Source organism: Aegilops tauschii, chromosome 3, assembly GCF_002575655.3.
Source record: "Aegilops tauschii subsp. strangulata cultivar AL8/78 chromosome 3, Aet v6.0, whole genome shotgun sequence".
Lineage (NCBI taxonomy): Eukaryota > Viridiplantae > Streptophyta > Magnoliopsida > Poales > Poaceae > Aegilops > Aegilops tauschii.
Genome location: NC_053037.3, coordinates 479,384,595 through 479,456,683, shown reverse-complemented (window position 1 = coordinate 479,456,683; position 72,089 = coordinate 479,384,595).

The following is a 72,089-nucleotide window of genomic DNA, read 5'->3' as shown; positions in this document are numbered from 1 at the left end:
AAAGAATATGGGCTCCAAAAAAAACCTTAAGAATTAGCAAATGGGTTGTAAATTATTAGAAATAATGGCAGATGGGATGTATGCTGTTTTCCACAGATTTGGGGCTTTCCTAAAAAAAGGGTTGACGCACAAGCAGTGACTGTTGAATTTCCATCCAACGGCCGTCGTGCTTCTTCAATCTCTGCTCTTCCTGCTCCAGCCGCTCAAACAAGCGTCGGCGGGACTGTCTGCTCCCTCCTCCCCGCGGCCGGCTGTGCTGCCGCGCAGGCCTCACTGCCCCATCGTACTCCCATCACTTGCCTAGCCATCCCTCTACTCACCCACACCTGCTGTTATTCTCCGGCGATGGCAGACGAACCAGTAAACCTTCGTACAGTCGTACTCCCCTCCGCGTGGGAAGCAACTGCCGAGTCTTCCCTGGCTCCGTGTTGTTCCCTTCCTAGGCCTCGCCGTCGTCCACCGCCCTGCTGCTCTCGGCGCGGCCTGGTCAACATGGTCAACGACCGACATGCATCTGAAGTGGACTGTACGCGGAGAGGCTGACAGCTGGGTCCACGGCCGCACGCAAGGAAATGCCTCCTTATTACGTGCAAAATAATGATTCCTCCACCTGACATCTGAGACCCACCGGAAGGGCCTCTGTATTTCACGAAAAAATGTTACCACGGGTGACAGCTCGGACCCACCAGCTATATCTTCGCACGCAAGGAAGTGCCTCCTTATTACGCACAAAAAAATAAATACTCCCCCTGCTAGGTGGGACCCAGTATAGTGGCAGGCTGACTTGTGGGCCTAATAAGTTGACGGGACGGAGGGCTTTGTCAACTTAGTCAATATGCGCGATTCTAGCTCCAGTGACCGTACGATGTCCATCCAACGGCCGTAGTGCTTCTTCAACCTCTGGTCTTCTTGCTGCAGCCACCCAAACCAGCGCCGGTCGTGCCTCGTGCTCCTGCCTCCCGTGGCCGGCTGCGATGCGGCGGAGGCCTCACCGCCCCCTACTACTCCCACCGCTGGCCAGGCCATCCCTCTACTCACACACACCCCCTGTTATTTTGTGGCGACGGCAGCCTCACACCGCAGTGAACCAGTGAACCCTCATACTCCTCTACGCGTGGGCATCCACTGCCACGTCTTCCCTAGCTCTGCGTCGTCCCCTTCCTAGGCCTCGCCGTCATCCACCGCCTTGGTGCTCTCGGCATGGGGTGGTCAATGTGGTCAACGACCGACTTTCATCGGAAGAGTACTGTACGTGGAGAGGCTGACAGCTGGGTCCATGGCAGCCGCAAGGAAGTGCCTCCTTATTACATGAAAAATAATTATTCCTGCACCTGACAGTGAGGACCCACTGGATGGGCCACCGTATTTCATGAAAAAAATGTTTCCCCCCTGACTGCTGGGACCCACCAGCTACATCTTCGCACGCAAGGAAGTGCGTCCAGGCAAAAAAAAGATTCGCCCCCTTGACTGCTGGGACCCACCAGCTATATCTTCACACGCAAGGAAGTGCCTGACAGTCGGGACCCACCTGGTCGAAGCGTACTAGCGTTGTCATTCTTGTCGCGAACGTGTAGGTACATACTGGTCGATGTAGAGCGCGCACGTGTCGTAGTAGAGGCGCGCATGTAGCATGTACATGTACGTACAGCGGCCAGTGTGCAAGAAAGAAAATACGGCCACGTACGTACATACGAGCGGGGTCTCGAACGCCTACTCGCGCATACGTACGGCCAGGGCTCGTGTACATGGCTGGGTCGGAACGGAAAACTGCGTCGTCGTCGTGTTCATGGGGAGGCAACGGAATGCGTCATGTTCATCGGGAGGCAACGGAACGCATGGGAGCCAACCGGCTTGGACGGAATAGCCGATGGAAACGAGGCCTAGCATACCGCAGAACGAAGGAAATGGCCTTGTGTTCGACCGGCCACGGTCGAAACGGGATCCTGTTCATCAGGAGGGGTCTGGCGTACCGCAAGACGGAGGAAACGGACCTCCTACGGTCGAAACGGGGGTCCTGTTGATCGGGAGGGGTGTGGCGTACCGCAAAACAGTGGAAACGGACTTGTGTTGGAGCGCTAGGTCGAAACAGGGGTCCTGTTCATCGGGAGGGGTGTGGCGTACTGCAAAACGGGACTCCACGGGATACTGTTCATCTCCACCGTCGACCCCCTCCAGCCTCCACGGGCTACTGTTCATCCACCGTCGACCTCCTCCAGCCTCCACCTGCGACTATTCATCCACGGGCTCCTGTTCATCCAGCCTCCACCGCGCGCTACTCCATCGGCTACTGTTCAACCAGCCCTCTCCACGGGCTACTGTTCAACCACCCCTCCACGGGCTACTGTTCATCCAGCCCTCCACCGTCTACTGTTCATCCAGCCCTCCACGGGGTGGTCCTATTCATCCAGCCCTCCACGGGGTCCTGTTCATCCAGCCCCAACCGGCTCGATCGATCGGGGTCATGTTCATCCAGAGGCAACCCCACGGGGTCCTGTTCATCCACCCCCACCGGGAACTGTTCATCCAAACCCCCCAGCAACGCTCATTGTTCATCCAGAGGCAACACCACGGGGTCCCGTTCATCCGCCCCCACCGGGAACTGTTCATCCAAACCCCCCCCCCCAGCAAAGCTCACTGTTCATCCAGAGGCAGCATCAATCAGCATCAGTTAGCAGCAGTAGCGAAGGAATCGCTCGATCAGGTTCAGTTAACAGCCATCGATCGATCGCTCGGTTCAGTAACGCGTAGCATGCGGTGCAATCGCTCGGGTTCAGTTAGAGCCCAACGCCTCGCTCGGGTTCAGTTAGAGCCCAACGCCTCGCACCCACGCACGTGCATGTACGAGAGAAATGCGCAGCGTTCGGCCCCGACCACCCACCGTAACCGGGAACACCCCGATATTTTCCTCACCCTTGCTTCTACCACAGTTTTTTCCGTCATGGACGACCCAAAGAATGTCATGCAGCTACGTCTCTGGCCCGCCCAGGACGAAAAGCCCATTTTCGGTCATGATTTTTTGTCATAGAAGTAGGAGCCCACCACATCTGTGATGATACCGGGTTTTGTCACAATTATCGTCATAGAAGTGTCATAAGTATGACAGGAAAAAAATTCGTTCGGCCCAAAATGTCATGGATGTTTCTTTTTTTGTAGTGTATGTTGTCTTTCCTCTAGTGGTCTTATGTGAACGTCGACTACATGACACTTCACCATTGTTTGGGCCTAGAGGAAGGCATTGGGAAGTAATAAGTAGATGATGGGTTGCTAGAGTGACAAAAGCTTACACTACTAGGGAAAACCCTAGTAGTAGCGCTTGCAATATGCATAGCAGTAGCGCTGGGTCCAGCACTACTGCTTGCGCGCTACAACTAAGTTGTAGCAGTAGCGCTGGTATAGGCAGCGCTACTACTAAGTATTATTAGCAATAGCGCTTCCTGGACCAGCGCTACTGATAACTATCTGTAGCGCTTGTTCATATGAAGCGCTACTGCTAGGTGCTCGCCAGCGCTACTGCTAATGTTCCTGCTTTCGCCGACCCTCACCCTCTACGTATTTGTGGTGTATTTATAGAGGCTCTATACAATAGTTTCATCAGATCATACTAAACATACACTATTCTCATCATATCATAGACATACAGTAGTCTCATCATACCATCATCATCATCATCATTCAACACAAATATCATCACATCTCGAAAATAGTGATACAAAAGTGCGATAATGTCATGTCTCGAATAAGTGCAACTGCATCGTCATGGCACACACACACACACGTTTCATCATCTCTATATAAACTATGATGTAGAAGAGAAGAGCGATCAGCATGAGCAAGAGCGTGACTATGTAGTGCCGGCGGTCCCGCCCCTGCTCATGCTGGAGTGTCCACCTCAAGTAACTACTTTCCGCTTCGGCTCTACTGTCGAACCCACTATGGCTAGCACCCGGGTATCTGTGCACCTGGGCCTGAGCGGGTGCCCAGTGGTCGTAGACTCCTAGAACCCTCCAACGTACACGGCGTAGTAGCCCTTTGCCATCTCTGATCTATGTACCTGCATCATGAGTTGATGAATTGAACGATAATATGCAACATAATGTACTTAAGAAAACAAAGAGGTAACCGGGAGCAAAATATAAGCAACCAATAGTAAACATAAATGACAAAGTTCCTCATACCCAAACTAATTAACTAGAGTGATCTATGCTAGTTCAGCACCACGGTTTAGTTACATCACATAGTTTCGCCGTGCATAAATTCAAAGTTTTGCCATAGAAAGACAGTAGTGACACATTGTCATCAACAATCAGTCCTCCATGTCGGCGGTCCAATCTTCATTGTCGGGGAGGAAGCACCCGAGCTTCTTGAAAGGCTTCAGGTCCAGACACCGAGCGAGTGGCAGTGCCCGGACATCTTCCCGCGTGATTGGCCCATGGTACAACATCCCTGTTGGTTCGAGGACATGCTTTAGGATCACTTGGGCAAGTTCACACTGTACGTGATAAAACTCAGCCCTGATTCGATGATCCGGTGTCCTTCCTATGCTTGTGGCCCAGCTGACAATCTCTGCATCATTGGTAGTAGGTGACATGCGAAGGCGTTGATTATCCCTTCTGTACTCGAGCAGGTGACGCATGAGGTAGAATCCATCATCCATACTGGTGTGCGGTTGCTGGATTGTAACACCCCGCATGTAACTTGCCATATTTGTAACTCCGACTCTTTCCATTTTCGGCTATGTGCTATGATATTCCCTCCGTGGTCGGGTTTTGTCTTTCGTTTTGCATTTTGTTCATGTCATGCATTTTCATATCATGTCATCATATGCATTGCATTTGCATACGTGTTCGTCTCATGCATCCGAGCATTTTTCCCGTTGTCCGTTTTGCAATCCGGCGCTCCTATCTCCTCTGGTGCACCCCTCTTGTTTTCTTTCGTGAGCGGGTGTCAAACTTTCTCGGAATGGACCGAGGCGTGTCAAGTGGCCTTAATATACCACCCGGAGACCACCGGTCAAGTTTCGTTCCATTTGGAGGTCGTTTGGTACTCCAACGGTTAACCGGGCATCCGCAAAATCCATTTGTGTGTCCAGCAAAACCCCCCCTAAAAACCAGCCCAAAACCCACCAAACTCTCTTCCATGCTCTAGGTCGTTCGATCACGATCGTGTGGGCGAAAACCGCACCTCATTTGGAGCCTCCTAGCTCCCTCTACCTATAAATATGTGAGACCTCCCGTATACGAAACGCAGACGAACCCTAGCTACTTCCCTCGCGCCGCGCCGGACGTGTCCGTACGCCGGCCGGACAAAGCCGCCGCCGCCTCCCGCCACTCGCGCGCCGCCACGTCACCACGTACCCGCGCGCCACCGAAGCCCGCGAGGGCCCAGCGCCGGCCCTCCCGGCCCGCGCCGTCGCCTCCCGGCCCCGAGCGCCCCGTCGCCTCCTTCCTCCGCGTGACCCGCCGGCGTCCCGCCGCCGCGCTGGCGACCGCTCTCCGGCGAGCTCGCCACTGCCGCCGCCGTGCCTCTCGGGGGCCCCGCCACCCGTCGCCGCGCCGCCCGGCGCCTCCGCCTCCACCGCCCCTCGCCGGCGCCGGCCTCTCCCTTCTCTCTTCGGCGAAGGCCGCCCGCGTCGCCGGCGAGCTCCACTGCCCCGAGCCCGAGCTCTCTTCCCGATCCAGATCTCGAGCAGTTACTGTAGCGGTTGACTTTCTCGATCCCATTTTTTTCCAAGTCCTGCAAATTTACAGCATTTGCTCATGTTCGATAGCGCATAACTCCTTGCATGTAGCTCCGTTTCGCGCGTGTAATATGTCAAATTGTTCATATCGTGATGCTATTTATTTTGTTCAATTGCACCATGTTCATTAGAGGTCATCTTGATGCCCAAATCTCTGTTGCAAGAGGGCTAGTTGCTGTTATCTGCTGGTTCTTATCAGAACTTGGAGATTTGTCATTTTTGTATCTTTAAATCTGTGCATCTTATGGGGATGAGCTCTACATGTGTTTTGTTGTATGCCATGCCATCTTTCTATGGGTGTATGCCATGTACGTTTGTGATCTCTGTGGTGACTAGCACAAGCATGCAAAGTAGGCTCCGTAATATTTCTGATTTCAGGGACTTGGTGTTTTCTCTAAGTCCTTGTCTGCTGTTATTTTGTTGCCATGTAAACTTGATGCTACGGAGAGATCCATGCATATTTTGGAGATGTTCGGTAAGGATGTTTTGTAGCTATAGTTGTAATTGATCCATTCCTGCCTTGTTTGAAATTATGGAGGGCCATAACATGACTCAATCTGGCTCTACATTTGCTATAAAATATTTCTGACAGATTCTTAACATGATATTCATTTTTGCCAAGCTTGTTATAGTTGATCCATACATGCTATGCTCTTGTTCTTGCCATGGATAACTTCATAAACATGCCATCTTGCTGTAGGTATGCTTGTTTTGTCATGAATTGCTCTCTAGTGAGTGCATCAATCTCACCAACAGGTCTTCATATTATTATTCCTGTCATGCTCTGTTTTCTGCAGTCTAAAACCTGATAACGAAACTTGCTATGTTTACATGCTTGCCATCATATCTTCTGATCCTTTTTGGCTTATGGCCAGTAAGGTACTTTTGTCATATGCATTTAGTAGAACACTGCCATGCCTTGTTTTGCTATGTTAAGCTCCTGTAGCATGTTGATTTCGTGCTCTAAACTTTGCTACCTGATGCTGTTTTCTGCCATGTCCAGTTTTTCACCAAGTCTGTGATCATGTTATCTTTTGCACTTTTGCCATGCTTGTTTGAGCTTTATATGTTGTGATCTAGCCGTAGCTCAGTGTTCATCTTTTGTCAAGCATCTCCTGTAGATTACTGTCATATGCTTTGTTGCTATGTTGGAGTGCTGTAGCATTGTTGCTTGTTTCATTTTAAGTGCTATCATGCTATTAATCGCAGATTCGTGTCATTCTTGTTTTGCTTGCCATTTGCAAACCGTGCATCCGTTTCCGGTGATCTTTATATCGATTTCGACCGAAATCATCTCATCTTTCCAGTGGCATGCTTGGTTTGCCAAGTTATTGCCTTGTTCATCATTTTCCTTCCGGAGCACGCATATGCATCGCATATCATATCTTGCATATCATAGATGTTTTGCATCATGTTGCTTGTGCATTTCTCGTGGTTGATTGTGGTTCCGTTTGTTTGTGTTCTTGTCTTGGGTAGAGCCGGGAGACGAGTTCGTGAACGAGGAACCTGTCGAGTACGCTTACGAGGATCAAGCTTTCGACAACTCTGAGAACCTTGCAGGCAAGATGACCACCCCTCGAAATCACTTCTATCTTTGCTTTGCTAGTTGTTCGCTCTATTGCCATGCTCGCTACCTATCACTTGCTATATCATGTCTCCCATTTTGCCATGTCAGCCCCTAACCATCCTTTCCTAGCAAACCGTTGTTTGGCTAAGTTACCGCTTTTGCTCAGCCCTTCTTATAGCGTTGCTAGTTGCAGGTGAAGTTGAAGTTTGTTCCATGTTGGAACCTGGATATGTTGGGATATCACAGTATCTCTTATTTAATCAATGCATCTATATATATTTGGTAAAGGGTGGAAGGCTCGGCCTTATGCCTGGTGTTTTGTTCCACTCTTGCCGCCCTAGTTACTGTCATACCGGTATTATGTTCCTTGAGTTTGCGTTCCTTACGCGGTCGGGTGATTTATGGGACCCCCTTGACAGTTCGCCTTGAATAAAACTCCTCCAGCAAGGCCCAACCTTGGTTTTACCATTTGCCACCTAAGCCTTTTTCCCCCGGGTTTTCTAGAGCCCGAGGGTCATCGTTATTTTAAACCCCCGGGCCAGTGTTCCTGTGAGTGCTGGTCCAAACTAGAGCCCTTTGCAGCGCCACCTTGGGGAAACTCGAGGATTGGTTTTAGTTGTACGGACTGCTCATCCGGTGTGCCCTGAGAACGAGATATGTGCAGCTCCTATCAGGATTTGTCGGCTCATTCGGGCGGCTTTGCTGGTCTTGTTTTACCATTGTCGAAATGTCTTGTAAACCGGGATTCCGAGACTGATTGGGTCTTTTCGGGAGAAGGTTTATCCTTCGTTGACCGTGAGAGCTTATGATGGGCTAAGTTGGGACACCCCTGCAGGGTATTATCTTTCGAAAGCCGTGCCCGCGGTTATGAGGCAGATGGGAATTTGTTAATGTCCGGTTGTAGAGAACTTGTCACTTGACTCAATTAAAATACATCAACTGTGTGTGTAGCCGTGATGGTCTCTTCTCGGCGGAGTCCGGGAAGTGAACACGGTCTGAGTTATGTTTGACGTAAGTAGGAGTTCAGGACCACTTCTTGGTCATTGCTAGATGACGACCGTTCCGTTGCTTCTCTTCTCACTCTCTTTTGCGTATGTTAGCCACCATATATGCTTATTGCCGCTGCAGCTCCACCTCATAACACCATCCTTTCCTATAAGCTTAAATAGTCTTGATCTCACGGGTGTGAGATTGCTGAGTCCCCGTGACTCACAGATTCTACCAAAACAGTTGCAGGTGCCGACGATGCCAGTGCAGATGATGGGGTCGATCTCAAGTGGGAGTTCGACGAGGAACGTGGTCGTTACTATGTGTCTTTTCCTGATGATCAGTAGTGGAGCCCAGTTGGGACGATCGGGGATCTAGCATTTGGGGTTGTCTTAATTTCATCTGGATCTTGACCGTAGTCGGTCTATATGTTTGTATTTTGGATGATGTATGAATTATATTTATGTTTTGTGTGAAGTGGCGATTGTAAGCCAACTCTTTATCCCATTCTTGTTCATTACATGGGATTGTGTGAAGATGACCCTTCTTGCGACAAAACCACTATGCGGTTATGCCTCTAAGTCGTGCCTCGACACGTGGGAGATATAGCCGCATCGTGGGCGTTACATGGATGCAGCACAAGTTGGTCTTATGACCGAAAGCCAGCCCGCGATTCCTATACTTTTTCACCTTGATATATCCACCAGACAGGCTGAAGGTTAACAGGGCACTATCGAGAACACTCTTTATGTGCTTGTAATCCTTTTTCCTGAGGTTCTTCGATGAGTCCAAGTACATTGCATGGGAGTATTCCGGTTCCGGGGACAAAACGATGAGGACGGCGCCCCCTCCCCCCCCCCCCCCCGCTGCGCAAATTAAGTACACCTCAAAATAGCCTCCATGCTTGCAAAGGAATGATTAACACTTACGAAAGGATATGTGCGGATGACTTACGTGGGATGATAAGGCAAGAGAATCACTTCCTTGTCCTTATTAGCGATCATGAATTCGTTTAGGTACTTGCTCGCATAGTCACGGTGCTCTTTGCAAACAGCCAAGAAGCTCTGGTGCATATAGAACGGGTCCGCGACGCAGATATATTTGATGTTCTCGACCCTGATGAAGTAGTTTAGATACAGCGCATACATGTGGATGAACTGGAAATCTAGCTTGGTCATGTGGAACATGTCGTAGATGTAGTCAAATCGCAGGATGAACTTATTCGCGGGCCATTTCTCGATGTACAAATTCCCACCCGACACCTGAGCCGCGTAAAGCGGGTATCCTGGTTTTTCCACGACCAGAAGGATTTTCTCTCTGGCCAGCACATCTCCATGGAGTCTCCTTGGATCATTGTTCATTATGTGCTCTAGCGCTTTCACAGGTAGGATTGGCTGGCCGGCGACATGGAAGCGCTGTGCACCTTCGGCAGGTATTGTGTCTACTACCCGGGGCTCCAGAGGCGGCTGGCTGCTTGAAGAAGCTCTGGCTCCTTTAGGGCCTTTCTTGCCCGGTCTCCTCCTTTGCTTCTTGGCGCGTGGCGGTAGTGAGCCCACCATACCTTCCCTAAGCACCACCCCCAATGTCGTCGGGCTAATCAGTGGACGGGCCTCGGGGGGTTGCTGGGTACAGGCGGCATCTAGAGGCGTCTCCTGCGAGGATCGCTTGAAGAGAGACTTTTTGCATTGCGCCTTAGGACGTTCCAGCTCCGGCAAATCAGGCAGCATCAAGTCATCATCTCCACGCTCATAGCCTGAGTCTTCGCCGTCCTGAGCCATCAATCCTCCATCATCATAGGCTGTATGGAAATACTTGTCTGGGTCATCATCATCATCATCCATGTCATCATCAACATTTGCTTGTTTAACAGCGGGGGCTACATCATCTGGCACTAATGGAGACTCTCCCTCGCGTCGTCCACTATCACTCGCCACGACAGGTGCAGGTAATGTGGTAGGTGGAGTGGTGTTCATACCTTCTTGAGAAGGTGGTGTTGGCATGATACTGGGCGCTTCGAGACGAAGAAGAGACTTCGGCCATGGCAAGAACCAGCCCTTGCATGCGCCAATCATCTTGGGGGTCTCGTTGTCATCGACTGGTACCGGAGGAGGCAAATCCTCGAAGCCCGCAAAGACACTGGCTACGTTAACCTTGAAGGCGCCATCGGGCATCTCTCGGCTGTGGAACATGCGGTCCTTTGGCTTCACGATCGTTGCCTTTCCCACGACCACCTTCTGGCCCTTGATGTCGTAGAGTACGGTGCACGGGGTGCTGTCGGCCTACAAAGGAGACATGTCTGCGACGTCAAACATCTGAAAGGCAACTGAAACAGAAGACTATAGACATGCTGGTGAAAAGGGTATGACGCGTAATTACCGTGAGGGCGTCGAGCTCAGCCAGCGATGAAGGCCCACCGAGCATGCAAGAGACGGAGGTCGGGCTGCTATGAACAGGAGCGGGACCTTTTGCGGTTGCTTGAGCAGGTGCTGGTGCTCTGGTGTTCACCGAATTGCTCCCGACAAAGCTGGGAATGGGAAAGTCCTCCGGCCATGCATTTGGATTGTTCTTCATGAAATCGAAAAGTGCCGGAATCAAGATGACTACCGCATCAGTGACCGCTGCATTGACGGCCCCGAGCAACTCTTCTTCGGTCTCAGCTTTGGTCTTATCGACCGCAATCTTGACCTTCTCGTCGATGCTCTGCTGAGTGACGACCGAGCGTCTCTTCTTTCTTTCCTCTGGCTCCTCGTGGTAGCACGTCTTCCACGAGGCGCCATCTTCGACGCCGTGCACACGTCCATAGGACGGCGGCTTGTCCACCGGGACCTTCTTCAGTATGTTCAAGGCCCGGTTGAATGGGGTGTCCCACTTGGGCCTCGCCGACGACTGTGACGACTTGTCGCTTTCGGCTGCCTACTGGTGCTGCTCTTTCTGCAAGAGGAATGTGCATGGTTTACTAATGTGACAAAAATTGCAGTCGAATTGATTGGAAGCTATAATATGATAATGTGGTAATATAACAATTACCAGAAGTCTCATGAACTCCCTTGTGTTCAGATCCGTGTAAAAGAGCTTTTTGTCTTTGGCCCACTTCTACCGGGCCCTGATCCAGTCATGCTCCAATGGGTCGGTGAACTCCGCCAAGGGGTCTGGGATTCCGTGACTTTCACGTTCGTTGTCCTCCTTGGCCCATACGTGCTGCATCCCCTCGTAACCACGGCTTCCGAGGCGGTGTGGAGGTGTGTTCCTGGCATGGAACGCCTTCATTTTCTCCGACCTTGCCTTGACACTTTCTTTACCGCAATTCTCCTTGAATTTTGCAAAGTCCTTTTTCGTTATTGACGGATTATCAGCATGAATCTTGGACCACGGTTCATTCTTCGCAATCGCTTTTTTCACCCAAACATTCCAGGCGGACAAGTCATTGGTGAACGTCACCATCGCTTTGTCGTTTATCTTTGTCATGGTGATGTCTTCCCATGGATCATTATATTTTTCTTCATTCCGGCCGGGGAACAAGAACCTATTGTGCAACTTCTTTAGGAGCATGTTCTCCATATGTGGTATCTGCCTCAACCTCTCGTCGTTGATGTTGCCGGTTTCCCTGAGGATGCATCCAAGTTGATTGCCCTAGAACGAGCGCGCTTCCTCCGGCTCCGTTGGCTCTAACTTCTTGAGGTGCATCTCCATGACCACAATTTGTCCGATGCCAAGCTTGTTTCCTCTTCGTGTCCTCTTCTTCTTCGGTGCTTTACCGGCTATGACAACATTGTTGCCGGTCACGGGGGTGTTGTCGGTGCCGGTGCCAGCGTCGGTGTCGGGGTTGGTGCCACAGCCGCCACCATGCAACCCCATCTGGTGTTCGTCCAGGTAATCGAAATAGTGATTTGTTGCCTCGATGGGGTCTTCGAGGCGAGCAGAACCACCCACGACTTTGGCGTCGGTAGACATGTTTCCTATTCAACAATTGTAAATAAAAGATATAATGAAGAGAAAAAAGGGCCTATATTTGGTCAGAATGTTGATTCATTCCCCTTCCGGGAAATCCCGGGTACTCCATATGTCCTAAATTCTAGCACAAGTCATGCAGAAAATAACGGAAATTTTTGGCATGACCTTTTCTAAAAAGTGGACATATGGAGCGCCTGAAATTTGCCGGAACAGAAATGAATCAACATTCCAGCAACACATAGGCCACTCGGATATTCTTCGACATTCAACCAACATTGGAAAACCAACATATAACATCAATGACATATATCATTTGCAAAATATATCATTCAAGCAAAAGCATGCTTGTACTTAAATACACAAAAATGACAAAGTGGCATATGCTATACACAAAAATTTGCTCTCTCTCTCTCTCTGCTAAAAATTTGTCGTCTTGCTAAAAAAACAAAAAATGCTCTCGCTCTCTCTGCTAAAAATTTGCTAACTTGCTACTGCCCTGATTAGCTACTGCCCTAATTTGCTAACAAAAATTGCTAACTTTGCTAAATTTGCCCTAAAATTTGCTAAATTTGCCCTAAAATTTCCTAAGATTGCCCTAAAATTTGCTAAATTTCCCCTAAAATTTGCTACTAGTTAGCTACTGTATTTGCTAAATTTGCCCTACCTAATTGAACCCTAAATTGAAAACCTATTTTCATTTCTAAAAAAAGAAAACCTAAGAGCCAGAGACAAGGGGAGGTGGGGGAAGGGGGTCGGCGGTACCTGAGGAGGAGGAGGAGGTCGGAGCGGCGGCAGCGCGGACGAGGAGGAGGTCGGAGCGGCATGGACGAGGAGGAGGAGGAGGACGGCGTCCAGGCCGAGGGCGGGTAGGGGATCAGGCCGGCGTCGAGGTCCAGGTCGAGGGGCGACGGCCGGCGGGCCAGGGCGACGACGGCAGCGAGGGCGGTTGTCGGAGTAAATGGCCACGGGTAGCCTAACCGACTACCCCTGGCTCTTTAGAAAATTTATCAGGCCTTTGGGCCTTCAAGCACTCCAAGCATTTGGGCCGCCTTCCCCGGCCGGCTACCACTAAAAGCCGACTCCCGGAAGGCGACCCAGCCTCACCGACTCCTCCCCAGGACGACTACGGGGTGGCCGACTCCAAGAAGCCGACCAGGAAGGACGCCGACTCCTAGGGGCCGGCCAAGATCACAACCACCCCTCCATAACGGCGACGTGACCGGGTGTGGCCACAGTGCGGCCCATGACCCCCGAAGCCCGAGGCGGGCATGGCTACAGGAGGCCGTACGGGAGGGGCGTCTCCCATGCGGCTCCGCACTGTAGCCACGCTAGCCTCGACGTCGTCCACGACCCACTCCTGTACGGCCCAAGGACTGCGGGCCCCTTCAGCCAGAGAGAGGCGTGAAGGCGGCCCGGCTTTTCCTAGTCGGCCAAGAGTATAGCCGGCCTCCAGAAGCTGGCTACTCCCTTCCTCGAAGCAGGAGCCCCATTAAGGATACAAGACGAGGTGAGGCTACAGTGATAGCCCCCGAGGCGGCCCACTGTAGCGACGCTCACCTCGACAAAGCCCTCATCATCAGAGGCGCGGCTACAGTAAGCAGCCGCCGACAAAACCCTAGGCGGTGGGACCGGCCTGTCGACCAAGTAGCCGGCAGCCGGCGGGACCCACCAGCCGGCGGGACCCAGCAGCCGGCGGAGAAGCCGGCGAGCGTAGACACTGACGGCTGGGACCAGATCCCAGTCGGATTACCATTGTACCCCCGGGGGGTAGGCCTATATAAACCCCCCGGAGCACCCATGCAAAGGGTTGTCCACTGAGCATAGTTGGCTTCTAGGTTAACACCCACGCATAGCACACACACCATAGATAGAGAGAAGCAAGAGCTAGCCTTGTTCTTCTTCTCCCTTGATCTCAACAGCTCTAGGAGCGATTGTAGCTACCCCTTATCGATCTAGTGATCATGCGGAGACCCCGCAGAGCAGGACTAGGGGTGTTATCTCCTCGGAGAGCCCCGAACCTGGGTAAGATTCGCCGGCGTGCATGTCTTCGCCTCATCCCGTTTCCGGGCACCGGCGACGTTTTATTGGCTCCCACAATGATAAGCCATCCCTTGGCATATGTCGCACCAACCACCCGACATTTGGCGCCCACCGTGGGGCCAGGTGCACCGTCGTCCGGAGACCTGTTCTGGACGGGAACCCTCTTCCTTCCCCGCGAGCGCAGCCAGCCTGCTGCGCCCGATGGCGCTTGCCTCGACGCGCTGCAAGGCGTCGACGACGCCTGCGCAGCGAGCCGCCTCGCCGATCTGCTCGGCGAAACTCGCATCTCCGACGAGCCTGCGTCCGACGCAGGCACCGACTACCCCGAGAGCCACCTCGTCAGTCTCCTCGACCAACTTCACGTCTCCAGCGAGCCTGCTGCGGACATGGAGTCGGTCGGCTCCACCGACCCGATGCTCATCGACTCCGACACCGCGTCGCTCGACGCCTACCTCTCCGACGTGGTGGTCTTTGACGACCCCCTCCCTCGAGCTGACAGCGGCAGCAGCGCTGTCACCGAAGTGCTGGTCATCAGCCACGCCTCCAACTCAGGCGAGAATGCCCACGACGCTCAGCAAGCGGCGATGCACGACCTCTCCGTCCCCATCCCGGCCGACGCCGACGCCGAGACCCTGGAGGCACGCCGCCTTGCCCTCATCGCGGAGGGCAAGAAGATAGCCTCGATGAGACGCCTCACCGAGGCCCACCAGCGCGAAGTCGACCGCGCTGCCTTCGGCACGCCGCCGCCTAGCAGCCCGAGCCGAGCCGGCTTCGTCCAGAAGCGCGGCGCGGCCGTTGCCAGCATGCTGGGCGCAGATCGCCCCGTCTACGCCACCCCGCTCGAGAATCTGCGAGCCGCTCAGGCGGCTGCAGAGGAGCTCAATGGGCTGAGAGCCGACGAGCTCCCCTACATGACAAGATGGATCCAGCAGCTGATCGACGCGGCTGCAGAACGGCACGAAGCCGGTGCCCGAGCTGATAGCCATCCGCCACGCCGGGAGCACGCCGCGACGTCCCGCTCACCGACTGCGAGCGGCGCGCGCCAGAAGAAAGACAAGGAGCCGGCTGCCAGCCGCAGCCGGACTCGCATTACCATCGAGCACGACGCGGATGGCCGCCCTCGAGCAGTAGAGCACCAAGGAAACCTGCCTCCTCCTCCGCCTCGAAGAGAAAGAAGCCTCACTCCACCGCTTGTCACGCATCCGACTCTTGGCGACCGACATGGCCGCCGAGAAGGAGTCGGCGAGAACGACGCCCGCCACAGGATCGACCGCCTGGCTCGATCCTTGGCGTTAGAAGAAGAAGACGATGTCGGGACGCCATGCTTTGGCCCCCGCATCCGCGACGAGCCCTTCCCCAAAGGGTTCTCGCTCCCCAGAGACACACCCAAGTACAACGGCTCAGTGAAGCCGGAAGATTGGCTCATCGACTACTCCACAGCCGTCAGCATCGCCAACGGCAATCGGTGCGTCGCCGTGAAGTACGTCCCTTTGATGCTGCAAGGCACGGCGCACACATGGCTCAACAGCCTCAAGCCCTATAGCATCAACAGTGGGCTGGACTTCACCGAAGTTTTCGTCCGCAACTTCACCAGTACCTACAAGCGGCCTCCCAAGCCTCGCCAGCTCTCCCTCTGCGTCCAGGGGCCCAACGAGTCGACCCGCGACTACCTCACGCGATGGGCCGAGCTCCGCAACTCCTGCGAGGGAGTGCATGAGGTCCAGGCCATCGAGTATTTCACTGCCGGGTGCCGAGAGGGCACCCTCCTCAAGCACCGACTCCTCTGCGACGAGCCGGCTACCCTCGACGAACTACTGGTCATCGCCGACAAGTATGCCACTGCCGACTCCTCCATGAAGACCGAGCTCCGAGTGAACGCCTCGGGGAAAGTAGTTGCTCCGGCTCCCAAGACGCCGGCTGGCGCCCCTAACCGGCGCCCCTACCAGAACGACCACAAGCGCAAGGGCCCCATGCCAACTTCCTCCAGTCGGCAGGTGGCCACCATTGAAGACGAGCAGCCCGAAGAGCGGCCCGCTCCCAAGAAGAAGGGTGGCCGGCCGCCTTGGCAGCCGTCTTTCTCCTACGAACAAGCACTCGATGCTCCCTGCAAGTTCCACAGCGGCGCGAAGCCGTCCAACCATACGACACGGAAATGCCACTGGCTCACCCGCATCACCAAGGGCGAAGGGATGGTGCCGCCTCCGCCTCCCGGCCCGCCGCCTCCAGCTCCCCAGCAGCCGGCGGCCCGGCCGGCAGTCGGCGCCATCCAAGACGAGTTCCCCGAAGCGCACGACGCCTACGTCGTCTTCACAAGTCAAGTCGACGACAAGCGCAGCCGACGCCGGCAGCACCAAGAAGTAAACGCAGTCGCCTCTAGCACCGCCGTGTTCATGCACTGGTCGGAAAAGCCCATCAGCTGGAGCCAGGCCGACCACCCAGAGCTGATGCCTTCTCCTGGCTCCTATGCTATGGTCTTGGACGTCACCCTTGCGACGGAGAGGCGAGCTGCCAGATTTTCCCGCGTCCTGATAGACGGCGGAAGCAGTATCAACATACTGTACCGCGATACCATGGACAAGCTGAACATCAAAGCAAAGTAGCTCATGCCGAGCCGCACCGTCTTCCATGGTATCGTACCCGGCCTATCTTGCTCTCCAATCGGCAAGATCAAAATGGATGTTCTCTTCGGAGACAAAGATCACTTTCGCCGGGAAGCAATATGGTTCGAGGTGGTGGATTTGGAGAGCCCCTATCATGCACTACTTGGCCGACCTGCTTTGGCCAAGTTCATGGCTGTGCCCCACTATGCCTACCTGAAGATGAAGATGCCTACCTCGAAGGGGATCATCACGGTAGCCGGCGACTACAAGAAGTCCATCGAGTGTGCCATGGCCAGCAGCCGGCTGGCCGAGTCCCTCGTGGTGGCAGAAGAGAGGAAGATGTTGGAACGGGTTGTGGCCATGGCCGGCAAGCAGCCGGCCTTGTCCCCCAACCCCAAGGACTGTGATGCGTAGGGCTCCTTCCAGCCTGCCAAAGAGACGGAGAAGATACCTCTAGACCCGGAGCACCCGGAGAGGTTCGCCGTGATTGGGGCGAACTTGGACAGTAAATAGGAAGGCGAGCTCGTCGACTTCCTCCTTGAGAATCGAGACATCTTTGCATGGTCCCCAAAGGACATGCCGGGTGTCCGAAGGATTTCGCCGAGCACAAATTACATGTCCGAGCTGATGCGAAGCCGGTCAAGCAACCCCTCCGCCGACTATCAGAAGAGAAGCGAACAATCGTTGGAGAAGAGATAGCCCGGCTCCTTGCAGCCGGCTTCATCATGGAAGTATTCTTTCCAGAATGGCTTGCCAACCCAGTTCTAGTTTTGAAGAAGAATAACAAGTGGCGCATGTGTATAGACTACACAAGTTTGAACAAGGCCTGCCCAAAGGATCCATTTGCTTTGCCACGGATTGACCAAGTGATAGACTCCACAGCCGGATGCGAGCTGTTAAGTTTTTTGGATGCATACTCAGGGTATCATCAGATCAAGTTGGACCCGGCTGACCGCCTGAAGACTACCTTCATCACACCCTTTGGAGCTTTCTGCTACCTGACGATGACATTCGGCTTGAGAAATGCCGGTGCCACTTTTCAGCGTTGCATGCAGAAATGTCTCTTGAAACAACTCGGCAGAAATGACCACGTCTACGTAGACGACATTGTGGTGAAGACAGAGAAGCGCGGTACCTTGCTGGAAGACCTGAAGGAAACATTTGCCAACTTGCGCCGATTCCAGATCAAGCTCAACCCCGAGAAGTGCGTGTTCGGAGTGCCAGCCGGCCAGCTGCTAGGCTTCCTGGTCTCCGAACGCGGCATTGAGTGCAACCCTATCAAGATCAAAGCCATCGAGAGGATGGAGATTCCCACCAAGCTGCGAGATGTGCAGAAGTTCACTGGCTGCTTAGCCTCCCTGAACCGTTTTATCAGCCGACTAGGAGAGAAGGCTCTCCCCCTGTACCGACTCATGAAGAAGTCCACTCACTTTGAGTGGAATGATCAAGCCGACCAAGCCTTCCATGAGTTGAAGAAAATGTTGACCACTCCGCCTGTCCTGGCTGCGCCGACTGAGAAGGAGCCCATGCTCCTCTACATCGCCGCGACAAGCCGAGTCGTCAGCACTGTTGTTGTGGTCCAGCGCCCGGAGGAAGGCCGAGCCCAGCTGGTCCAGAGGCCGGTCTACTATCTCAGCGAAGTACTGTCCAGCTCAAAGCAAAACTACCCGCACTACCAGAAGATGTGCTATGGGGTGTACTTCGCTGCCAAGAAATTGAAGCCCTACTTTCAAGAGCACCCCATCACGGTCGTGTGCACTGCCCCGCTCGCCGAGATCATAGGCAGCAGGGATGCATCCAGCCGGGTGGCTAAATGGGCCATCGCCTTGGCGCCCTACACGATTTTCTATCAACCCCGCACCGCCATCAAGTCGCAAGCGTTGGCCGACTTCCTCGTCGACTAGGCCGAGACCCAGTACTTACCGTCGGCCCCCGACTCTACCCATTGGCGGATGCACTTTGACGGGTCCAAGATGCGCACCGGCTTGGGAGCCGGCATAGTCCTCACCTCTCCCAAAGGCGACAAGCTCAAGTACCCGCTGCAGATCCACTTCGCCGCCTCCAACAACGTGGCCGATTACGAGGCGCTCGTACATGGGCTCCGGCTAGCCAAAGAACTCGGCATACGCCGGATCCTGTGCTACGGCGACTCAGACCTGGTGGTCCAGCAATCATCCGGCGACTGGGACGCCAAGGACGCCAACATGGGGAGCTACCGTTTCCTCGTCGAGCAGATAAGCGGATACTTCGAAGGGTGCGAGTTCCTTCACATGCCAAGGGCCGACAACGACCAAGCAGATGCCCTAGCACGGATCGGCTCCACCCGACAAGCCATACCGACTGGCGTCTCCCTCCAACGCCTCCTCAAGCCGTCCATCAAGCTGTCTCCAGAGTCGGATTCCATCTTCGTACCGCCTGTGCTAGAAACAGCCGGATCCGGCTCAAGAAATCCCGCAGGCGGCACGGGGACTTTGATGACTGCCCCGGGGACTGACGTAGTCGCACCCGGCCCAGGGACTTCAGAACCCGGCCCGGGGACTGCAGCAGTCGGCCCGGGGACTGCAACGACACAAGAAGCGGTGGTCGACTCCAATGCAACACCCAACCCACCCACCCGAGTCATGGTGGCCACATTAACAGCAGAAGAAGTCACAGCTCCCTCATGGGCCCAGCCCATCCTCAAGTTCCTAGTCAGCAGAGAGCTGCCGGCTGATGAGATCGCAGCAAGACTAGTGCAACGACGAGCCGCAGCATAAAGAATAATCAACAGGGAGCTTGTGAAGCGCAGCGTCACTGGAGTCTTCCAGCGTTGCGTCGAGCCAGAAAAAGGAGTGGCAATCCTCAAAGACATCCACCAAGGCGAATGCGGCCATCACGCCGCCTCAAGATCCCTCATGGCCAAGGCTTTCCGCCATGGGTTCTTCTGGCCGACTGCCTTGGAGGATGCTAAAGAAATAGTCAAGAGCTGCAGAGGATGTCAAGTCTTCAGTTCCAAACAACACCTGCCGGCTTCTGCCCTCAAGACCATTCCCCTCACCTGGCCTTTTGCCGTCTGGGGACTGGACATGGTGGGCCCTTTCAAGACAGCCCGCGGTGGCTTGACACATCTACTCGTTGATGTGGACAAGTTCACAAAGTGGATTGAAGCCAAGCCAATTAAGAAGCTGAACGGGCCGACTGTCGTGACATTCATCACCGACATCACTACTCGGTACGGCGTGCCGCACAGCATCATCACCGACAACGGCACGAACTACGCCAAAGGCGCACTGGCACGTTTCTGCGCGACACAGGGCATCCGACTGGACTTAGCGTCCGTTGCCCACCCGCAGTCAAACGGCCAGGTCGAGCGAGCAAATGGACTTATCCTCTCCGGCATCAAGCCCCGACTGGTTGTACCACTGGAGCGATCGGCCGGCTGCTGGCTCGAAGAGCTGCCGGCTGTCCTCTGGAGTCTGCGCACTACACCCAACAAGTCAACCGGCTTCACTCCATTCTTCCTTGTGTACGGTGCCGAGGCTGTCATCCCAACAGACATCGAGTTCGACTTGCCTCGGATCACCATGTACACGGAGGAGGAAGCCAAAGAAGCAAGAGAAGACGGCGTCGACCTACTGGAAGAAGGCCGGCTGTTAGCCCTCAGCCGGTCCGCCATCTACCAGCAAGGCCTGCGCCGCTACTACAACCGCAAGGTCAAGCCAAGATCCTTCCAAGAGGGCGACCTTCTGCTCCGGCTGATCCAGCGAACTACCGGCCAGCACAAGCTCTCGGCCCCTTGGGAAGGCCCCTTTGTCGTCAGCAAGGCACTCGGCAACGACTCCTACTACTTGATCGACGCGCAAAAGCCAAGAGCACGCAAGAGAGAAGACTCCGGCAAGGAGTCAAAGCGACCGTGGAACGCAAACCTCCTAAGACGATTTTACAGCTGAAAAGCAGTATGTATCACGCTACCCCTTTTGTATTAAGTTACAAACCAACAGGCCCCCCGAACAGTACTCGGGGACTGCCTTTTATTTATCTATGAATGACGAGTGTCATATCCATGAATGTATTATTACATTTTGAATTCTTGTCCGGCACCGGGTCCGACTAGTCGGCCCAGGGACTGGCCGCCTTGAGCTATATTCTAAGTTCTTCCCGAAGTCAGCAAAGTAGTGCGCCGGCTCCCAAGTCCTCTCTTTTTGAAAGTCGCAGCTCAAAGAACTGACTGTCCGACTAGCAAGAGAGAAGACAGAAAGGACGCCCACACGAAAAACGGCTAAGGAACAACTAACCTATATAGCAAAAAGACGGCCTCCATATATGCCTGCCGGCTGTCACAGCAGCCGGCTGGCCAGCTTCCTAAAAAACTTAGCTTAAGTCCGGCAGAGCTAAAAGTACTTCCCCCTCCCCAATCGGCCAGGCACTCCCCGGCTACTGATTGCAGAGCAACTGTTTGACTAGGGAGGCGGCAACCAAGGGAGGGCGGCAAAGGAAAAAAGCAGAAGGACAAAAAGCGAAAGTACAAGGAAAGACCGATTGCATAACTTATATACATAAAGCCGCCCACAGGCCGGCAACCGACTTAAGTTTGAATACACCCAGTGGGTGGAATTGTGCAGACTTAACCAAACATTGTTCAAAAGTAACAAGACAGGAAAACAAAAGAAAGAAGACTAAGGCGCGACTTGGAGGCCGAGCTGGTCGGTGAAGGCAGCTCGCCGGCTGAAGGAGTGGCCGCCTAGCTGGTCCCGGCTTGACCACCTCCCGTGGCAGGAGACGCACTCGCACGCGACGTAGTAATGGAGGCGCGGTCAGGCTGGCCGGCTACTCCACCAGCCGGCTCGGCGTCTTCACCCTCCTCCTCCTCCTCTTCGCCCTCGTCGCTGGAGTCGACCTCCTCCGCCGAGTCCTCGCCGTACGCCGGGTCCAGCCCGAACCAATCTTCCGGCTGGGCGACTCCATTGTCGTCCACCTCGGGGGCGAAGACGTTGGTGTCGGTGTAGTCGGCGATCGCTAAAGCCCGCCGAATGATGGCCGGCCGCGCCGGCTCCAGCTCCGTGTCGGCTTGCTGCCGCCAGGTCGCCAGCTGGTCCAGGTTCAGGCCGGGATACCAGGCCTTGACGAACTCCAGCGCCCGCCTGGCGCCGGAGCGAGCCGCTGACGCCTTCCAAGCCTCGAAGCGGCCGACTGCCACCTCCAGCCAGTCGACGGTCCAACTGGGGGTGCGAGGGACCACTTGGCCGGGCCAGAGGGCGGCCAAGACCTACGATCCCGCGTGCTGAAGCCGGCGGAGCAGCCTGTGAACCGGCTGGATGCGAGCCTGGATCGCCAGGAGCTGTTCCTCCAGCGAGCGGCCGGCGGTTGGCGAGATCTCGAAGCCGGCTTGCCTCTTCGCCTGGCGACGGGCTTCGATGGCCTGGTTGGCGGCAGTGGAATAGCCGGGGAAGTACTCTGCGCGAAGAAGAAAAGTAAAGAAAAACACCAAAATCAGAAAAACAAGTCAAAATGGCAGATGGCAAGAAAGGACGAAGGGGTAGACGACTTACCGTCAACCAGATCCTCGATCTGGCCATAGCCGGAGACCAGAGTCTGCCTGGCCTCTGCCCAGCCGGCCGCCTCTGTCTCGAACTCGGCCTGGAGGGTGGCTTTGCGATCCTACGCAGCCTTCAGCGCCGCCTGGTGGCCTTCCTCCTGGTCGGCCAACTTCTTGACCAGGCGGTCGCGCTCCTGCACCAAGGCGGCGAGCTCCGCGTCCTTGGCACGAAGAGCAGTCTGGGGCTCCCCCAGCTGTGCCCTCAGACTGGCGTTGGCCGCTGCAGAGATAGAAGAAGAAGAAGAACAATGAGAAATCATCAAGGAAGATCCGAGCCGACTGCTCAGCAGTGGGCCCGAATCTCGGGGACTACACCCAGTGGGTGCGCTGACGCGCCCCCACATGAGATAAAGATCAAGTCACATACCTCGGCTTTCAGTGAGATCGGCGGTCTTCTGAGTCAGCTCCCGAGCCTGGGAGTTGAAGGCGGCCGCTCGGAGGTTGTGGTAGTCCTGCAAGACGGACAGAAGACCGACGTGAGAACAAAAGCAGCAAAAACAAAATCTCCAAGAAGTTCCAAGCCGCCTGCTCAGCAGCCGACTCGGAACTCGGGGACTACACCTAGTGGGTGCGCTGACGCGCCCCCACGAGAGAAATCAAGATCAAGAAAGAAAAAGATGAGAATACAAACCCGGATGGCTGCCCGCGTGGCGAGGAATTCGTCGGTGAACTGCCTCAGCGCCGCGGCTTGGCTTTGCAGCCGGGTCCGGACGTCTTGTGCAGCGACGTTCACCACGGCTGTCCCTCCGCCCGGCGTCCACCCCGAGGTAGCGCTGGCCGCCTCCACATCTCTGGCCAACGAGCTGGGGCCCATGGCCGGCTGTGGCTCCGACGCAGCCTTCTGCGGTTCAGACGCGGCCTTCCCGGCTCGCCGGCTTGGCGGAACCCGGACCGCCACCTCAGCCCCCGCGGCCGGCTCGTCCTCCGCCGACTGTGCGGGCGCAGGCTCAGGCTGGTGGCCTTGGGTCGCCCTAGTCGGAGGAGTCGGCCCCGGCGCCTCCCCCAAGATGACGACGTCGTCGCCGCTTCCTCCCAGCCCCGGCTGGGAACCGCTGGCTCCCCCTGGCGAGGGATCCACGTCCCCGGGCGCCATGGTGCGCAGGGGGGTGACCATCAAAGCCTCCCCTGCCGCCGCTTCGGCCTCGGCCTCTGCCTGGGCCTTAGCTGCGGCCTCGGCGAGCGCCTTCGCCGCCTCCTCCTCCCGAGCTGCCTGGGCGGCGGCTGCCCTCCGTGCCTCCGCCTCCCGCGCTTCCTGCTCCTCCCGCACCTCCCGCGCGTTCCTTTCCGTCGCCTCCAGGAGGGCGGCGCGGGGATCTACGCGGCGGGTGGTGCTCCCAGAGCCCCCTGGTGACTCGACGACGGAGCCGGGAGCCGCCCGCTCAAGTGACAGCGGAGCTCTGACCATTTAAAAAGAAGACGAAGGTTCAAGAACCACCAAAGGAAAGAAAGAAGGACAGTACATAGAAAGAGAGAACTTACGCCGACACAGTCTGCGGCTGCTTCACCACTTTGCGGAAGCGAGCCGCCTTCGCGGCCGCCTCTTCCCGCCTGGTGGCTGCCGCCCCACCCCTGGGCTTCTTCGTCCGGCTACCGAACATGCCCTGGGTGGCGCGACGTTTCTGGCCTCTACCCCGAGCAGGCTGCGCGCCGGAGGAGCCCGCGCCGCGTCCGGATGCCGGCTGGCGGTGCGGGACAGCTTCGGCTTCGTCCTCGTCCGGCCAGTCTTCGAAGGTAGCGGTGAACCCAGAGCCGCCTGCTTCGCCACCGGCTTGGCCACCGGCCAGCTCGACGGCATCCTCCATATGGACCGCCCCCAGGTCAGGGTCCTCCTGGTCGTGTTCGGTCCGGTCGGGGACGAAGCGGCGCTCCACGTCTGCCCCGCCGGCCGGCCGAAGCAGAGGACTCTGTCAAAAGAGCAAGCCGACTGGGTTAGAGTCGGCCCAGAGGAACTCGGCGACAAAGCCGAGAGAGAGAGAGAGAGAGAAAAAAAGAGAGACAAGGGGAGCGTACCGTAGGCGGAGGATTGGCACGGCTGTATGGCTCCTTGCCGAATTGCCAGTCTTCGGAAAGTTGGCAGTTGGCGAGGTAATTCACCATGTCGGCGGCGTCGGGCTGCGGCATCTCCTTGGTGCACATCCGGCTCGGATCGAGCTGGCCGCTCATCTGACAGATCAGATGAGGCCGGCTCTGGAGCGGAAGGACCCGGCGCGTGACGAAGGCGGCTAGGAGGTCGGGCCCCGTCAGGCCCTCCGACTGGACCATCACCCGCAGGCGGGCGATGGCGGCATTTCCTCCCTGCGACAGCGTCACGGCCCGGAAGGACTACTGGGGCAGCCTGCCCGCCGGTGGGCCGGCTACGTAGGCCGGCAGGTTGAGGTAGTCGCCCCGGGGAGCGATGCTCCGCACGTAGAAGTATGACTTCTGCCACTTCTTCACCGATTGGATCAGCGTGATGATGGGGAAGGGGTTGTCGGCGCCTGATCTCCGCGACGCGATGAAGGCGCCGGTCTGAGCCGACACGCCCCGCACGCGCGTGCCCAGCTTCGACTGGAAGAACTCCCCCCAGAGCTCGAGGGTGGGGAGGACGCCAAGATAGCCCTCGCACAGGGTGACGAAGGCCGACAGCAGCACCACTGCGTTGGGGGTGAGGTGGTGCGGCTGGAGCTGATAGAATTCTAGCCAGGAGCGGAAGAAGGTGCTCACTGGCAGGCCGAAGCCGCGCAGGAAGTGCGAGCGGAAGACCACCCGCTCGCCCTCCCGCGGCGCCGGCCTGACTTCCTTCTCCGGCGCGAGGCGGACCTCCACTTTGTCCGCACTGGGCAGACGCCGGGTGTCGCGGAGGAAGTCGATGTGGTCGTTATGGACGATGGAGCCATCCCAATCCCCGCGAAGCTGCTCTACGTGGGGAGGCATGGCGGAAGCTAGCTCGGCGGCGGAGGAGCGTGCGGAGGAAGAGCGCGGCGGCGAGGCGCTGTCGCGAGAACGAGCAAGGCAAGAAGACGGTGGAAGTAGGAGGAGCGTGCGAGGGCCTGCCGCCCTCCACCTCCCCCTACTTATAGCCTCACGCGGCCGAAGAGGCCGGACGTGGGGGGGAGACGTGGGATTAACTGCGCCCACTCCCCCACGTCTCGCGTTTATTACGCGTAAGTGCGAGCCAAAACTGCCGCACGGAACGTGCGGGCGGTTTCGGGATACAAAGGATCCGCGCCTGGGCCGGGGCGCGGACGTGGCGGGCCCCCTCCCTGCGGCGACGTCCCGTCACGCGCGTGGGCTGGCAGGCTTTCCGGCCACGTGGCACGCCAACGGCCCGAGGCCGGCCCCGCGGCCCGGTGCACGTACCTATGGATTCCCGCCCCCCGACTCCAGAAGAATTCGACAAAGGCGGCGCGCCTGACCAAGGCCGGCTCCCAGCTGCCGGCCTGTCACGATAGGAAGCTGATCGAGCTTCTTAAACCCCACTCCACCTCGAAGCCCAATCAGCTTCGGGGACTACTGTCGGAGTAAATGGCCACGGGTAGCCTAACCGACTACCCCTGGCTCTTTAGAAAATTTATCAGGCCTTTGGGCCTTCAAGCACTCCAAGCATTTGGGCCGCCTTCCCCGGCCGGCTACCACTAAAAGCCGACTCCCGGAAGGCGACCCAGCCTCACCGACTCCTCCTCAGGACGACTACGGGGTGGCCGACTCCAAGAAGCCGACCAGGAAGGACGCCGACTCCTAGGGGCCGGCCAAGATCACAACCACCCCTCCATAACGGCGACGTGACCGGGTGTGGCCACAGTGCAGCCCATGACCCCCGAAGCCCGAGGCGGGCATGGCTACAGGAGGCCGTACGGGAGGGGCGTCTCCCATGCGGCTCGGCACTGTAGCCACGCTAGCCTCGACGTCGTCCACGACCCACTCCTGTACGGCCCAAGGACTGCGGGCCCCTTCAGCCAGAGAGAGGCGTGAAGGCGGCCCGACTTTTCCTAGTCGGCCAAGAGTATAGCCGGCCTCCAGAAGCCGGCTACTCCCTTCCTCGAAGCAGGAGCCCCATTAAGGAGACAAGACGAGGTGAGGCTACAGTGATAGCCCCCGAGGCGGCCCACTGTAGCCACGCTCACCTCGACAAAGCCCTCATCATCAGAGGCGCGGCTACAGTAAGCAGCCGCCGACAAAACCCTAGGCGGTGGGACCGGCCTGTCGACCAAGTAGCCGGCAGCCGGCGGGACCGACCAGCCGGCGGGACCCAGCAGCCGGCGGAGAAGCCGGCGAGCGTAGACACTGACGGCTGGGACCAGATCCCAGTCGGATTACCATTGTACCCCCGGGGGGTAGGCCTATATAAACCCCCCGGAGCACCCATGCAAAGGGTTGGCCACTGAGCATAGTTGGCTTGTAGGTTAACACCCACGCATAGCACACACACCATAGATAGAGAGAAGCAAGAGCTAGCCTTGTTCTTCTTCTCCCTTGATCTCAACAGCTCTAGGAGCGATTGTAGCTACCCCTTATCGATCTAGTGATCATGCGGAGACCCCGCAGAGCAGGACTAGGGGTGTTATCTCCTCGGAGAGCCCCGAACCTGGGTAAGATTCGCCGGCGTGCATGTCTTCGCCTCATCACGTTTCCGGGCACCGGCGACGTTTTATTGGCTCCCACAATGATAAGCCATCCCTTGGCATATGTCGCACCAACCACCCGACATTTGGCGCCCACTGTGGGGCCAGGTGCACTGTCGTCCGGAGACCTGTTCTGGACGGGAACCCTCTTCCTTCCCCGCGAGCGCAGCCAGCCTGTTGCGCCCGATGGCGCTTGCCTCGACGTGCTGCAAGGCGTCGACCACGCCTGTGCAGCGAGCCGCCTCGCCGATCTGATCGGCGAAACTCGCATCTCCGACGAGCCTGCGTCCGACGCAGGCACCGACTACCCCGAGAGCCGCCTCGTCAGCCTCCTCGACCAACTTCACGTCTCCAGCGAGCCTGCTGCGGACATGGAGTCGGTCGGCTCCACCGACCCGATGCTCATCGACTCCGACACCGCGTCGCTCGACGCCTACCTCTCCGACGTGGTGGTCTTCGACGACCCCCTCCCTCGAGCTGACAGCGGCAGCAGCGCTGTCACCGAAGTGCTGGTCATCAGCCACGCCTCCAACTCGGGCGAGAATGCCCGCGACGCTCAGCAAGCGGCGATGCACGACCTCTCCGTCCCCATCCCGGCCGACGCCGACGCCGAGACCCTGGACGCACGCCGCCTTGCCCTCATCGCGGAGGGCAAGAAGATAGCCTCGATGAGACGCCTCACCGAGGCCCACCAGCGCGAAGTCGACCGCGCTGCCTCACCGAGACCCTGGACGCACGCCGCCGCCTAGCAGCCCGAGCCGAGCCGGCTTCGTCCAGAAGCGCGGCGCGGCCGTTGCCAGCATGCTGGGCGCAGATCGCCCCGTCTACGCCACCCCGCTCGAGAATCTGCGAGCCGCTCAGGCGGCTGCAGAGGAGCTCAATGGGCTGAGAGCCGACGAGCTCCCCTACATGACAAGATGGATCCAGCAGCTGATCGACGCGGCTGCAGAACGACACGAAGCCGGCGCCCGAGCTGATAGCCATCCCCCGCGCCGGGAGCACGCCGCGACGTCCCGCTCACCGACTGCGAGCGGCGCGCGCCAGAAGAAAGACAAGGAGCCGGCTGCCAGCTGCAGCCGGACTCGCATTACCATCGAGCGCGACGCGGATGGCCGCCCTCGAGCTGTAGAGCACCAAGGAAACCTGCCTCCTCCTCCACCTCGAAGAGAAAGACGCCTCACTCCACCGCTTGTCACGCATCCGACTCTTGGCAACCGACTTGGCCGCCGAGAAGGAGTCGGCGAGAACGACGCCCGCCACAGGATCGACCGCCTGGCTCGATCCTTGGCGTTAGAAGAAGAAGACGATGTCGGGCCGCCATGCTTTGGCCCCCGCATCCGCGACGAGCCCTTTCCCAAAGTGTTCTCGCTTCCCAGAGACACGCCCAAGTACAACGGCTCGGTGAAGCCGGAAGATTGGCTCATCGACTACTCCACAGCCGTCAGCATCGCCAACGGCAATCAGCGCATCGCCGTGAAGTACGTCCCTTTGATGCTGCAAGGCACGGCGCGCACATGGCTCAACAGCCTCAAGCCCTACAGCATCTACAGTTGGCTGGACTTCACCGAAGTTTTCGTCCGCAACTTCACCAGCACATACAAGCGGCCTCCCAAGCCTCGCCAGCTCTCCCTCTGCGTCCAGGGGCCCAACGAGTCGACCCGCGACTACCTCACGCGATGGCCGAGCTCCGCAACTCCTGCGTGGGAGTGCATGAGGTCCAGGCCATCGAGTATTTCACTACCGGGTGCCGAGAGGGCACCCTCCTCAAGCACCGACTCCTCTGCGACGAGTCGGCTACCCTCGACGAACTACTGGTCATCGCCGACAAGTATGCCACTGCCGACTCCTCCATGAAGACCGAGCTCCGAGTGGACGCCTCGGGGAAAGTAGTTGCTCCGGCTCCCAAGACGCCGGCTGGCGACCGTAACCGGCGCCCCTACCAGAACGACCACAAGCGCAAGGGGCCCATGCCGACTTCCTCCAGTCGGCAGGTGGCCACCATTGAAGACGAGCAGCCCGAAGAGCGGCCCGCTCCCAAGAAGAAGGGTGGCCGGCCGCCTTGGCAGCCGTCTTTCTCCCAAGAATAAGGGTGGCCGGCCGCCTTGGCCGGCCGCTTACATCATGCTTTGAAGGAATGTCGGCCCGAGGTCGATGATGTCGTCCCTGATGTGGACACACAGATGCACCATGACGTCAAAGAACATGGGCGGGAAGTACATCTCAAGCTCACATAGTATGACAACGATCTCTTCCTGTAGCCTTCGGAGCTGCTTCACACTTATTGACTTTTGAGATATAATGTCGAAGAAGTTGCAGAGACCAGTAAGCGTGTCACGGATGTGCTTCTCCAATACCCCTCTAATGGCAACCGGGAGTATCTGCATCATCATCACATGACAGTCATGAGACTTCATCCCGCTGAACCTTTTCTTCTTGGGGTCTAGAAATCTGCTTATCTTCCCATAGTAACCAGAACTGACTTTGATTCCCATAAGTCACTTGATGAATTGATCGATCTCCTTCACACTTAAGGTGAAGCAAGAAGTTGGGCAATAATTCTCCTCCTTCTTGTTGACTTTTCTGCCACTTTTCCACTCCCCAGTCTCCGTCTCCTCCATCAACTTTTTACGGTGGAGATCTTTCCTGATCTTCAAATCCTCCAAGTCTTTCCTTGCCTTCGGCCTATCCTTGGTCTTCTCCAGCATGTTCATCAGTGTGCCAAGCAAGCTCTTGAGGACATTCTTCGTGATATGCATTGGATCAAGGCAATGAGGTGTGTCATGATTGGGCCAGTACTCCAAGTCCCAGAAAACAGACCTCGTTTTCCATACCTTTAGCAGCGGCTCCAGCGCCTTTTTGATCTTTCCCGGCGCGGGGCATTGTTCATAGTTTCTCAACAGCTCATCGATTTTGGTGCCGCTCCTCTTATGTGGAGGTCCTCGAAGCTCAGCCAACCCATTGAATAGATCTCCACGGGTCATCCTTCTCGAGCCATCTACGATGCCCCATGTACACGATTTTCCCAGACCCGCCATCTTTCGTTGACGTAAGCTGCTGAGACGTTGTATCATCCATACACCTCGTGCATCCGCAGTATCCGTGGCACACCTGACCTGCGGTGTACCCGTAACCGAGATAGTCGTGCACTGTCATCATCAGCGTGACTCTCATATGGAAATATTCTCCTTTGCTGGCGTCCCATGTCCATGATGGTGTTTTCCATAACGTGTCTAGCTCCTCTTGTAGAAGCCCCATATACAGGTTAATACTATTTCCCGGTTGTTTGGGCCCTTGAATCAGCATGCTCATGTGTATGTACTTTGTCTTCATGCACTTCCATGGGGGGAGGTTGTACACCCATACAAACACGGTCCATGTGCTGTGGTTGGTGCTCTGGTTTCCAAACGGATTCATGCAATCGGTACTCGCACCAATCACGATGTTCCTTGGATCTTCTGCAGCAAATTCATATACGGCGTTGAACGCTCTCCACTGGCTACCATCTACGAGGTGTCTCAGCCTCGGATCATCTCCATCGTCAGGCTTCTTCCTCTCCGTGTGCCAGTGCATGGGCTTTGCTTCCTTAGGATCTACAAAATACCGCTGCAGACGTGGAGTGATCAGAAAGTACCATACAACTTTCTGAGGAGCTTTCTTTCCTGCCTTCTTGTATCGAGAAGCATTGCACACTGGACAACTGGGTTTTTCCCGTGCTCCCCCCGATAAATGATGCAATGGTTGATGCATGCGTGGTACCTAATGTGCGGCAAATCAAAAGGGGAAATGATTTTCTTGGCCTCCTCGACACTAGTAGGACATAGGTTCCCCGCGGGAAGAACTTTATTATGTAGAAACTTCAAATGCTCATCGAGGCTTTTGTCTGTCCATTTGTTTTTGGCCTTCGTCTTTAGAAGTTCGAGCGTGAAACTCAAGAGGGTCACCTCGGGATCGCAACCATCATACAATGGAGTCCTCGAGTCTACTTTAAGTTGCGCCAGCTTGGCCTCCTCTCTAGAAGCAGCTCTCTCGCTAGTCGTACTCTTGCGAAGGAGGTCTCGAACATGAGGGTCTTGCACGACTGCACTTAGTAGCGTCGAAGACTGCGGCATGACCACCACCTCTTCTCCGCCATGTCGGGACTCTTCTTCATCGTGTCCGGAACCTTCTCCGCCGCCGCCGTCATTTCCGGACTCTTCCCCGCCGACATGTCCGGCGCCATCGTCTCCTTGTCGATCTATCATCTCTTCGTCTAGCCCCATGTCGTTATTCCCTGCCATGTGGACGTCCTCATCATCATCATCTTCTTCACTTATCCACTGAGTATAGCCATCCATGAAACCATTCATCAGCAGGTGCGCCTTCAAAGTGCCATGATCAAAAGGGTCCAAAAGGACTCCTTCCTCGCATCTTGCACACGGACATCTAATCCTAGTCCGATTATTTGCATACATGTCCATCACCGCGGATTGCATGTACCGCTCCACCTTCCATCAACTCACCTTCATGACCGACTGCACGGTATACCAAGCAAAAGGGTTATGAAATAAATAATGCATGCTTCAAAGTCATATATATAAAAATTTGGCATGACCTTGCCTAAAAGTAGGACATATGAGTTTGCTCGAAATTCACCGAAAGGGAAATAAATCGACATTTCAGCAAAACATAAGCAACTCGAGGGCATGACACTAGCACAAATCTCTCTCTCTCTCTATATATATATATATATATATATATATATATATATATATATATATATCCCGAACACACATATTATCATTCACACACATATTCGCATTCTTGAAATGAACAACTTTTTACTCCCCTATATATATATCTCCCGAGAGAGACCGAGAGCACGCGGTTAATTAGATGATGAGAGAGGACGATCGACAGAGCACATGTGGTTGGCTAAATAGCTAGCTAGATCCAGTTATTGGGGAGGAGAGGTGAATCTAGCTAGCTAACTAATGGAGAGGGGTTATGGTGGATGGGGCATTAATAGGGGAGAAAATAGAGGTGTCGGAGAAAGAGAGAGGCCATTTATGGAGGAGGGTGCCATTAATGAGGAGAGAAGAGAGGTAGGAGGAAGAGAGAAGAAGAGAAACAATGGTGGAGCTAGAGTGGAGAGGGGAGAGGGGAGAGGGGAAAGGAGGGGGAGAGTGGGCAAAGTGGGGGAGAGGAGGGGAAGGGGGTGGAAAAGGTGGCACCAGCCGCAACTAGTAGTAGCGCTACTTTGCAAAAAGCGCTGCTGCTATTGGACTTAGTAGTAGCGGTTTCCAGGAAAAGCGCTACTACTAAGTGGGGCCCACTAGCAGTAGTGGCGCATAAAAACAGAGCGCTGCTACTAAACTGTTAGTAGTAGCGCTTTTTTCTGTACACCGCTACAACTAAAAAAACAGTCGGTGGCCTCGTTTGGTCCCACATAGTAGTAGCGTGTTTTTGCTTCACAGTGCTACTACTATGGAATTACTAGTAGCGCTTTCTAGGAAAAGCGCTACTGCTAAATAGCAGCAGTGTTTACTTCTTTCCAGCGCTACTACTATGCTACTGTGTATAAGCGTTTTCCTAGTAGTGTTAAACCCTAGTTTATGCGTTGGTTAGTAAGGGGCTGATTTGGATCCATATCTTTCATGCTATGGTTAGGTTTACCTTAATATTTATTTTGTAGTTGCGGATGCTTGCAATAGGGGTTAATCATAAGTGGGATGCTTGTCCAAGGAAGGGCAGTACCCAAGCACCGGTCCACCCACATATCAAATTATCAAAGTAACAAACGTGAATCATATGAGCGTGATGAAAACTAGCTTGACGATAATTCCCATGTGTCCTCGGGAGCGCTTTCCTTTATATAAGAGTTCATCGAGGCTTGTCCTTTGCTACAAAAAGGATTGGGCCACCTTGCTGCACCTTGTTTACTTTTATTACTTGTTACCCGTTACAAATTACCGTATCACAAAACTATCTATTACCGATAATTTCAGTACTTGCAGAGAATACCTTACTGAAAACCGCTTGTCATTTCCTTCTGCTCCTCGTTGGGTTCGACACTCTTACTTATTGAAAGGACTACGATAGATCCCCTATACTTGTGGGCCATCAGCTGCAACGTCTCATGTTGCAGGAATCTTACGAGGAGTAAGTGATACATTAGGCTTACGATTTCTACACTCAACTTTGCCGTTGTTGCTGATGGGAATCCACAACGTTGTTGTTACTTCCGCTATATGGATTGAGGTAATAGTATTTATGTTACTTTATATATGTGATTTACCTCTGTTATAAATCCTCGAGTACTGTGTGTGTCAGCATACCCATCCAGGGATGACACTTAAGCACAAAGACTTGATCCATTCGGGTCGGGTCGCTACAAGATGGTATCAGAGCATATGTTGACTGTAGGACGTGACCCCTAGAAAATGGCAAGCCCATAGGAGTTGATTTTCTCTAAAACTTTATTTTCAAAAAGATCGTTTATCTCTCTTCTTTTTTGAGCTTTATCAAAATTTCCCTTTTAGTTAGACTATACCCTTTTCCCCTTTTTACCACATGAAGATTTGACTGATGAGACCACTCCGAGAAGATATCAGACAACTAAAGACCACTACAGAATGAAGAGGATTTTACTGTGCATTGTAATAATTGAAACTACAACGGTTGAAGACTCCGAAGACTAGGAGAATTTGAAGGCTTTGAAGAATTTCTAGATTGGTATGACCAAGGAAGGTTACCCTTATAGAATTTGTCGGACTATTGAAGCTGTCTATACCCGAGATCAAGGTGTGTCGGAGAAAGACCGGAACATGGAACTTCAAGACTCCAATTTTTGGGCATCATGAAAAACCCAAGACATGAGATATCAACTATGGAATGATAGCTCATGGCAATGACATGGGCATAAACACGGCTATCCATGATGTTATCGCCCGCTTATGCCATGGTCACAAGGCTGAGTTAAGCATGCATTTCTTCGGAAGGATTGGATGACAAAATGGCCGATGGAGCACCTATCAACAAAAGATGAAGTTTTATCCTTAGCTGGTGTATCACCAGGATCTGGAGTATTACATCAAGAATTTTAAGATGGACCTGCAGGAAGCCATATTTGACGAGAAAACATTTCGTGAAGAACTTAGGACCCATAAGATGAAGTAGCCAAACTGGAGGAACAAAACCTCGAGATACCGGAGATTCGCCAGGAACTGAAGGACAGTAGGACCATGGTTCATGCCAAGGATGTTGAAATCTAGAAGTTTGGAACGCAACTCTTAAAGGACGTCACGGGAGACTTCGCGTCAATAGAGATGATCTAGCAAAAGAACTTGAGAAGGACAAGCACGGTCGGAAGAAGCCATCGGAGACATGAACAAGACTTGAAGAGTTTGGTGACTTTGAAGATTTATTGACCTTTAGAAGACCAAACCCTTGTTATATACTTACGTTAGATGCGATGATTGTGAGCTATCATTTGTTTGATGTTTTTCTGACAGACACAAATAAAATCCGTCTTTTCAAAACTTTTGTTTGTATTGTGTGTATCCCTCTCTATCTCTCTTATCCCACCCCAAAACCCATGGACCCAATAGAGGATGAATGGAGATGAACTCATATTTTCTGGACCGATAAGTCAATTGGAGACAGACCGATGGATTCAGAACATGGAGGGTCACATGAAGAATAACACTATAGCCGGAAAGGAATATGGCCCAGGATGCTCTTCAGTGCTTTGAAAGAGGTGCTGCTACTTGGTGGAGGATGTACCAAACCGTCAATGGATGGCAAAGAGTAACCACTTGGGAAGAATTTAAGTTGACTCTGCTAAAGTCTCGGCTTGTGTCCCAGAAGTTGAAGCCTTATGGAAATGATATGAAGAAACATTGTGCATGCAAGCTCTGCGGAGAAATAGGACACAACCGTAAAGAAACACAAGGATGAATGCCCTAATTGTGAAGGAAGTCACCCAGCTGAAGAATGCCCAACTAGGCAGATTACTTGTTTCTTGTGTGAAGAGACTACCACTACCCTGCTCAGTGTCAAATTTACCCTATGGTACAAAGAACCATCCAGCAGAAGAAAGAAGCAATAAAAGGAGCCCCATGGAAATTTTAGAAGAACCTGTGATGTAGGAAGAGGTGGAGGACACACCCGAAGAATACCCAATCAAAACCTGCACCAAGTCTTGCTATTCATGTGGAAAAGAAGGACACATCTCCCAGAATTGTCTGAAGGGGGATCTAGTAGAATTCCGACAGAGGAAGTAGAGTATGACCCACAGGAAATAGAAGCCCTGATTGGAACGGAAACGTCCAGGAAGAGAAATAGATTGGATTCCAGGAAGGACTTGAGTCATATCACCTGTTTCAGGTGCAAAAAAATTCAGGGTACTACTTCAGCTGTTGCCCTAAAAGGAAGTCGAGGACCCCATGAGGCTATATAATCACAAGGAAACCTCGAGACTTGTCAGAAGTAATATGTTTCCATTGTAATGAAGCAGGGCACTTTGCCAGAGATTGTCCCAAAGAGAAGGAGGCCTGTGCTAAATAGTAGTAGTATTGGGAACAATTCTTTTATATTGAGGTGTTGAGTTGAGGCATGTAATGGAAAATGCAAGAGATTGTAATAATTTGAGAATCAATAAAGATATCATGGTTTGGTACTGATTTATATTTTATGAGTTGTTACTCTATGAAGAAAGATTTTGACCATTTTCGAGGATATGATAAATATGGCCTATGGAAGAATTTTTGCATTTTAAGGGTGGTAGTACCCTGTGAGAACACTTAACCCCTGGAAAGGATGATGATATTCCACAGAGTGGACTTCGGACAAAATAAGTACGAGTTTTGTCTCGATATTTCGGATACCCCAAGAGTATGAAGGGATGAAGTACTATTGGATATAAAGGAAGTAGAATGTTGGAAATATGGAGCAATTGACTCCATGATGAGTCTGAGTAATCACGTCTTAGTTTGGTACAAATAGAAGGAAGGGAGACAGTAAAATTGGATGGATTTAAAATTCTAGGAAGCTGGATGTTGGAATAGCGATCAGTTGCCCAATGATGAGTTCAAGGTTTACAAGTGATGAGATGGTCCATAACCCACAGGCTCCAGGACCTGCCAAGAAGCAAGCACACTCTTGCTAAAGGAAAAACCCTGGAAGAAGATACGACTTTATCAACAGACGATCTTATAGGAGTAACGCAAAACCTGCTGAGAGTTGTGAAGGAACGATAGATGTCTGTTTGGCTTGTAGAATCCATGGATTTATCCGAACTTGGTTCATCGACAAGAGAAATTCTGCAATGCTTGTGAGGATGACCGAGTGTTAGAATGCGAGATTCGCTAAACCATATACAAGGTAATGATTTGGGTGCGGGATGGATTGATCACCATACCGACTTACTCTTATTATTCGCCTTGCTATAGGGGATGGTAAATCTGAGTGACTTACCCATAGTAGAGAGACGATGATCAAAACAATCTTTAAACCTTAGAATGGTATGACAATTTTCCCTTTAACAAGGCAGTTTTTGCCAATCGTAGGTCATACGGTGAGAATGAAGCCCAGACCCATTTCCTGCAGGAGAAACCATAAATTGATGACCACCATGAGATATCGATAGTTGTTTAGTATTGGCGCCAGACCCGTCAGCTAAGAAGACCCAGTCCTAGATAAAAAACAGAAGAATTGAGGAAAAGGGTTATGCCACTACCGGAAGAGCCAAGAGAAGGATTTTTTTTGAGAATCTGAGAAGACTGACACCGCCAACAATAAGGATGTATGACCTGAGTTTTGATGGAACCGTAACCATGTTTCTAAGGGTGGTAGCACCCCAGACCCCCTGTGACGATCGATGGATTTTTTAGAAGACCCCGAACCTAATCTATTTCTTTCTAGACTCTCCGAATCTTGAGGGCGAGATTCATTTTAAGGGTGGTAGGTTTGCAACATCCCAAAATTCCAAATTTTGGAATGTTATATTAAATAAATAGTTTTGGCTTGTTTGTTTGATTGTGGTGTGATTGCTTGTGCGAAATTGAGCGAAATTCAAAACTTTTTGAAAGTTAAAATGAGAGGGAATAAAATGACTTTCCCAAAACTTTCATCTTGCTTTTATATTCTCCATAAATTCAAATTCATTTCATCACAAAACCCTAGAGAGAAGATGACATGACTTCTTCCATTTGAATATATGAAAAGGGTTTTTGAAAAGATTTGAATTTCATTCGGAAATATTTCAAATTTTAGAAACTTTATGCAACTCAATGATTTTCATGAGAGAAGATAAAATGACTTCTTCAAAACATATGAAATATGAGTTGGAAGTTTAAAAGAAATCAAATTCAAAGTCCCGTTGAAATTATTTTCAATTGGGAGTTATTTGATTTTTATTCAAATTATTTGTCTACAAAAATAAAATATGTGGAAACTAGGGTAAAAAGATTCCCTATAGTAGAAAAATGGGGAGAAATAAATTTGTAATTATTTTGGTGTTTTAAAAATGATTTTATGAGGTTTTATTGCAACAGTCGCACTGTTTGCTTTATTTAAATTATTTTGGATTTTATTTGACGCTAGAAAAATGTTCATGTTGTAGAAAATCTTTTTCTGAAAATTTAGATATATAATATGCCTATATATAATTTTTATTATTTGTTGTTTATTCTTATTTAGTTGTCTGAAAAAAGTGTTTTTTTAAAAAAACTTCTTTCCGCCGACTGGGCCGGCCCAGCTCCCAGCCAGCCCAGCCGCGCGCGCGCCCGCTAGCCCGCACCAACACGCCCGCCAGCCCAAACCGCCTCTGCCACTGACGCCGATAGGTGGGGCCCACCTATCGGGCTCGTCTTCCACCCCGAGCCGGAGTCCGCCTCCAACACAAGTTCGCCGCTGCTGCCGTCCCCGACGTGGGCGCCTCCCCTCGCGTTGCCCCTCCTCCACGCCTCCCTCCTTTAAATACCCCCGAACCCAGCCCTCTTTTTCATCAAATCCCACGCTCGGAGCCCCTCGCAGCCAACCAAATGCGCTCACCGGAGTTTCCAACTCCGACGAGATCCGCTCCACCACCAGCTCACGAAGCCGCCGCCTTCGACCACCGCCGTCCCCTCCGTCGTCCCCGCCTCGCTGAGCCGCCCCTCCCCGACTACTCCGCCGCCGACGCCAACCAGGGGGGTCGCCTCGCCGCTCAAAGCCGAGTCGCCGCCGCCGTCTTCAACTTTGCCGGCGACCCCCACCGCCGCGGTAACCCCGCTTTTCCCCTCAGCCGTCCGATTCGTTTTAGATGGCTAGGATTAGATCGTCTGTTTTTTTTCTTTCGAATTATTTTTTGTTAAGCTTCGGTCGTCAGCTCGTAATCACCAACGGGTGCACGTTTTGTCCAATCACGTAGTTCCAAGTAGCCCTGCCCGATCAAAAGTTTTTTTCTTTTCTGTTTTGTTTTAAAATTTTCAGAATAGTTTCTGTTTTAGATTGTTAATAACTTTTATGTTTTAGATCCAAATTGAGTGATTCTTTTTGCATTAGATTCGAAATTTATTAAAGTTTCTGTTTGTACAATTGTATTTCAAATTTGAGTGGTTTTAAATTGAATTTGATGAAATTTGCACAAATCACTATTTTTGTCGTAACTTCAGTTCCGTAACTCCGTTTGAGTTGATTCTTTTTGCAAATTGAAGATCTTGACCTTAACTTTCTGATAAAACCAAATCCACACAATTTGGGTACTGTTAGAAATTGTTTTCTGTTGCAAGAGTTAATCGCTTGTTTTCGAAGTTTTCCAAGATCTTTTCTTTCATTCTTTTGCATGAGTGCTTATGTATGCAATTCCTTGCTTACGATGGATTGAACGGAGTATGACGAGTAGAACTATCGGGAGTTATGAGTGTGAATCATCTTCATCAACTGTACAAGGCAAGTTCACACTTTGATCATACCCCTTTATTACCCAATTTTTATGCATTAGTTTCAACCCTCAAACATTGCATGAGTAGGATGTGATAACATGTGGGTATTGGGAAGTAGTTGATGAGGTAGGAACCTATTGTCTTGCATTCAAACCTAGGGTATTATTGCGTTATGCTTACAGTGCTATGCTATGCTCGTAGACGTGGATTGGTATGTGAGATTCATGAAAGTTGTGAGATATAATAACTAAGGGAAACTTAAGGTGGCTACTTTAATACACATCTGGGTGGATTGGTTGGGGCGCCCTGGAGCACCTAGTGGTTTGGCCGGGTACCTGGAGAACCCAGTGCTTGCCCAAGGGGATCCCGTAGTACCCGTGTGATCAACCTATGGAAGGCCACCCAGGCTCAAAGGGATCATAAAATTATTCATGCTAGAAACTTCCGTGTGCAGCCACAAGCCATTATGGACTGTGGCATAGTTGAGTAAGTTGTGTGACCTCTTTCAGTGGTAGGCTAGCAGATGTAGGGGATGTAGGTGGTACTGTCTACCCAGAGTAAAGAGTAAATGCTTCTGAAAGACTGTGTCTCGGTCATCCCTTTCTCAAACATCATGCAGTGCGAGAAATACAACGGAGGAGATCGAGTCTTGTGGGGAAAAGTGCGCAAACCTCTGCAGAGTGTACAAACTAATCATGATTAGCCGTGTCCCCGGTTATGGACATCTTGAGTATCTGGTACTTGAATTATTTGATTGATCTCATCACTTTACTTAATGAATTTGATGGGTTATAATTATTACTTTGGGATTGAGTTGGAGGAACCTTCTCAATATTGTCAACAAACTTGGTAGTTAAATAAATATATTCCTTTGTTGTAGGGCAAAATTAGCTTTATGCAAAAACTTAAACCTAGAGCCTCCACCAGCCAAATATGCATGTAGTGATAGCCGTTATTCAGCATTGCTCTACAGTGTGAAATTGCCGGTACATTCAATGTACTGACCTATATGGCTGCAACATCTCATGTTGCAGGAATCTTACGACGAGTAAGTGATACGTTAGGGTTACGATTTCTACACTCAACTTTGCCGTTGGTGTTGATGGGAATCCACAACCTTGTTGTTACTTCCGCTATATGGATTGAGGTAATAGTATTTACGTTACTTTATACATGTGATTTACCTCTGTTATAAATCCTCGAGTACTGTGTGTGTCAGCATACCGATCCAGGGATGACACTTAAGCGCAGAGACTTGATCCATTCGGGTCGGGTCGCTACATCCTTAGTTCTTTTATCATCTTTGTTGGAGACCAACAAGGATATCTCACTATCCTGAACCTTATCGGCATTACTTCCTTTACCATATCTTAATAAGGCACTCTTCCCCAATATCCTGTCAGCATTCTAAAAGAAGAAACAAGAAGACACATAACAGGTTTAGCATGTACTAGTATATGAAACTCATTTCGGTGAACCAGTTCATTAGTAAGGTGGACAGGATTAAACTACCAAGTCTTCTATTTCCAAGTACTAGTACATAATAAAAGCATCAAACAAACATATATCTATGTCCTATGGTCACTGCATTGTCTTGCCAAATCAAAATAGAGACACGGTTCAAATCATATCAGTTCAAGACAAAGCAGCAGTGAAAGAATACAAAGCGTGGGAAACTACACGGCACAACAAGATTTCAGATGGGTACGACGGGTCTACATATACAACAACACTATTGGCTCTGTTGTGATGCTAGTAATGTGCATGATATGAGAAGTCAACTGTATACATAATTGAAATTGAAATCAACAGATCTATTGATAAGAGCAAACGTGTTAAAGAAACATGCGTGAACATACCTGCTGTGCCATTGGAGTTTTGATTGGATCCTTCAATTTTAAAATAAGTTTGTATGAGTAAATATAGTGATACAAGAGCATAGCAGTATGCACAATAGCAATGGAATCTTAAATTAGAATAGTTGTTCTTCAGGTTTAAGCACTTGTTCTACATGAACAGAGTACAGTAAGACACAAGAATACATTACTTAAAAAAGAGAGCTCATAGACCTTACCACATTCTTGGTTCAGGACTAGTACAGAACAAGGCGTTCCCGGTCATCGTCCAGTAAATGTGCCCCAGGAGAATGTAAGGGAATTTGATGAGTTTCTTTACAGTGAAGTACGTTTTCTTCAGGTAATTCCGATACTGCCACCAAGCATTCTTGAAGATAGCAGAGGTATTAGCACAGGTTACCTCATCCTGAGTTTCCAAATCGGTCCTTCTCTATAGAGAAAAATGGGAAATTTTGCTGTATTATAACCATCATGAAGTTAGAATGTATGGGACAAAGCAAAGTAATTGCCATGAATAACATTACTTACACATAACTCCTAGACAAACACCTGCAACTGGCATTTTCCTTCATCTTAAGTATAATATTTCCAACATGGGAAGATACACACATAGGATTTAACAACATAAAATGCGATAGATGCTAAACTACGATTGGCTGGATGTGCTTCCTCCACAGGAATAGGCGTACTAACTGGTGGAGTGGGGGTTCGCCGTGGTAGTACTGGCCCTTTGGGCACTGGAGCTGCCTTACTAACTGCTCTTGTTTGGGAGCTCTGCGGTGGAGATGGTGCTGTGTCAACAGGAACTGGGTTACTATCTGCTGGGGTTGGGGTTAGATTGGGTGAAGCTGGTTCTCTGACCATCATAGTAGGGGTACAATGTGCGAGAATCTGGGTTATGTGTGGTAGGGCTGGTTCTCGTGCATGTACAAGCGGGGTGCTATCTCCACCAAGAGTTAGCACTGTTTTATTTGAAGACCGTGTTTTTACTCCGCCAGATATTGGCATCACCCACTCCAATTCAAATGGCTGATAAACAGGAAACATAGTTGAATGTACAGACATTGTATGAGAGACAGATGCAATAGATAGTGTGGAAAAAAGAGGGCATGAAATAGTTGACATGTATATTGTTTAACTAAAATGGATAGCATGACATAATTTCACATATATGATGTCTATCTAAACTGGATAGCATAGCATAACATAATTCAAAGATATGATGAATAACTAAACATGATCGCATGACACAATTCACATACATGTTATCTAAGTAATCAGGATCGCATGATTTAATTCACATATGTGATTTATATGCTAAACAGAGGGTATTTGATATGATGTCTGAACTAAGAACATGGTGTTGAATATTGTGTATATGATGTCTAAACTATGCAATGCAAGACACCATATGCATGATATGAGCAGTATAACCGTGCCAAGTTAGAGAATACACCTCGGTGGCGGAATAGGACTGGTCATTTGTCTCTGAATCCATCTCTGAGGAGCTATCGGGACCCAACAAGAGATCTGCTTCGACAGGTAGCACTTTCTGCTCTGAAGGCCTTGTTTTCACTCCAGATTTTTCCATCTCCCACCCAAATGGCTGATTCACGGGAAGAGTAGTTTAATGTACAAACATTGTCGACAAATGGAAATGTAATGAAGAAAAGGATGGGCAAGATATCATTCAAATATATGATGCCTGGTTAAACCGGATGGCATTGCACATTTCACATATATTATGGCCGGCTAAAAGACATGAGACTGCATAATTCCCATATATGATATAGAAACTAAACATGTGGCATTACAGAACATGTCTAAACTAAGCAGATGACATATACGATGTCAAAAGTAGGCACTGCAAGGCAACATATGCATGATATGACTAACATCATCATGCCAAGGTAGAGCAAACACCTTGGGGGTAAATAGGAGTGGTCAGCTGCGTCTGAATCCACCTCAGAACAGATATCTTCCTCCGGATTACAATCTGGAGAGGGGGGAGGGTTTGCCATTGAACCCACCATGGAGCGATGTCTGCATGACATTGTATTGCCACACAAAACTCTTCTCTTTTTCTCTACATGTTCAGCATGACTGTGTACAATATCTGACATGCATACGAAAAAATATGGTGAGATTATGTAAGGAGAGCATGCAGAAATCTAGAGTGATGGTAACAACTAGTGGATGGATCCAAAAATAATGATAGCAGGCTGATGATTGCTTTAATTTAATAAAAAGACAGATGATGATTGCTTTACTATTTGTTCCCCACCCAAGATGAACAACATAGGCATACCCTAGGTGAACCAGATATTAGACAGAGATAATATTCATTGCTGCCTCGATATGTGCCCCACAACTAATTTAGAACTCAAGTGTGAACATTAATTTGGACCAGACTTGGAGTCTAAGAGGTGAACAGGACGATAAAGTAGCAGGTAATTTTAAGCAATGCATAACATAAGCATAAACAAAAGAGTGCGACCTCTCTTGTGGACCCGTGTACTCCTCAGGTTCATCTGCTGAGTCAATGATGGTGATGCCATTGCGGTTGGTGCCGGCGGCAGGGAAGGAGATGTGAGGCGGCGAAATATGGTCAAGAGTCGTGATGTCTGGTTTGGTGGATGCTTCTGCCGATGGAGCAGCTCAGGTGAGGTGGACGACGTCGCGGCAGGAGCAGGACAAACCACACAAAGTTTCCTTCGACACCTACGTGTAACTAAAGTAATTCTGCAAGGGCTCATTTGGCTTGAATGATTCTAAAAACACAGGGATAGGAAAAACACCAGAATAGGATAGGAATGCACATGGTAAACAGAGCATTTGTAAACACAGGATTTCTGTCAACTTGGGTGTTTGGTTCACATGAATTGGAAGAGCAGAGGAATGCAAAGAAACATGGCCAAACTAAAGTGAAACCATACGAAAGCATGTAAAGTTAGAATGTTATTCTGCCACTAATGCACTTGGTCTTGTTTTCATGCATAGGATTTTGAAAAGTAGGTCCAGGTGGATGGTTTGCTCCATTCCTTTCAACAAAATGCATGAATAATTTAATAGTAGAGTGCCAGGAAAATTTCCTATTGCTATGTTTTTCCATTAAACCAAAATAGCCCTAATGGATCGACATGAATGTAGAGTAATAAGTGATGCAACAAGTTTACAACCTCTTTGCGGTAGCCATGTCGACCTCAGCATCATTGGGTTGGTCTCTGAAGAAGTTGAGGCAGAGGTGGCTGTCGGAGGTGTGGAGGAAGATCTGAGGAATCTGTAGACGGCGTCCAGGGCACTACTCTGTTGTGATGGATCGTTCTGTCGTTGGAGCAGCTCCGGTGAGCCGTAAGACGTCAAGGCTGAAGCAGCACAAGACAGACATCGTTAATCTCAAGTGGGATTCTAATGGCATCTCCAATAGATGATGTAAAATAGATGTAAAATTTACAACACCAAAAACCACCTGACTACAACAGATGAGGTAAAAACTGTTGACTCTGAACTTAACTGTCGAAACTGAAATTTACTGTGGAATCTGAATGTTACTGTCGAAACCGAACGCAATGGTAGCAGAGAGGCACTTGACATGTAGTTTAGGGAGGGCCTGCAGTTCATCTTCAACTTGCACCCCCTGAGCCGCCAGCCACCACCGGCCGAACCGACGGCCCCCGCGATGCCTCACCACCCCGAAACAACTCCCCACCGTCGGTCCGCCGCCGCCCCGAAACTACTCCCCACCGCTGGTCCACCGCCGCCCCGGCCAGCCCTCTAGCCGTCCCCCCCCCCCCCCCGCGCGCCGAGCTTTTTCTCCGGCGATCCCCACGCCACCGCCCCACCACCGCGCCCCCACCATCGGCGACCACCGCCCCCACCCTGAACCCTAAGATAGATAGTGGGGTACCTCTCCGGCGAGCCCCCCTCCCTGCTGCGGGTGGTTCTTCCTTAACTCCGGCAAGCGCCCCCACCCCCTGAAAATCGACTGACCCAAAAGTTGATTCAGTCGACTGAAGTGTAGCTAAATCAGAGCGGAGCAGCAACACGAGTGAGGGGGAGAGCAGCAGCAGCAGCAGCGCGAGCGAGCAAGAGCCGGAGCAGCAGCAGCAGCAGCGCGAGCGAGTGAGCGAGAGCCAGAGTAGCATCAGCTGGGCAAGCGAGAGCCGGAGCAGCAGCAGTAGATTCGGATGGTATGGACGCCGTCGCCGAAGGGGCCTCACACTGGGGGAGAGCCGCCGTGGAGTTGTCACCCGCGGCGCCGACTTTGAGGTAGCCGCTCGATGGGGGTGCGGGATGGAGCACCGTCGGCGCCGGGAGGTCGAGTTAAGGAGAAGGTGCGATGCGATGAGTGTACAACCTCTTTGGTGGTGTTGAGTAGGCCTCGGCTTCGTCCGAGGAGTCGGTGAGGATGCTGCGGTTTGGGTGGAGCAGGTTAAGGCGACGCTGTGGGGATGGAGCAGCCGTGATAGACGAGGCGATCGTCGGAGCAGCTCCTTGGACGTGGAGGACGGGGCTGCTGAACCGGCGGGACGACAAGATGGACGACGGATCCTCATCCGGGGAGGTGGATGAGGGACGTCGAGCTGTTGCGGTGGACGATGTCTTCGGGGAAGAGGCTCCGACTGGGCAGTGGTGAGGTGGCGGATGGAGGAGGGTGGGGTTTCGCGGCTGGAGTAGAGAGGTTATGGTGGCATGGGATTTCGAATGGCGAAAAGGAGGCGATGGGAGCGGGGAACCATGACTTAGGGACGCGCTTGTCCAAAATGTAGGGTGTGTTACAAAAGTACCCCCACCGATTTGAACTAGCGGCCCTTTCGGCATAGGGTTAGAAGGGGGATTTCGCGTGTCGGAATTTGGCAGCTGGAGGGAGTTTTCGCGCGCATTGTAATTTCGGGATAGCAAGGCGCCAGTTTTGGGAGCACGATATCTGAATTTTCGGGATATAACAAGGCGTGGGTTGAATTTTAGGGACAACCTAACGTGTAATATTGCACTTGTACGTACCAAATCAATTCGCACTTCCCTCAAGGAAAAAAAAGAAAAAAATAAAACTATTCACACCAAACAAAGAGAGGGTCTTGTCCAGTTTTACTATACAAATGCTATTCAAGGCTACTCATACCAACATGTTATGTCCAATTAAATTTTTTCGCTGGCTGTATAATGCATGTAACCTACTCATACCAACATTTTAGTGCATTTCAAATGTTTATACTACTGCTGCAATTCGAACTGAATTTGAATTCGTTTCTCTATTTCAATAAGAATCTACAATCATGATTGTTGCCAACTTCAACCATCTTTCGTGTATTACCTTAACAACACAACACATGATTACTGTAGAGATAGATATGAAATATGTGTACTATATGAACTCGAATTCAATATTTGAATACACTTGATGTTGATTCCAAATAATAGTACATTTGATGTAGTAACTATATATTCATAATCTAAACCATGTTCCATACATACACCGTGTTTATCACACAAACTATAGTGCCCCTCCCCCTACATTATGACAAGTATTTATCCCTGAGCTGCAAAAGCCACACATTAGCCAAAATTATAATCAATGTTCTATATATTATATGTAGTACTAGCAAGATGCCCATGCGTTCCACGGAACATCAACATGATCAAGGGGAGGCCTTATTTGCGAATATGGAGAGGGGTGTGGGTATTATTTTTCAAAATTGCCATAGTTTCCTTCCTATCCGTCAGATATAAATCGGACGGCCTATATTGCAGGATCGCAAGCACACCATCATCAACAACTCTGTTTTTTATAAGAGTAGAGATAAATATATTATATGTAGTATAACTTGTTCATAACCACACCATGTGTACCACCGTTATATATATTCATGCATGCGTCGGTTTAAAACACTATCATAAATTCTTCAAATATCCGAATTCGCTTTTTATAATGAATCATGATCTCTATTCGTCTTTTACACCCACACAATCCTCTTATCTTTGTAGCTAGCGCTAACTTTCTCTCGTGCATGCACACGCCCACATCCTTCTCACCCTCCCTCAGCATTCTCTAGCTCCATCACGCAAATTCGTCTTTTCACTATAGGTCATTCACCGACGGTGTGTGTAGGCCCCCAGCTCCTTCTTTATGGCACACATCGATCGATATGCCTCTCTAGCCAGGTGTGCCTACCACAAACACAAGCTTCCCCTCTTCTCTTCTCACCGTTCATGCCTCACTCCAACTACTCTTTTCATCAATCTCGTACTCGCACACTCCTTGCCCCTCGATATAGTATGCCTCTCGCACTACCTCCTAGATGCATCCCTCTCTCTATCCTTCTCCCTGGGCCTTATTTGCTTCTAACACATACATGCATGTATAACGATCGATCTCCCTACATATACCTAGGTCGACTTTAACTATTTCCCCCCACCCATCGATCGGCGTACCTCACAAGTTATGTCTCTCCTTTCTCTGACAAAGGATGATTGATCTTCCTATGTAGTTATGTCTGCTTACCACAGCCATATCATCCCCCCTCTTCATTCGTGTATGCCTCCTGACCCGTCTCTCGCACACACGTGCACAGACACGCAGGCATTGTTGCGACCCGACCTCAGACGGTCAAGTCCCTGTGCTTAAGTGTCATCCCTGGATCGGTAATGCTGACACACACAGTACTCGAAGGATTTATAACAGAGTAGCAATCACACACTTATTACATCGAATGTCTCCAAAAGAGAACTTAGTACAATAAATATAGCTAAAGGCCATCTAAATACGATAACAGCGGAAGGCTTGGAAGATAAAGCGAGTCCATCCACTCCAACGGCATAGCTGAGTGCATGACAAATGACCTAGCGCACCTTACTCCTCGTCTGAAAAGTCTGCAACATGATACGTTGCAGCCCGAAAAACGGGTCAGCACATGGAATATGCTGGCAATATAACACAGTAGAGCAATGAACAAATAAATGCTATCACTACATGCATATATGGCTGGTGGAGGCTCTATGGTTATATGGTTTTGCGAAAAGCCAATTTTTTCCTACAACAATGGAATAAATTTTATTTATCTATCATGGTGGTTGAAACATCATTGAGAGGGTTCCTCCAACTGAATCCCAATTAAAGTAATCATTAACAACCCAACAAATTAATTTGGAGTGATGAGATCAAATCAATAATTCAAGTACCAGATACTCAAGATGTCCATAACCGGGGACACGGCTAACCATGATTAGTTTATACACTCTGCAGAGGTTTGCGCAATTTTCCCCACAAGACTCGATCTCCTCCGTTGAATTTCTCGCACTACATGGTGTTTGAGAAACGGATGACCGAGACACAGTCTTTCAGAAACATTAACTCTAACCCCGGGTGGACAGTACCAACCTACATCCCCTACATCTGCAAGCCTACCACTAGAAGAGGTCATGCAACCTACTCAACTATGCTAGAGCCCATAATAGCTTGTGGCTGCACACGGAAGTTTCTAGCATGAATAATCTTATGATCCCTTTGAGCCTGGGTGGTGGACCGTAGGATGATCACACGGGTAGTCCGGGATATCCTAGGACAACACTGGATTCTCCAGGTGCCCACAAGCAATCCACCCAGATGTGTATTAAAGTTGCCACCTTAGGTTGAACCATTAATTAACAAACTCACATCTAGCATGGATACTCTCAAACCCAATCCACGTCTACGAGCATAGCATGGCAATATAAGCATAACGTAGAAGTAACTCCCAAGGGTTTGATAATAAAAAGGCAATAGGTTCTACCTCATCGTCTACTTCCCAGACCGACAAGTTAATCACATCCTAATCATGAAGTGTTTGAGGATTGTAACTAATGCATAAAAACTGGGTATGAAAGAGTATGATCAATGTGTTACCTGCCTTGCTGACGATATGCAAATCCTAGAGACTCGTAGTAGCACGCTTCGCACTCCGGGAATTCTATCGCAAACAAACAATAGCATACATAAGCAATCAAGAAAAGATGCACGGGTAAGTCTCAAATAAGAAGATCTAACCAGAAAGTTCAACTGAAGAACTCCGGTTTGCAAAAAGAATCAAATCAAACGTAGCAACGAAACTCAAACTACGAAAGAAACAATATCCGATTACTAATCTGGACTAAATTCAAATTTTACAGTACCAAAATCTTGTTCAAGTTGGTTAAACAGAAAGAGGGCCTTGAGACGAAGATCTAGGCGCTTGTTTCACCCAATTTGGGTAAACGAGCGAAAAGTTATATTAGATCGAAGATTAGGGCAGAAATCACGATTGAAAATAATCGCGGAAAAACCCTGGAAAAAGAAAACTGACAAACAGGCTGACGAACGAACGTTCGCTATCCGCGGCTAACGGACGAACATCATTCATTAAAACACACATATGGACGAACATCCGCAATATAACTAAACCAAAAAAACCGAACCGATCGATTAAAAAAAACTAGATCTTGGGTTTTAAAAAGAAATCGAACGGTTTTTCTGAGCAAACTGACGAACGGCGGCGGCGACTACCTCCGGCGAGGTCGGCGGTGGCGGCGGGGCGGCGGCGGTGCGGGACGACAGCGCGGGTCGGCGGCGTCGGGGCGAGGCGGCGCCGCGACGCGAGGGTTTGGGTGGCGGGACGGCTTGGGCTGTCGGGCCTCGGGGGCGCGGCTTATAAAGCCTGTCCGGCTGGAGTCCGGGTCGAATACGGCCCGGTAGGTCGGTGCTCTTTTTTTTTAATCCTGACGCGGAAAAACATATAAAAGAAATACTAAACGGACTCCAAAAATCCTGAAATAAATTTTCACGGTCCTCTAATAATTATTTGGGCCTCTAATGTAGTTTTGAAAAACGCATATTTTCCTAATTCAAATAAAATTGCGATAAAATCCAAATAAAATGTATTTATTTGATTTTAATATTTTTCCTCCAATATTCCTTTATTTTGGAGAATTCATATTATCTCCTCTCATATATTTTAATACGAAATATTTTCGGAGAGAAAAATTATTAAAACCAAAATGATCCTTGTTTCAGTATTTGATAAAATTCAAATATGAAGAACGTGAAATCCCCGACTCTCTCCGTGGGTCCTTTAGTTGCTTAGGATTTCAAGGATCGCGAAACGAAAATTCAATAAAATATGATATGCATGAATGACCTATGTATAACATTCCAAATTGAAAATTTGGGATGTTGCAAACCTACCCCCTTAAGATGAATCTCGTCCTCGAGATTCGGGTTGGCTAGAAAATAGGTGTGGGTGGTCTTTGCGTAGATCATCCTCTCATTCCCAGGTGGCTTCATCCTCAGTATGGTGGCTCCACTGAACTTTGCAAAATTTGAGAACCTTACTGCATGTAACTCGGCTGGCAAACTCGAGAATCTTGACAGGTTTCTCCTCATATGTCAAATCACTATCCAACTGAATTACTTCCGGGGGCACTATATCTCTCAGAGGAATATCGGCTATCTCTACATGGCACTCCTTCAACTTGGAAACATGAAACACATCATGAACTCCAAACAGTCCTTCGGGTAACTCCAATTTGTAGGCAACCTCTCCCATGCGTTCCAAAACATGGTACGGTCCTACAAATCTCGGGGCTAACTTTCCCTTAACTCCAAAACGTTTAACTCCTCGCAGTGGTGACACTCGCAGATAGGCTCTGTCTCCCATTTCATAGACTACCTCCTTGCGTTTTGAATATGCATAACTCTTCTGTCTGGACTGAGCTACCTTCAGTCTATCTCGAATCAGCTTAACCTTCTCTTCGGACTCTTTAATCAAATCTGGTCCAAACAACTGGCTGTCACCAACTTCATCCCACATCAACGGTGTTCTTCATCTTCTTCCATACAGGGCTTCGAACGGTGCCATCTTCAAACTGGCCTGGTAGTTGTTGTTGTATGAGAACTCCGCGTAGTGCAAATTATCATCCCAACTAGATCCATAATCTAGTGCACAAGCTCTCAGCATGTCTTCTAGAATCTGATTGACTCTCTCGGTCTGTCCATCTATCTGCGGGTGAAAAGCTGTACAGAACTCCAGCCTGGTTCCCAAAGTCTGGTGCAGCTGGTGCCAAAATATTGAAGTAAACTGTGTTCCTCTATCTGATACGATGGTCCTCGGAACTCCGTGCAGACATACGATCCTGGTCATATATATCTTGGCCAACTTTGCACTGGTATAGGTGGTTTTCACTAGGATAAAGTGGGCTACTATGGTCAAACGATCCACTACTACCCAGATAGAATCATATCCCGATCGGGTCCTGGGTAATCCGGTGATAAAATCCATGCCAAGCTTGTCCCACTTCCATTCGGGTATCGGCATGGGCTGCAGTAATCCTGTTGGCTTCTGATGTTCTGCCGTCACTCTCTGACATACATCACATACGGCTACATACTCAGCAATATCTTTCTTCATACCAGTCCACCAGAAACGCTCCTTCAAATCCAAATACATCTTGGTGTTTCCAGGGTGTATCGTGTATGGCGAGTCATGAGCTTCCTGTAGTATCAACTTCCTGATTTCTGCATTATTGGGCACATAAACACGATCCTCGAACCACAATGTGTCGTGTTCATCCTCACGAAATCCTTTGGCCTTTCCTTTGCTCATCCTCTCCTTTATCTCGGCAATTTCCTTGTCATCCTTCTGAGCTTCACGAATCTTTCCCAACAATGTAGACTGAACTTCCATCGCTGCAACAAAACCTCTAGGAACAATCTCCAAACAAAGTTCCCTGAGATCCTCGGCTAACTCCTTTGGCAACCCTCCCGTTAGGAGAGTATTGACATAACTCTTCTGGCTCAAAGTGTCTGCTATGACATTGACCTTGCCTGGATGATAGTGCAGCTTCATGTCATAATCCTTTATAAGCTCCAACCATCTCCTCTGCCTGAGGTTCAGCTCCTTCTGGGTGAATATGTACTTCAAACTCTTATGATCCGTGTACACATCACAACGATTTCTAATAAGAAAGTGTCTCCAAGTCTTGAGAGCATGCACTACGGCTGCTAACTCCAAATCATGAGTGGCATAATTTAACTCATGCGGTCAAAGTTGGCGTGAGGCATATGAAACAACTCTTCCGTCCTGCATAAGCACTCCTCCAAGTCCTAAGTGAGAGGCATCACAATACACTTGGAAATCCTTGCGTATATCCGGCAGAATCAGCACTGGGGCTGTAGTCAGTCGTTTCTTCAACTCCTGGAAACTGGCCTCACATTCTTATGTCCATTTGAACTTAGTGTCCTTCTTTAACAGCTCCGTCATGGGCTTCACAATTTTAGAGAAATTCTCGATAAATCTCCGATAATATCCTGCGAGTCCAAGAAAACTGCGGATTTCTCCAACTGTGGTGGGTGATAGCCAATTGGTGACTGACTTAACCTTGGTGGGGTCTACTGCTATACCTTCTCCTGATATAACAAGTCCAAGGAATCCAACTTCCTTCAGCCTAAATTCACACTTGCTGAACTTGGCATATAACTGATGTTCCCTGAGTTTCTCGAGAACTAAACGTAAATGCTCCTTGTGTCCCTCTTCATTCTTTGAGTATACCAAGATATCATCAATGAACACCACGACGAATTTATCCAAGAACTCCATGAACACCTTATTCATCATACTCATTGAAATAGGCAGGGGTGTTAGCCAGTCCAAATGACATAACTGTATACTCATATAACCCGTACCTTGTGGTGAATGCTGTTTTTGGTATATCCTTTTCTAGAATCTTCAGCTGGTGATATCCCGATCGCAGATCGATATTCGAAAACACTTTAGCTCCTTGCAGCTGGTCAAACAAATCATTGATCATCGGTAGTGGGTACTTGTTCTTGATCGTCACTTCATTCAACGCACGATAATCAACAACCATCTTCAATGATCCATCCTTCTTCTCAACCAAGAGCACTGGGGCTCCCCATGTTTATGGGTAAATCCTCCCAAGTTCGAGGTTAACGGGGCTTCTGCTGAGCTCCAGAATTGTACTTTCCTTGTCCATACTTCCTCTTGCGGCTCTCAATCTGCTGCTGCTTCCCTTCAATCATAAGAGCCTTGTCTACCAACTCCTGGTACTTGTTAAATGTTGCCACCATCAACTGCATGCTCATCTCATCATTCAGTCCTTCCATAAACTTCTCCTGCTTCGCGGCATCTGTGGCCACATCATCAGGGGCATAACGAGATAGCTTACTAAACTCATCTACGTACTGAGCCACAGTACGATTTCCCTGGCGCAAGTTGCGAAACTCACGCTTCTTCATGCTCATAACTCCAGTTCAGACATGGGCTGTGCGGAGTGCTTGCTGAAGCTGATCCCAAGTGATATATGCTATAGGGAAGGTGGCTGTGTAATTCTCCCACCATGATGCTGCTGGTCCATCCAATTGATGTGCGGCAAAACGCACCTTCTCAGCATCTATACAACCTGCGGTGGTTAACTCCCTTCCAATCCTGTGTAGCCAGTCATCCGCCACTATTGGCTCGGTTCTACTGGAAAACACCGGCGGCTGCAACCTCAGAAAACGGGCTAAGTTGTCAACTGGAGGTGGTGGCGGTGGGTTGTTGTTGCCCTGGTTCTGGAATAATATCTGCATCAAGGCATTCTGCTGCTGGATCAACTGGGTGATCTCCGGTGGGAAGACAAATCCGGTGTCACGTCTCGGAGGCATTTGATGGGTTTAGATGGGAGAGATTAGAATAGAAATGAGGTCTAGTGAGAAGGCACTACCCGTATGCACATGAGACAAACACAATCATATCACACCAAATCAATACAAGCAAGGGCATACAATCGGTCTAGAACTATCGTTACAAAAGTGCTCGGACTACTACTATATACAGGGGGAATACTGCTAATCATATGGTGGTCATCTAGAAATTTTGATCGGTGGAAGACTCCATGATATCTGCTCCAGCTTCGTCTTCATAATCATCATCACTACCATCTGGGTCAGAGTCGGTGTCGTCGATGATGATGTAGTCTTCAGAACGAATTTCCTTAGGTTCGTCGTCTTCTCCTCCTGGTGCGGGGTCTCCCATGAAAACTCCTAGCTTCCTTGTCAGGTCGTCATTCTTATCCACGAGTATTGTCATTTGCTCTTCATATCCATCGCATGTAGACTTGAGTTCCTCCTCTAGCTCCGTGATCCTAGTCATCGCCTTCTTCAAATCTATCATGCTTGCGCACATCTGGTTCTCCTGGCGTCGAATATGCTGGTTTAGCTCCTGGATGAATGCTGCTATGGACCTGTCCCTCGTGGTGCTGACTATCTCCCATTGCTCGTCTCGGCGCCCACATATCTGGTAGATAGTGTCCTTCAGATTCTTGCTGTAGACTTCGCCGATGCGTCCCATGGCGATGTGGGCTGCCATGCTCTTTCCTAGACTCCAGGTTGGGGCATCAAAGGAAAACTCTATGGGCTCCGTAACTGGCGTGAATATCCTTCCTGGAACTTGAACTCGAATCATCCAGCGCTCCTCTTCTGGTAAAGTGGCAGTGTAGGTCCCGGTGAAGCTTGGTATTCTGATGTTCAGGTACCTAGTGACTTCCTTCAAGTGTCGTCCAAAGGGTGTGTCTTCATCCGGTTGTGCAAACTTGTTCCTTGAGTCTGCCATCCTAAATATTAGAAAATGGAGAGGAGTCAGAAATGAGTAGAGAAGAGTGACCTATAGCTTTTCTTAATGGTCATGTCCTACATTCAGCGTGTGCTCTGATACCATCTTGTAGCGACCCGACCTCAGATGGTCAAGTCTCTGTGCTTAGGTGTCATCACTGGATCGGTAATGCTGACACACACAGTACTCAAAGGATTTATAACAGAGTAGCAATCACACACTTATTACATTGAATGTCTCCAAAATAGAACTTATTACAATAAATATGGCTTAAGGCCATCTAAATACGATAACAGCGGAAGGCTTGGAAGATAAAGCGAGTCCATCAACTCCAACGGCATAGCTGAGTGCATGACAAAGGACCTAGCGCACCTTACTCCTCGTCTGAAAAGTCTGCAACGTGATACGTTGCAGCCCAAAAACCGGGTCAGCACATGGAATATGCTAGCAATATAACACAGTAGAGCAATGAACAAATAAATGCTATCACTACATGCATATATGGCTGGTGGAGGCTCTATGGTTATATGGTTTTGCGAAAAGCCAATTTTTCCCTACAACAATGGAATAAATTTTGTTTAACTATCATGGTGGTTGAAACATCATTGAGAGGGTTCCTCCAACTCCATCCCAATTAAAGTAATCATTAACAACCCAACAAATTAATTTAGAGTGATGAGATCAAATCAATAATTCAAGTACCAGATACTCAAGATGTCCATAACCGGCGACACGGCTAACCATGATTAGTTTATACACTCTGCAGAGGTTTGCGCACTTTTCAACACAAGACTCGATCTCCTCCATTGAATTTCTTGCACTACATGGTGTTTGAGAAACGGATGACCGAGACACAGTCTTTCAGAAACATTAACTCTAACCCCGGGTAGACAGTACCAACCTACATCCCCTACATCTGCTAGCCTACCACTGGAAGAGGTCATGCAACCTACTCAACTATGCTAGAGCCCATAATAGCTTGTGGCTGCACACGGAAGTTTCTAGCATGAATAATCTTATGATCCCTTTGAGCCTGGGTGGCGGACCGTAGGATGATCACACGGGTACTCTGGGATATCCTAGGACAACACTGGATTCTCCAGGTGCCCACGAGCAATCCACCCAGATGTGTATTAAAGTTGCCACCTTAAGTTGAACCATTAATTAACAAACACACATCTGTCATGGATACTCTCAAACACAATCCACGTCTACGAGCATAGCATGGCAATATAAGCATAACGTAGAAGTAACTCCCAAGGATTTGATAAAAAAGGGCAATAGGTTCTACCTCATCATCTACTACCCAGACCCACAAGTTAATCACATCCTAATCATGCAGTGTTTGAGGATTGTAACTAATGCATAAAAACTAGGTATGTAAGTGTATGATCAATGTGTTACTTGCCTTGCTGACGATCTGCAAATCCTAGAGACTCGTAGTAGCACGCTCCGCACTCCGGGAATTCTATCGCAAACAAAAAATAGCATACATAAGCAATCAAGAAAATATGCATAGGGAAATTTCAAATAAGAAGATCTAACCAGAAAGTTCAACTGAAGAACTCCGGTTTGCAAAAAGAATCAAATCAAACGGAGCAACGAAACTCAAACTACGAAAGAAACAAGATCCGATTACTAATCTGGACTAAAGTCAAATTTTACAGTACCAAAATCTTGTTCATGTTGGTTAAACAGAAAGAGGGCTTCGAGACAAAGATCTAGGCGCTTGTTTCACCTGATTTGAATAAACGAGCGAAAAGTTATACTAGATCGAAGATTAGGGCAGAAAGCGCGATCGAAAATAATCACGAAAAAACCCTGAAAAAAGAAAACTGACGAACAGGCTAACGAACGACCGTTCGCTGTCTGCGGCTAATGGACGAACAGCGTTCGTTAAAACGCACGTACGGACGAATGTTCGCAATATAACTAAACCAAAAAAACCGAACCGATCTATTAATAAAACTAGATCTAGAGTTTTAAAAAGAAACCGAACGGTTTTTCTGAGAAAACCGACGAACGGCGGCGGCGACGGCGGCTACCTCTGGCGAGGTCGGCGGCGGCGGCGGGATGGCGGCGGTGCGGCTCCGGCGGGGCGGCGGCGGTGCAGGACGGCGGCGCGGGGCGGCGGCTCCAGCGGGGCGGCGGCGTCGGCGCGAGGCGGCAGCGCGGCGCGAGGGTTTGGGTGGCGGGGCGGCTTGGGCTGTCGTCCCTCAGGGGCGCTGCTTATAAAGCCTGGGCGACTGGAGTCCGGGTCGAATACGGCCCCGGTAGGTCGGTGCTCTTTTTTTTATAAAAAAATCCTGACGCGGAAAAACAAATAAAAGAAATACTAAACGGACTCCAAAAATCCTGAAATAATTTTTCGCGGTCCTCTAATAATATTCCGAACAAAGTGAACATTTATTTGGGCCTCTAATGCAATTTTGAAAAACGCATATTTTTCCTAATTCAAATAAAATTGCGATAAAATCCAAATAAAATTTATTTCTTTGATTTTAGTATTTTCCCTCCAATGTTCCTTTATTTTGGAGAAGTCATATTATCTCCTCTCATATATTTTAATATGAAATATTTTCGAAGAGAAAAATTATTAAAACCAAAATGATCCTTGTTTCAATATTTGATAAAATTCAAATATGAAGAACGTGAAATACCCAACTCTCTCCGTGGGTCCTTGAGTTGCCTGGGGCGTAAGGCCCATCTCCTTTGTATATTTTAACACTCTAGCTACAATAAAACGCTACAGTCAACTAAGCTACCTGGGCCTTGGCCTAGTTCGCCTGGGGCCTGGCCCATTCCTAGGTCCGCCACTATCTCCCACCATTTGTTAGAAGCAACTCCACTACCACCCCCTCCAACACTCTAGCTCTGTCTCTCTCCCAACCTTATTCCTCTCCTACACATATGCATGGATGTCGATCGATCTCCCTTAATACATAGGGTAGGCCTCCCTCCTCCTCCACACATATACCAGCCATTGTACCTCTATAATTAATTAGGCCTCCGCCCCCACCACACACCGATAGTCGAGCACTGTAGGTAGGTATCCATGCCACAGAGACAAACTGCACCCGTCCCTTCTCACGTTCCAGTCAGCCAGCCACTCTATATCCTTGACGTGGGCACACACCAATTCGATGGAACTCTTTATCGATCCCGCGCGTGCACACACACACATCATCCCTCTCTTCGATTCTATGGATACCTCAAGCAGATGATACCTCCACTCTCTTCTCGTGGATCGCCCCCTCTATATATATGATATATCCAGGACTCTATTTCACACACATTACATATGTTACATTTTTTTATTGGCCCTCCCTCCCCCAAAAAAACACTCATGAACCCACACATTATATCTCTCTACGTTTGTATCTCTCTCACACAACCCCACGTAGGTGGTGTACATACACGAAGAGAATAGGTGCACGTACTCACGCTTCGTGCCCAGCTGTCGGAGTAAATGACCACGGGTAGCCTAACCGACTCCCCCTGGCTCTTCAAAAATTATCGGGCCGATCAAGCCTTCAAGCACCCAAAGCACAGGGCCGCCTTCCCCTGGCCGGCTATCTCACAGGCCGACTACTAGAAGGCGGCCCGGCCCTAAAACCCTCCCGAAGAAATCCACAAGAAGGCCGACTCCAAGAAGCCGGCCACAAGAAGGCCGACTCCAAGAAGCCGGCCACAAGAAGACCGACTCCACGATGCCGGCCACAAGAGGGCCGGCTCCTGGTAAGCGGCCAAGATTGCACCCTCAAGGACTGCACCCACATAACGGTGACGAGACGGGGCGTGGCTACAGTAAAGCCTGCCACCCCCGAATCCCGGAGCACGCATGGCCACAGTGCGCCGTACGGGTCGGCCATCCCCCGTGCGATGCGACACTGTTGCCATGTTGACCATGACGCCACCAACGATAGGCTGTCAGTACGGCCTGCGAGCGGCGGGCCCCTTCAGCCAGAGAGACGCTCGAAGGCGGCCAAGCCCCCTAGTCGGCTTGGGGTGTAGCCGGCTCCCAATAGCCGGCTACCTCACTCCCTCGAAGTATGTGCATCATTAAGGAGACAAGACGAGGTAAGACTATAGTCAGAGCCCGCCAGACGGCGGCGCTGTAGCCATGCTTACCTCGGAAAAGCCCTCGTCATCAGGGGTGAGGCTACAGTAACCAGCCGCCGGCAAGACCCCCAGGCGATGGGGCCGGCCTGTCGGCCAAGAGGCCGGCAGCCGGCGGGACCCACCAGTCGGCAGGCCCCAGCGGCCGACGGAGAAGCCGGCGGATACACACACTGACGGCCTGGACCCGCATCCAGCTAGATTACCATTGTACCCCTTGGGGGTAGGTCTATATAAACCCCCCAGGGCACCCATGCAAAGGGTTCATCTCTTAGAGTTTTAGACACCACATAGAGAGAAGAGGAGAGCTAGCCTTGCCCTTCTTCTTCCTCTAGCCGAACAGCTCAAGGAGCCACTTGTGTTGATCTAGTGATCATGCGGAGACCCCGCAGAGCAGGACTAGGGGTGTTATCTCCACGGAGAGCCCCGAACCTGGGTAAGATTCGCCGGCGTGCATGTCTTCGCCTTATCCCGTCTCCAGGCACCGGTGATGTCTTACTGGCTCCCACAATGATAAGCCACCTGTTGGCATATGTCGCACCTACCACCCGACATTTGGCGCCCACCGTGGGGCCAGGTGCACCATCGTCCAGAGACCTGTTCTGGACGGGAACCCATTTCCTTCCCAGCGAGCGTAGCCAGCCCGGCACGCCCGATGGCGCTTGCCCCGACGCGCTGCAAGGCATCGACGACGCCTGCGCGGTGAGCTGCCTCGCCGATCTTTTTGGCGAGGCTCGCATCTCCGACGAGCCTGCGTCCGACGCGGGCACAGACTGCCCCGAGAGCCGCCTCGTCAGCCTCCTCGATCAGCTTCACGTCTCCAGCGAGCCTGCTGTGGATTTGGAGTCGGTCGGCTCCACCGACCCGATGCTTGTCGACTCCGACATGGCATCGCTTGAAGCCTTCCCCACCAACGTGGTGATCATCGACGACCCTCTTCCTCGAGCCGACAGTGGCGGCAGCACTGTCACTGAGGTACCGGTCATCAGCCATGGCGCCGCCTCAGGCGAGAACGCCCACGACGCCCTACAAGCGGCGCTACACGACCTGTCCGCCCCCATCCCGGCCGACGCCGACACCGAGACACTGGAGGCACGCCGCCTCGCCCTCATCGCGGAGGGCCAGAAGATAGCATCCATGAGACGCCTCACTGAGGCTCACCAGCGCAAAGTCGACCGTGCCGCCTTTGGTACGCCGCCTCCTTGCGGGCCGAGCCGAGCCGGCATCGTCAAGAAGCGCGGCGCGGCCATCGCCAGCTTGCTGGGAGCAGACCGCCCAGTCTACGCCACGCCACTCGAGAACCAGCATGCCGCTCAGGCGGCCGTAGACGAGCTGAACGGGCTGGAGGCCGACGGGCTCCCCTACATGACTAGACGCATCCAGCAGCTGATCGACGCGGCCGCAGAGTGGCATGAAGCCAGCGCCCACGCTGAAAGTCCTCCCCTACGCCGAGAGCTCGGCGCGACATCCCGGACGCCGACTGCAAGCGGCGCCCGCGCGAGAAAAGACAAGGAGCCGGCTGCTAGCCACAGTCGAACTCGGCTCACCATCGAGTGCGACGCAGATGGCCGCCCCCGAGCTGTGGAACGACGAGGCAATCCGCCTCCTCCCCCGCCTTGTGGGGAGAGATATCCCACCCCACCGTCTGTTACGCATCCGACTCTCGACGACCGACTAGGCCACCGCGAAGGAGTCGGCGAGAATGACGCCCGCCACCGGATCGACCGCCTAGAGCGATCCCTGGCGCTAGAAGAAGAAGATGATGTCGGCCCGCCTTGCTTTGGCCCCCGCATCCGCGACGAGCCCTTCCCCAAAGGGTTCTCACTCCCAAGAGACCCGCCAAAATACAACGGCTCCGTGAAGCCGGAAGACTGGTTGATCGATTACTCCACCGCAGTCCGCATAGCAAACCGCAACAGGCGCATTGCCGTGAAGTACGTCCCGCTCATGCTTCAAGGCATGGCACGCACCTGGTTGAATAGCCTTAAGCCCTACAGCGTCAACAGCTGGCTAGACTTCATGGAAGTCTTCATCCGCAATTTCACCAGCACATACAAGCGGCCTCCCAAGCCCTGCCAGCTTTCCTTGTGCGTCCAAGGGTCCAGCGAATCAACTCGCGACTACCTCACGCGTTGGGCCGAGCTCCGCAACTCCTGCGAAGGGGTGCACGAGGTTCAAGCCATAGAGCACTTCACCGCCGGGTGCCGAGAGGGCACCCTCCTCAAGCACCGGCTCCTCTGCGACGAGCCGACTACCCTCGACGAGCTGCTGATCATAGCAGACAAGTACGCCACAGCCGACTCTTCAATGAAGACTAAGCTTCGAGTAGATGCCTCTGGAAAGGTGCTCGCTCCGGCTCCCAAGACGCCGGCCGGTGACTCCAATCGATGCCCGTACCCAAACAACAACAAGCGCAAGGCCCCTATGCTGCCTTCCACCAGTAGGCAAGTAGCCACAGTCGGAGACAAACAACCTGAAGGGCGGCCCATGCCGAAGAAGCAGAAGGGCAGCAGGCCAGCTTGGCAGCCGGCTTTCTCCTACGAGCAAACCCTTGATGCCCCCTGCAAGTTCCACAGCGGCGCGAAGCCGTCCAACCACATGACTCGGAAGTGTCATTGGCTCACGCGAATCTCCAAAGGCGAAGGGCTGGTGCCGCCTCCACCTGCTGGCCAGCCACCTCCAGCCCCTCAGCAGCCGGCTACTCGACCAGCAGTCGGAGCCATTCAAGACGAGTTCCCGGACGAGCATGCCGCCTACGTCGTCTTTACAAGCCAAACTGAAGACAGACGCAGTTGGTGCCGACAACACCAAGAAGTCAACGCGGTCGCCTCTAACAACCCAGAGTTTATGCATTGGTCTGAGAAGCCTATCAGCTGGAGCCGGACCGATCACCCAGAGGTGATGCCGTCTCTCAGCTCTTATGCATTGGTGTTGGACGCCACCCTCGCGACAGAAATGCGAGCTGCCCGGTTCTCCCGAGTACTGATTGACGGTGGGAGCAGCATCAACATACTGTACAGTGACACCTGGAGAAGCTGAACATCAAGACGAAGCAACTCATGCCAAGCCGGACTGTGTTCCGTGGCATCATACCCGGCCCGTCCTGCTCACCAATCGGCAAGATCAAGATAGATGTTCTCTTCGGAGACAAGGATCACTTCCGCCGAGAAGCAGTCTGGTTTGAAGTGGTGGATCTAGAGAGCCCTTACCATGCGTTGCTTGGCCGACCTGCCCTGCCATGTTCATGGCTGTGCCCCACTATGCCTACCTCAAGATGAAGATGCCTAGTTCAAAGGGGATCGTCACCATAGCCGGAGACTACAAGAAATCCTCTAAGAGTGCTGCAGCCAGCAGCCGGCTGGCCGAGTCCTTCGTGATTGCCGAAGAAAAAAAGATGCTGGACCAAGTCGTGGCCATGGCCGGCAAGCAGCCGGCCCTGTCCCCTGACCCCAAGGAATATGATGCTCAAGGCTCCTTCCACCCGGCCAAGGAAACAAAGAAGATACCTCTGGACCCAGAGAACCTGGAGAGGTTTGCCATCATTGGAGCAAACCTGGACAGAAAATAGGAAGGCGAGCTCGTCGATTTCCTCCGTGAGAATTGGGACATCTTTGCATGGTCCCCAAAGGACATGCCGGGCACAAGCTACACGTCCGAGCAGATGCAAAACCAGTCAAACAACCTCTCTGCCGACTGTCGGAGGAAAAGGGAAGGATTGCAGGAGAAGTGATAGCCCGGCTTCTGGCAGCCGGCTTCATTATGGAGGTGTTTTTTCCAGAATGGCTTGCTAACCCGGTCCTTGTATTGAAGAAAAACAATAAATGGCGCATGTGTATAGATTATACTAGCCTCAACAAAGCCTGCCCCAAAAATCCGTTTGCCTTACCTCAAATCGATCAAGTGATAGACTCCACAGCCGGATGCGAGCTGTTGAGTTTCTTGGATGCTTACTCAGGCTACCATCAGATCAAGTTGGATCCAGCCGACCGCCTGAAGACCGCCTTCACCACACCATTCGGAGTTTTCTGCTACCTGACTATGACATTCGGCTTGAGAAACGCTGGTGCCACTTTTCAGCGTTGCATGCAGAAATACCTCCTCAAGCAACTCGGCAGAAATGCCCACGTCTATGTAGACGATATTGTGGTGAAGACGGAGAAGCACGGCACCCTGCTGGAAGACCTCAGAGAAACATTCGACAACTTGCGCCGGTTTAAGATCAAGCTCAACCCTGAGAAATGCGTGTTCGGAGTACCAGCCGGCCAGCTTCTAGGCTTCTTTGTCTCCGAATGCGGCATCGAGTGCAACCCAGTGAAGATCAAGGCCATAGAGAGAATGGAGATTCCTACCAAGCTGCGAGACGTCCAAAAGTTTACCGGGTGCCTGGCCTCCCTGAACCGCTTCATCAGCCGGCTAGGAGAGAAGGCTCTCCCCCTGTACCGACTCATGAAAAAGTCCACCCCACTTCGAGTGGAACGACCAAGCAGACCAAGCTTTTCACGAGTTGAAGAAGATGCTGACCACGCCACCTATCTTGGCGGCGCCAACTGAGAAAGAGCCCATGCTCCTTTACATTGCCGCAACTAGCCGAGTGGTCAGCACAGTTATTGTGGTCCAACGCCTAGAAGAAGGCCAGGCTTAGTTAGTCCAGAGGCTGGTGTATTATTTGAGCGAAGTACTGTCCACCTCGAAGCAAAACTACCCGCACTACCAGAAGATGTGCTATGGAGTATACTTCGCCACCAAGAAGCTGAAGCCCTACTTTCAAGAGCACCCCATCACGGTCGTATGTACTGCCCCGCTTGCCGAGATCATAGGCAGACAGGATGCATCCGGCTGGGTGGCCAAGTGGGCCATTGCGCTGGCTCCTTACACGATCTTCTACCAGCCTCGCACCGCCATCAAGTCCCAAGCATTGGCCGACTTCCTTGTTGACTGGGCCGAGACCCAGTACCTACCACCGGCTCCCGACTCCACTCATTGGCGGATGCACTTCGATGGATCCAAGATGCGCACCGGCTTGGGAGCCGGCATCGTCCACACCTCTCCCAAGGGCGACAAACTCAGATACACATTGCAAATTCATTTTGCCGCCTCCAACAACGTGGCCGAGTATGAGGCGCTCATACATGGGCTCCGGCTAGCCAAAGAGCTCGGCATCCGCCGGATCCTGTGCTATGGCGACTCGGATTTGGTAGTCCAACAATCATCTGGCGACTGGGACGCCAAGGACGCAAACATGGTGAGCTACCGATTCCTCGTTCAGCAAACCAGCGGATACTTTGAAGGATGTGAGTTCCTCTCCATGTGCCACGGGCCGACAACGAGCAAGCAGATGCCCTGGCACGAATCGGTTCCACCCGACAAGCTATCCCAACCGGCGTCTCTCTCCAACGCCTCCTCAAACCGTCTGTCAAGCCGTCTCCAGAATCAGACTCCATCTTCGTACCGCCTGACCCTGATGCAGTCGGATCCGACTTGGGGAACCCAGCAGGCGGCTCGGGGACTTCGATAGGCGGCTCGGGGACTGCCGTAGTCGCACCCGGCTCGGGGACTTCAGAACCCGGCCGGGGACTGCAGCAGTCGGCCCGGGGACTGCAACGACACAACAGGCTGTGGCCGACTCCAACTCTTCACCACCCAACCCACCCACCCTAGTCGCAGTAGTCGTATTGGCAATAGAAGAAGTCATAGCTCCATCATGGGCCCAACCCATCCTCAACTTCCTGGTAAACAGAGAGCTGCCGACTGATGAGATCTCGGCAAGACAAGTTCAACGCCGAGCCGGAGCATACACAATAGTAAAAAGAGAACTCGTTAGGCGCAGCGTCACTGGAGTCCTCCAGCGCTGCGTCGAGCCGGAGAAGGGCATAGTAATCCTCAAGGACATCCACCAAGGCGAATGCGGCCAGCACGCGGCCACAAGATCACTTGTCGCCAAAGCTTTCCGCCATGGGTTCTTCTGGCCGACTGCTTTGGAAGACGCCAAGGAATTAGTCAAATACCGCAAAGGGTGCCAAGTCTTCAGCTCCAAGCAACACCTGCCGGCTTCTGCACTCAAGACCATCCCCCTCACCTGGCCCTTTGCCGTGTGGGGACTGGACATGGTGGGCCCATTCAAGACGGCGCGCGGCGGCATGACACATCTTCTTGTCGCCGTGGACAAATTCACCAAGTGGATTGAAGCGAAGCCAATCAAGAAGCTGAACGGGCCGACTGCCGTGACATTCATCACAGATATCACCACCCGGTATGGCGTACCACACAGCATCATCAACGACAATGGCACGAATTTTGCCAAATGAGCACTGACACGTTTCTATGCGACACAGAGCATCCGACTGGACTTAGCATCCGTAGCCCACCCGCAGTCAAACGACCAAGTCGAGCGAGCAAACGGCCTCATCCTCTCCGGCATCAAGCCCCGACTGGTCGTACCACTAGAGCGTTCGGCCGGCTGCTGGCTCGACAAGCTGCCGGCCGTCCTCTGGAGTCTGCGTACTACCCCGAACAAGTCAACCGACTTCACCCCTTTCTTCCTTGTATATGGTGCCGAGGCTGTCATCCCAACTGACATTGAGTTTGACTCACCTCGGGTCACCATGTACACGGAGGCGGAGGCCAAGGAAGCGCGAGAAGACGGCGTTGACCTACTGGAAAAGGGCTGGCTGTTAGCACTCAGCCGGTCTGCCATCTACTAGAAGGGTTTGCGCCATTACCACAACCGGAAGGTCAAGCCAAGATCCTTCCAAGAAGGCGATCTTGTGCTCCGGCTGATCCAGCGAACAGCCGACCAACACAAGCTCTCGGCCCCTTGGGAAGGCCCCTTCGTCATCAGCAAGGCCCTAGGCAATGACTCCTACTACGTAATCGACGCACAGAAGCCGAAGGCATGCAAGAGAGATGATTCCTGCAAGGAGTCGGAACGACCATGGAACGCCAATCTCCTTCGAAGATTTTACAGCTAAATGCAGTATGTACCACGCTACCTTTTGTACTAAGTACAAGACAACGGGCCCCCCGAGGAGCACTCGGGGACTACCCTCTTTTATCTACGTATGATGAGTGTCATACCTATGAATGTATTACTACATTTGTTTTCCTGTCCGGCACCGAGTTCGATCAGTCGGCCCGGGGACTTGCCGCCTTGAGTTATATTAAAGTTCTACCTGCAGTCAGACAAGTAGTGTGCCGGCACCCAAGCCCTCTCTTGTTCAAAGTCGCAGCTCGAAGAATCGACTGTCCGACTGGCAAGAGTCAAAGGCAGGAAAGGATGCCCACACGAAAAACGGCTAAGGACTAACGAACTTATATAACACAAGCCGGCCTCCCACCCCGCCAACCGGCTGTCAGAACAGCCGGTTGGCCGGCTTCCGATTCACCTTGCTACAATCTAAGAAAGCTAGAGTACTTGCCCTCCCAAACGGCCAAGCCCTTCCCCAGCCACAGACTACAGAGCAGCTGTCCGGCTGGGAAGGCGGCGACCAAGGGAGGGCGGCGAAGGAAACAGCCAAAAGGATGAAAAGCAAATACAATCGGAAGCCAAGCACATGCATGATTATATTTACACAAAAGGCCTTCGAAAGGCCGGCGTTCAACATAGTTTGATTACACCCCCAGTGGGTGGAACTGCGCAAACCTAACAAATATTGTTCAAAGAGTAATAAACAGGAAAGCAAAGGTGGCGGATCAGGCCAAAGGTGCAACAGGCGAGCGAGGAAGGTCAGTGGAGACGGCAGTGCTGGCTGGAGGAGTGGCCGACTGGCGAATCTTGGCTTGATCATCACCGGCTGCAGGCGGCGCGCTCACACGCGCCTCGTTGCTGGAGGCACGATCAAGCTGAGGCTGGCCGGTTGCTCCACCGTCTGCCACGACGTCTTCACCATCCTCTCCCTCCTTCTCTTCGCCCTCGTCACTGGAGTCGATCTCCTCTGCCGAGTCTTCACCATCCGCTGGGTTCAGCCCAAACCACTCCTCCGGCTGAGCAACGCCGTCATCATTCACCTCAGGGGCAAAGGCACTGGTGCCGGTGTAGTCGGCGATTGCCGAGGCGCGCTGGATGATAGCCGGCCACACCGCCTCCAGCTCCTCGTTGGCCTCCTGCCGCCAGGTGGTCAGCTGGGCCAAGTCCAGCCCAGGATACCAAGCTCGGACGAACTCCAGCGCCCGCCTGGCGCCTGACCGAGCTGCAGAAGCCTTCCAGGCCTCAAAGCGGCCAACCGCTACCTCCAGCCAGTCGGCCGTCCGACTGGGGGTACGGGGAACCACCTCGCCGGGCCAGAGGGCGGCCAACACTTGCGCCCCAACGCGTTGAAGACGGCGGAGCATGCGGTGAGCCGGCTGGAGGCGGGCTTGGATCACCAGAAGCTGCTCCTCAAGCGACCGGCGAGCATCCGGCGCGACCTCAACCCCAGCCCGCCTTTGCGTGTCGCGGCGGGCCTTGATGACCTTGTTGGCGGCAACGAAGTAACCAGGGAAGTACTCTGCGCAAGTAAGAAAGGAAGAAAAAAAACACAAAGTTAGAAAATGGACCAAATGGCAGGCGGCAAGCAAAGGGACGAAGAAGAAGGCGGCCTACCGTCAACCAAATCTTTGATCTGGCCGTAGCCGTCGCTCAGCGCTTGCCTTGCCTCAGCCCAGCTCGCCGCCTCGGTCTCGTATTCGGCTTGGAGGGCGGCCTCGCTGTCCTGCGCCGCCTTCAGGGCCGCCTTATGGCTCTCCTCCCGGTCGGCCAGCTTCTTGGCCAAGCGGTCATGGTCCTGAGCCAAGGCGTTGCACTCGGCTTCCTTGGCGCGAAGGGCGGTCTGGGCCCCACCCAACTGCTCCCTCAGGTCGGCATTGGCCTCTGCAGATATGGTAAAGAAAAAAAGCAATAAGAAAGAAGTCGCCAGGAAAGATTCGGCCCGATAGCTCAGCAGTCAGCCCGAATCTCGGGGACTACACCCAGTGGGTGCGCTGACGCGCCCCCACGTGAGATAAAAGATGAAGCACTTACTCCGGCTCTCGGTCAGATCAATGGTCTTTTGGTTCAGCTCCCGGGCCTGGGAGTTGATGGTAGCCGCGCAGAGGTTGTGTTAGTCCTGCAAATAGGACAGAGGAGCGAATAAGAACAAGATAGCAATCGAAGTCTACTAAGAAGTCCCAAGCCGCCTGCTCAGCAGCCGACTCGGAACTCGGGGACTACTCCCAGTGGGTGCGCTGACGCGCCCCCACGGAAGAAATCAAGAACAAGAAACAGAAAAGCGGGAAGACTCACCCGAATGGCCGTCCGCGTTGCGAGGAACTCTTGAGTACACTGCTTCAGCACGGTGGCTTGGGATTGAAGCCGGTTCCGGACTTCTTGCGCCGCCACGTTCAGCATGGCCGTCCCACCAATCGGCTTCCACCCCGGCGAGCTGGCGCTGGCTGTCTCCAGATCCTGGGCCGACGAGCTAGAGCCCGCGGCCTTATGCGGGTCCGGCGCCGAAGTCGCCTTCCCTGCGCGCTGGCGCGATGACGACCGGACCACAAGGTCTGCCCTCGCAGCCGGCTCGCCTCCAGCCGGTTGCACGGGCGACGCGCAAGGCCGGCTGCCTTGGTCCGCCCCAGTCGGCAATGGCGGTGCCGCCTCCCTCTTCGGGACGACGACGTCGCCCTCCTCCCTCTCCACCACCAGCTGGTCGCCACCGGCTTCCTCCAGCGGGGGCACCGGGATCTCGGGCGCCACAGCGCGAAGGGGGACGACAAGCTGCGGATGCCGGTTACGCAGGGCCTCCGCCGCCCTCTCTGTGGTTGCAGCCTCCCCCGCCCTCTCTGCGGCTGCAGCCTCCGCCTGAGCCTTGGCCGCTGCGTCGGCTTGTGCCTCCGCCGACCTCTCTGTCATCTCCTCCGCCGCCGTGGCAGCGGCCGCCCTCAGCTCCACCGCCTCCCGCTCCTGCCGCACCTCCTGCGCATTCCGCTCCGTCGCCGCTTGAAGCTCGACACGGGGATCCACGCGGCGGGCGCTTCCAGCTACTCCCGCCGCTCCAACCACGGAGGGGGCAGCGGTCCGCTCAAGAGAAAGCGGAGCCCTATTTTTTTAAAGTCAAGACAAGGACTCAGAAGAATATCAACAAAAAAGAAGAAGGAATACGTGAGAGAATTGACACATACGCCGAAAGCATTTGTGGCTGCTTCACCACCTTGCGGAAGCGGGAAGCCTTCGCGGCTGCCTCGTCCCGCTTGGTCGCCGCCGCCGCGCTCTTGGGCCAAATAGGCTCGGCGTGGCCCAGCGCTTCTGCGCGCCGCCTTGGACAGCCGGCGCGGGAGATGAATCCGCACCATGATGATCGGACGCCGGCTGGCGGCGCGGGACGACTTCCACCTCATCATCATACTGTTGGGGAACGTAGCAGAAATTCAAAATTTTCTACGCATCACCAAGATCAATCTATGGAGTAATCTAGCAACGAGGGGAAGGGGAGTGCATCTACATACCATTGTAGATCGCGATGCGGAAGCGTTGCAAGAACGCGGATGAGGGAGTCGTACTCGTAGCGATTCAGATCGCGGTTGATTCCGATCTAAGCACCGAAGAACGGTGCCTCCGCGTTCAACACACGTGCAGCCCGGTGACGTCTCCCACGCCTTGATCCAGCAAGGAGAGAGGGAGAGGTTGGGAAGACTCCATCCAGCAGCAGCACGACGGCGTGGTGGTGATGGAGGAGCGTGGCAATCCCGCAGGGCTTCGCCAAGCACTGCGGGAGAGGAGGAGGACTTGGGAGAGGGGAAGGGCTGCGCCAGAACTTGGGTGGTCGCTGCCATCCCACCCCTCCACTATTTATAGGTGGGGGAGAGGGGGGCCAGCCTTACTGCCCATGCTGCTGTATTGGACGTGGTGGAACATTTTCCGGACCTCCGGACCCCTCCGGAATCCTCCGGAACCTTCTGGAAGCTTCCCGGTACAATACCGAAAAACCCGAACTTTTCCCGGAACCCGAACAACAACTTTCCATATATAAATCTTTACCTCCGGACCATTCTGGAACTCCTCGTGACGTCCGGGATCTCATCCGGGACTCCGAACAACATTCGGTAACCACGTATATGCTTTCCCTATAACCCTAGCGTCATCGAACCTTAAGCGTGTAGACCCTACGGGTTCGGGAACCATGCAGACATGACCGAGACGTTCTCCGGTCAATAACCAACAGCGGGATCTGGATACCCATGTTGGCTCCCACATGTTCCATGATGATCTCATCGGATGAACCACGATGTCGGGGATTCAATCAATCCCGTATTCAATTCCCTTTGTCTATCGGTATGTTACTTGCCCGAGATTCGATCGTCGGTATCCCTATACCTTGTTCAATCTCGTTACCGGCAAGTCTCTTTACTCGTTCCGTAACTCACATCATCCCGTGATCAACTCCTTGGTCACATTGTGCACATTATGATGATGTCCTACCAAGTGGGCCCAGAGATACCTCTCCGTTTACACGGAGTGACAAATCCCAGTCTCGATTCGTGCCAATCCAACAGACACTTTCGGAGATACCTGTAGTGCACCTTTATAGCCACCCAGTTACGTTGTGACGTTTGGTACACCCAAAGCATTCCTATGGTATCCGGGAGTTGCACAATCTCATGGTCTAAGGAAGTGATACTTGACATTACAAAAGCTCTGAGCAAACGAACTACACGATCTTGTGCTAGGCTTAGGATTGGGTCTTGTCCATCACATCATTCTCCTAATGATGTGATCCCGTTATCAACGACATCCAATGTCCATGGTTAGGAAATTGTAACCATCTATTGATCAACGAGCTAGTCTCCTAGAGGCTTACTAGGGACATGGTGTTGTCTATGTATCCACACATGCATCTGAGTTTCCTATCAATACAATTTTAGCATGGATAATAAACGATTAGTATGAACAAGGAAATATAATAATAACCTATTTATTATTGCCTCTAGGGCATATTTCCAACAGTCTCCCACTTGCACTAGAGTCAATAATCTAGTTCACATCACCATGTGATTAACACTCACTGGTCACATCACCATGTGACCAACATCTAAAGAGTTTACTAGAGTCAACAATCTAGTTCACATCACTATGTGATTAACACTCAATGTGTTCTTGGTTTGATCATGTTATGCTTGTGAGAGAGGTTATTAGTCAACGGGTCTGAACCTTTCAGAACCGTGTGCTTTACGAATATCTATGTCATCTTGTGGATGCTACCACGCGCTATTTGGAGCCATTTCAAATAATTGCTCTACTATATGAATCCGGTTTACTACTCAGAGTCATCCGGATTAGTGTCAAAGTTCACATCGACGTAACCCTTTACGACGAACTCCCTTTCACCTCCATAATCGAGAAAATCCTTAGTTCACTAGATACTAAGGATAAGTTCGACCGCTGTCATGTGATCCATTCCTGGATCACTATTGTACCCCTTGACCAACTCATGGCAAGGCACACTTCATGTGCGGTACACAGCATAGCATACTGTAGAGCCTACGTCTGAAGCATAGGGGACGACCTTCGTCCTTTCTCTCTCTTCTGCTGTGGTCAGGTCTTGAGTCTTACTCAATACTCACATCTTGTAACACAGCCAAGAACTCCTTCTTTGCTGATCTATTTTGAACTCTTTCAAAATCATGTCCAAGTGTGCGTTCTTTGAAAGTATCATCAGACGTCTTGATCTATCTCTATAGATCTTGATGCCCAATACGTAAGCAGCTTTTATCCAGGTCTTCCTTTGAAAAACTCCTTTCAAACAACCCTTTATGCTTTCCAGAAATTTTACATCATTTCAGATCAACAATATGTCATTCACATATACTTATCAGAAATGTTGCAGCGCTCCCACTCACTTTATTGTAAATACAAGTTTCTAACAAACTTTGTATAAACCCAAAAACTTTGATCACTCCATCAAAGCGTATATTCTAACTCCGAGATGCTTGCTCTAGTCCATGGAAGGATCGCTGGAGCTAGCATACCTTTTAGCATCCTTAGGATCGACAAAACCTTTCTGATTGTATCACATACAACCTTTCCTTACGAAAACTGGTAAGGAAACTTGTTTTGACATCCATCTGCCAGATTTCATAAATGCAGCTAATGCTAACATGATTCTGACGGACTTAAGCATCGCTACGGATGAGAAAATCTCATCGTAGTCAACTCCTTGAACTTGTGGAAATACTCTTTGCCACAAGTCGAGCTTCATAGACGGTAACATTACCGTCCACGTCCGTCTTCTTCTTAAAGATCCATTTATCTCGGATTTCATGGCGTCTAACTATTTGTCAGAATATGGGCCCACCATCGCTTCTCCATAGCTCGTAGGTTCAGTATTGTCCAACAACATGATATCTCAGACAGGATCACGTACCACTCTGAAGTAGCACGCATCCTCGTCGTCCTATGAGGTTTGCTGGTGACTTGATCCGAAGTTTCATGATTACTATCATAAGATTCCACTTCAATTGGTACAGGTGCCACAGGAACAACTTCCTGTGCCCTGCTACACACTAGTTGAAGTGACGGTTCAATAAC